Source organism: Papaver somniferum, chromosome 8 (assembly GCF_003573695.1).
Source record: "Papaver somniferum cultivar HN1 chromosome 8, ASM357369v1, whole genome shotgun sequence".
Classification (NCBI taxonomy): domain Eukaryota; kingdom Viridiplantae; phylum Streptophyta; class Magnoliopsida; order Ranunculales; family Papaveraceae; genus Papaver; species Papaver somniferum.
Genome location: NC_039365.1, coordinates 52,845,443 through 52,917,531, shown reverse-complemented (window position 1 = coordinate 52,917,531; position 72,089 = coordinate 52,845,443). Strand labels below are relative to the sequence as shown.

Here is a 72,089-nt window from a genome sequence, read left to right as displayed (position 1 = left end):
GGAGGAAAAACATGAGCTTGCACGAGTTGTGAGGAATTTAAACGTGTACTGCACATGTTTGGAAGAGTTGATCGATATTCTGGAGCGTGAAGAAGGTATAGAAGGAAAGAAATACAGCTGCAGACGCGTAGGAAAACGATTTTGGAAACAATATATTTTCTAGAATAAAAGAAATAATGGGATTAAATAAAGATATTTTGGGAGATTCAATGTCGCAATGATGTATAATTAGGTTCCTAGGATCACATAGAACGGGCACGGAGATTTTGGGGTCGAGAGGAGAGCTCGGGAGGCGTGAATCAAGAGTTTTCAGAACTCTGTTTCTGCTGCTGCACCAAGAACATGAAGAACAAAAGACCACCAGAGGCAGTCGTTTATCAACAGTGACAACGACAGCCACACGAGGGTCGCAGAGATACAACAACAGCAGTTCTTTTTATCGTTCTTTGTAACAGTGTTTTGCAACAATTATAAACGTTGCAAACACCCGATTTTCATTATTTTCTCTCCATTTCATCTTTGTAAACAAATTTTGAGCATGAATCAATATTTTGAGCAAGTTTACACAATGATGAGCTAAACCCATCCTCTGGGGCGACGGAGGAAGCTATTTCGCCAATGGAATGTGGTAATCTCTATTTTATTTGATTTATGCAATTATTATATGATTATTTGCCTTGATAAATAAATAGATAAAATGGTTTTTGTTAAACAATTGTCATTTCAATTGATGGAGCATGCTAGCCTAGGGTTTTGATGTACCATACTTTCGATTTACAATTGTTATTTCTAAAGAATAAACTTTTGCAATATAAAGAATCAATTTGAATGAAGGATTTGCATAATTATAATTAGAGAATATAAATCACTTTGATATTGGTAATTAGTGGAATCCATAGCCCCAGTCTTCTCCATATTTTTCATATCACTTTGATTTAAGTTTCCTATATTTTTTATTTAAAATTAAGTCTAAAATCTGCTTTCACAAGTCTGGAACGAATCTTATTACTACAACAACATTGAAAAACACTAAGTGTAACCGTAACCTCAACAAAATAGAGTTGTTATATTTTAGTTTTGATTAGTTTGCTCGAGGACTAGCAAAGTCTAAATGTGGGGGAATTTGATAGGTGTCTAAAACACCTTGATTTACTATCAATCGATTACGCTTTCTTTGTTATTTTTCTTGTGAAGTTTGTGTATTAATCTTGTTTTACATTTTATAGGTATTTTGGAGTCATGTGATGAGAAACAATGGAAATCAGAGCTTAATTCATTATTTGGCGAGCTTTTGGTGAGCTCAAGAGTTGATGGACCCGAAGCGTAGAAAAGGAGTCTACAATGCGCTGGAAATAGAAATTACTGGAGCACCAGTACCATTGTATCAAGGCATCCAATGAAATACAATTACAGTTTACTAAAGGATAACCTAGTTTTGCTAAGGGACACCATAATCATCTTATATCTATGTCAGGACCAGGAGAAACCAACTTCTCCCCATTTCTTCCTCGTGACCAAGACAACTGCATCAGTTCCTACCATCGGCAAGCTAGGGTCTTGTGGATATTTCAAAGGGCAAGGACAGGTTCATAAAGGCAAAAACAACACGGCAGACTTATGTACGAGTATGTGATAGTTTTGGGCTTAGTTTTTGAACCGAGAAGAAAATAAGTATGTTGCCATGAAATTTGTGGATTTTTGCAAAGGTTTAGGATAGATACTTGAAGCCGAGATGGAAGCAGAGTTTGGGTGTTCAAATTTTTGGGAGTTTAGAATTCGAAATACCAGGAGAGTGTGAGACTGAAATTGAACTAATTTGGGTAATGGTTGGCAGTGAATGATGCAGATTGTTGCATTTTAATGTTTGTGAATGACTGGCAGGAGTCTGGGTTATGAATGAATGTGAAATTTCTTGTAGGGAAGGAGATGGGGAAATGTTTAGAAATCAAAAAGTGCAGTTGTTATCCATTGTCAAAGTCAGGCACACCAAGTGTTCGCAGATATGCCTGAACGAGTAAATTTTCACTTCAACTTCAGCCACGACAAATTGTTGTACCAGGTTTTCCATTAACTTGCCATGAGTCTGTGGGTTATCTTCAATGGCCTAGTACATGATTTCGAAACAGAGAAGAGGTGGTTATATTCTGAGTTGTGGTGCTTGACAGAATCTTGGCCAAGAGAAATCAAGGTTAGAACGCGAGGAGATTAGGACAGAAAACCGAAGTTTGTTGTTTCCATGGAACCGATGGGTGCTTGACAAGGGTTATTTCCGGCTAAGGTAATGTTCTTATGGATAGTTAAGATGGGTTCAACTGGAGTTTTGAGTACACAAGGCTTTGGTTTGGTTTTGTTTGGCGACTAGATATTTGGCCAGAAATTCACAAATATAGTTGTTGTGGATATTTTTTAGGGTGTTGAACGACTGAGAGAATTTAGAGGTAGACAGAACATTGGAGTTGAGTCTATATCGGGGATTGTAGAACAAGAAACAATCTAAGTGGAGCTGGTCTAGAAACAATCTAAGTGGATCCATCATGCTTTTTGTTTGCTAGAAATCAGTAGGTTTGCTGTGGTGGAGTCAGCCTTGATTGTGTTTGCATAGAACATCCCTTCCTTTTTAGGACTTTTCTCTTTGATCTTGTTTTTATGGTGTATGCCCGAAGTTTTTAAACGGGCTTGGAAAAGAAACACTCTAGGTCGTTTGGTTAGTGAAAAACCTAGTAGTTCTTCTTGTGAAGGCGGGGAGCTCGAAGACTCTTCTTTTGAGATCCCCGTTTTTGGAAACTTCAGTTTTGAGAATCTGTCTCTTCGTGAGGAAAGTAACCCTAGTACTCCTAGTCCTTTGGTAGTGCCAGAAATGGCAACTTTGAAAGCTTTGCTAAACCCAATTAGGACCTCTCGTCCGTCTTGTATCAAGTTAGCTGAAACCGAGGCAAATTATGAACTGAAACCTGGGACTTTACAGATGCTCCCAATGTTTTTAGGGAAGGAGAATGAGAACCCCTATTTTCATGTTGGGGAATTTGAGGAAGTTTGTAGTACTCTGAAAATTAAAAACCTAAGTGATGATGCGTTGAAACTTAGGTTATTCCCCTTTTTCTTAAAAGATAAAGCCAAATCTTGGATGTATAGTTTGGACTCTGAGTCAATTGAAACCTATGACCAACTTACTTCTGCTTTTATACATAAGTTTTTCCCAAGGCATAAAACATCGTATATTAGGACACAAATATGTACTTTTGCCCAACAAGAGGGAGAATCTTCATATAGGTACTTAGAAAGGTTCAATGACTTGATATCTCAATGTCGTCATCATGGTTTGGAGAAGGTTAGGTTAGTTCAGATCCTCTACTAGGGTTTAGATTATTCAACAACAACCATGGTTGAGTCCTTATGCACATGTGGGTTTGAGAATAAAACTGTTGATGAAGCGATGACATTTTTGAATGAAATCGCCGATAAGACCCAACAATGGGAAAATAGTAGGGAACCCCAGAAAACAATTATTCTAAGTAGAGGAAATGTTAATAGGGTAGAAGGATCTTATGAGTCAGATGCCAAAATAGCAGCTATAGCCAAAAGGTTAGAAGCCTTAGAATTAGGTCATTCTAGTGGTAGTAGTGGAAGAAATGAGCCTTTTTGGGAAGGCCATGATGTTGAAGAGCAAGCCAATGCTCTTTATAACAACATTAGGTTTGATAACCGACAGAAGTTTGACCCATATTCAGAAACCTATAACCCTGGCTGGAGAAACCATCCAAACCTTTCTTGGTCCAAGGGCCAGAATCAAGGTCAGTCTAGTAATGCTCAGGTTCCCCCAGGTTTTGGCTATACTAAGAATCCTTCAGCTCCGACACAGTTTCAGATCCCTTCAGATAAGAAAATCATGAGCTTAGAAGAGTCTCTTGCCTTGTTAACTCGAAACACTTTAAAATTTCAGCAATCGGTTGCACAAGGATTAGATGAAAATAAAAAGATGGTACAAGCTAACTCTTAGGCTATTTCCGAGTTGAAAACCCAGGTTAGTCAGATGAATGAGACATTGAGAGAAAAAGGAAAGTTTCCTAGTCAACCACAACCCAACCCTATGGGAGTCCATCAAATATCTTTAGCTGGTGAGAAATCATCAAACCATGTGAACTCGATAACAACCCTTAGGAGTGGTAAAACGGTAGACAATAAGGTAGCCATGCCTAGTGGACATACTGTAGTTCCACCTTCTACTTCCCAAGAGGATACCATAGACGAGGAAACTGAAACAGTCTCTAAGGATTCCCAAGAAATTCCTGATAGGTCTACATTTGTGCCTAGAGCCCCATATCCACATTTGTTAGCCCCAACAAAGAAGGAGTCGAATTTCAACGAGATAATGGAAACATTTAAGCAGGTGAACATCAACATTCTGCTATTAGAAGCAATTAGGAAGATTCCTGCTTATGCCAAGTTCCTTAAAGATCTTTGTACACGAAAGTGTAAGCTTAATGTCCATAAGAAAGCTTTTTTAGCTGGTCAGGTAAGTTTCATTCTTCTGAACCAAACACCCCCTAAGTATAAGGATCCTGTATTCCCCACCATATCTTGTGCGATTGGTAATCACATGGTCGATAAAGCTTTACTTGACTTAGGAGCTAGTGTTAACTTACTCCCGTATCATGTATACACCCAGCTAGGTCTTGGTAAGTTGAAACCGACTAAAATGACACTACAATTAGCTGATAGGTCTGTCAAAGTCCCTCGTGGTGTCATAGAAGATGTTATGATTGAGGTTGATAAGTTTATTTATCCTGTGGATTTCGTTGTTCTAGATACCCAGCCTGTTCAGGACCCAAGTCGTCAAATCCCAGTGATTTTAGGTCGCCCATTTTTAGTCACAGCTAACGTTGTCATCAACTGTAGGACCGGGCTTATGAACATGTCCTTTGGTAATATGACCACTGAACTAAATGTCTTTAATGTTACTAGAAAACCTTTTGAGAACGATGATTTAGAAGAAGTGAATATGATTATCACTTTAGTTCAGGATAATTGGCTTGACACTTTACTGGTAGATTCTTTAGATGATTTTGAGGAAACCATTCTCTTAGATCAGATATGTGATCAATCTTTAGAAGAAGATCTTGAGTATTTTAAAGATTCTATGGACCCAGAAATTCAGGCAATAGTTTTAGGTTTTTCTGAGAATAATAATGACCCTAAGTTTGGGGGTAGAGAACTAGAAGAATATCTTGAGTATTTTAAGGACTCTGAAGATCCGAAAATTCAAGAAATAGTTAGAGGTTTGTCTGTGAACCCTAAGTTTGGGGGTAGTGATGGTTCTTGTGATTGTATCGTATCCCTAATTAGAGTCCCTAACTTGGGACTCGAGCCTTGTACATCTGAGATATTACTTGAGTCTTTTCAGACTCCGCAACCCGATCCTCCTGATACTGTCCAGGAGATAACCCAGGTATTAGAGACCCGTTTTTCGGATGAATCTATTTATCGAGACACACATATGAAGTTCAATTACGCGCCGCAGATAAACCCAGTTTTCTTGACAGAAACCTTAGATGAGGACGTGCTCTTTCTTTTCATTTTTCTAAATCAGTGCAGTTGTCTCATACTGGTGTCAGCTCTATTTGGTCTTATGGACCCACAATTGTTTCGACTATTGATATATGAATTTGGAAGGTGACAATTCTTTTTGAGGTATTTGATGTCTAGCTAAAGACTTTCAATTTAGCATTTCCCGGGAGGTACTCATGCTTATGGTAATATCCTTCCTTATTTCTTTTTCCATCCATCAAGTGGTAACAGTTTCTTATTGTTCATGCTTTTAATTTCATCTTTAGAACATTGAGGACAATGTGAGATTTAAGTTTGGGGGTGGGGAAGAAACTTTTTGTTAGCTCTTAGCTGCAACAAATAAACTCCAGAGCCTAGAAATTTATGCTTATTAAGGTTGGCACTAACCAATCTAAGTGGATGGGAACATCTTAGTTATAGGACTTGAGGAACCAATCCGATTAGATGGAAACATCTAAAAAGTCTATTCATAAAAGCACAGAGCTCAGGTGTTAGAATTAAAAAAACAAACATGGTAGTTTCGCCATATCTCGTTGAATCCTAATCCTTCTGTTTTTATTTTTTTAAGTGATTTGGTGGGGCACACGATTCAAGTTGTTACCTTTGCTAGGGTGGAATAGAGTGATTGAGATACCAAAAAAAAAAAAAAATGAGACTAGACAATTAGACCAACCGGAATAAATTCAATAAAGTCGACCACTGGTGCCCTTGTATATGCCAGTTGTGTTGACCTAGAGTTAGGTTTATCGACCACTGGTCCCCTTGTATATGCCAGTTGCGTTTATATTAGTCATACCGGTATCTCAGTACATTAGGATAGGTTCACCTTGGCAGAGGCCTTCAGACAGATATGGGAAACACCGTTCACTTTTAACCATCTCTTTATCCATCTTCTTAATATTTCCATGTGATTGGTTGACTCCGGTTATGATGTCTAGAAACCATCTGAGTAGAGCTATGTCACTTATATATGAATTATAGTATGTTGAGTGCAAACTCTTGTACAACAATTGGAAATTCGCATCAGGGTACTTCCTCCTATAGTCAATGTTTGTATGCTAACCAAGGAGATTCTTTAGTTCCTTCCAAGGTTTTGCGTAGATAGCTAGGGTCTGGAGTAATGGTTTTGTGGGTACACCTCTGGTAAACCCTCCGGAGACAACACTCCGCCGCTAGGGCCACCTAGCAGTTTAACGGCTTGCTGCACGTGCTAAGTGTAGTCATTTTTATATTAGATTTGCTCGAGGACTAGCAAATAATAAGTTTGGGGTATTTGATAGACACATTTTTGTGTCTGAATTGTCCTCAGTGTCTCTATTGCTAGTGCTTGATTTTGTACTTATTATGGTATTTTTATATTTGTGTAGGTGTTTTTGGAGAAATACACTTGTGTGGAAAAAGTTGCTCAAAAAGTGCTATTTGGACCCCTGGAGGACATTTGCTATACGGACCCCAGATTTGTCTAAGGGACACCCAAGGTTATGCGTAGCCCAAATTCATCCTCAGCACGCAAATTTGTCCTCAGCACCCATCTGCTATTTGCACCCCAGAAAAGGATAGGGGCACTTCATCTTCAACATTTCAAAAATAAAAATGGCGGGAAAAATATTCACTTCACTGGCAGAATTTCGATCGAATGTTTAGAGGAGTTTTTGTGTGATTCAATCGCTGAAACTTCATGCGTAGTTGTGATATGTCCTAACAGAGCTAGTATGGGTGTTTGTTTCGATCAAATTTGGCTGGATAACTTGGTTTAATCTAAACAGGGAGTTGGAGGAAAAACATGAGCTTGCACGAGTTGTGAGGAATTTAAACGTGTACTGCACGTGCTTGGAAGAGTTGATCGATATTCTGGAGCGTGAAGAAGGTATAAAAGGAAAGAAATACAGCTGCAGACGCGTAGGAAAACGATTTTTGGAAACAATATATGTTCGAGAATAAAAGAAATAATGGGATTAAATAAAGAGATTTTGGGAGATTCAATGTCGCAATGATGTATAAATAGGTTCCTAGGATCACATAGAACGGGCACGGAGAGTTTGGGGTCGAGAGGAGAGCTCAGGAGGCGTGAATCAAGAGTTTTTAGAACTTTGTTTCTGCTGCTGCACCAAGAACACGAAGAACAAAAGACCACCAGAGGCAGTCGTTTATCAACAGTGACAACGACAGCCACACGAGGGTCGCGGAGATACAACAACAACAGTTTTTTTTTTATCGTTCTTTGTAACAGTGTTTTGCAACAATTATAAACGTTGCAAACACCCGATTTTTATTATTTTCTCTCCATTTCATCTTTGTAAACAAATTTTGAGCATGAATCAATATTTTGAGCAAGTTTACACAATGATGAGCTAAACCCATCCTCTGGGGCGACGGAGGAAGCTATTTCTCCAATGAAATGTGGTAATCTCTATTTTATTTGATTTATGCAATTATTATATGATTATTTGCCTTGATAAATAAATAGATAAAATGGTTTTTGTTAAACAATTGTCATTTCAATTGATGGACCATGCTAGCCTAGGGTTTTGATGTCCCATACTTTCGATTTACAATTGTTATTTCTGAAAAATAAACTTTTGCAATATTAAGAATCAATTTGAATGAAGGATTTGCATAATTATAATTAGAGAATATAAATCACTTAGATATTGGTAATTATTGGAATCCATAGCCCCAGTCTTCTCCATATTTTTCATATCACTTTGATTTAAGTTTCCTATATTTTTTATTTAAAATTAAGTCTAAAATCTGCTTTCACAAGTCTTGAACGAATCTTATTACTACAACAACATTGAAAAACACTAAGTGTAACCGTAACCTCAACGAAATGGATTTGTTATATTTTAGTCTTGATTAGTTTGCTCGAGGACTAGCAAAGTCTAAGTGTGGGGGAATTTGATAGGTGTCTAAAACACCTTGATTTACTATCAATCGATTACGCTTTCTTTGTTATTTTTCTTGTGAAGTTTGTGTATTAAGATTTTTTTACATTTTATAGGTATTTTGGAGTCAGATGATGAGAAACAATGGAAATCAGAGCTTAATTCATTATTTGGCGAGCTTTTGGTGAGCTCAAGAGTTGATGGACCCGAAGCGTAGCAAAGGAGTCTACAATGTGCTGGAAATAGAAATTACTGGAGCACCGGTACCATTGTCTCAAGGAATCCAATGAAATACAATTGCAGTTTACTAAAGGATAACCTAGTTTTGCTAAGGGACACCATAATCATCTTATATCTATGTCAGGATCGGGAGAAACCAACTTCTCCCCATTTCTTCCTCGTGACCAAGACAACTGCACCAATTCCTACCATCGGAAGCTAGGGTCTTGTGGATATTTCGAAGGGCTAGGACAGGTTCATAAAGGCAAAAACAACACGACAGACTTATGTACGAGTCTGTGATAGTTTTGGGCTTAGTTTTTGAACCGAGAAGAAAACAAGTATGTTGCCATGAAATTTGTGGATGTTTGCAAAGGTTTAGGATAGATACTTGAAGTAGAGATGGAAGCAGAGTTTGGGTGTTCAAATTTTTGGGAGTTTAGAACTCGAAATACCAGGAGAGTGTGAGACCAAAATTGAACTGATTTGGGTAATGGTTGGCATCGAACGATGCAGATTGTTGCATTTTAATGTTTGTGAATGACTGGCAGGAGTCTGGGTTATGAATGAATGTGAAATTGCTTGCAGGGAAGGATATGTGGAAATGTTTAGAAATAAAAAAGTGCAGCTGTTATCCATTGTCAAAGTCAGGCACACCAAGTGTTCGCAGATATGCCTGAACGAGTAAATTTTCACTTCAACTTCAGCCACGACAAATTGTTGTACCAGGTTTTCCATCAACTTGCCATGAGTCTGTGGGTTATCGTCAATGGCCTAGTACATGATTTCGAAACAGAGAAGAGGTGGTTATATTCTGAGTTGTGGTACTTGACAGAATCTTGGCCAAGAAAAATCAAGGTTATAACGCGAGGAGATTAGGACAGAAAACTGAAGTTTGTTGTTGCCATGGAACCGATGGGTGCTTGCCAAGGGTTATTTCCGGCGACGGTAATGTTCTTATGGATAGTTAAGATGGGTTCAACTGGAGTTTTGAGTACACAAAGCTTTGGTTTGGGTTTGTTTGGCGACTAGATACTTGGCCGGAAATTCACAAATATAGTTGTTGTGGATAGTTTTTAGGGTGTTGAACGACTGAGAGAATTTAGAGGTAGACAGAACATTGGAGTTGGGTCTCTATCGGGGATTGTAGAACAAGAAACAAAAAGCTATAAAAGAAGACCTAAGCTACAACGAAAGGATATATCCCCATACCCCCTCACCATTGTTCGCATATCCATCAGAGAGGAGCTTTGATCCTCTCCAGAACCCTACACCATCTCACACACCATCTGCATCACCACCTCATCTGCATAACTATCATACATCACCTGCATACATCCACATCAACCCCAACTTCGCATACCGCCACCAATACACCAGCATATACCATCACCACCAGCACTTCATGGATCACTTGAAGGTCCTGAATTCATTACTTGCTCGCTGACATCGCCGCCTCACCTTCATGCCACAAGTCTGTACATTTAGCTCCACTATATAAGTAGCAAGAATAGATCACTGACCACTACAACACTATTAGGTATTTCCATCACAGTTGCAGTCGCGACATCCATCACCATTACATTGTTACCAGGCCACAGTTCCCCACAACCACAGCATCACAACTCACTCCATCTCGTCGCAGCCGTGTTGGTTTGCTTAATTGGTTTCGTATTCAAGTTTTTTATATGTGTTTTGTTTCTTTATCATAAACTTCAGTAGCTAATTGCATATTGATACATGACGATTTCAACGTCCGGAACTTGAATTCGAATTGATATTTAAACTGCCTATTTTCTTGCAATTATATTGTCATTGTTTATTCTCTACCGTGCCAAAAGTGTTTATGAATTATTCTTGAGTCGTTTAAGTTGCAAATTGAATGGTTGATTGATAACTCTATTGCTATTAAGACCTCTTCGACCCGTAATTGTCTAGATATTCTTAATACAAGTAGCACTGTATGAATATTGACGATGGGATTTTGTTAAGTATTCGTATGTATTGAATGACACTAGTAGGTGATTCAAGCTTCACTAGGAGCAACCTTATCTCATAAAACATAAAGCACTTGTTTAAGTCACACCTAGAGAGCGTACTTCTAGGAAACTTGATAAGTAGAATACGGTAGTCGAGCGCTTCCGTGTGCGGTGAACTTAGGAGATAATAACGGAATAGTTGAGCGTACTAATTATTCTAGGGTTGTTAGTGACAAGATACTTTGCAGAAACTAGCTATATCAAAAAGATTCACGTTTTGTGACTGAAAAAGAGTTCTTGATCATTCTCATCCTCATATTTGCATTAGTATTTGTGTCCATAGTCTTGCATTACTGTTATTCAGAAATTAAATTGACAACTTTAACTCAACTCTCCCTTGGGACGAACCTGCTTATCCGTATACTACTAGTTAGTGTTAGAGCACTGCTCGGTCGAACTCGCATGCGTTGTTATCTCAAGCATGTTTATCAAATTTAGTTGTCAAAACTATATGTCTTGATTTCTAGACTACTTATAGCTCAGTCTCGGTTTAGGATAGTTTAGTGTAGTTGAGCTCCAGACTCCATGGCGATCATCTTACGAATACGAAGAACTAATCAAGGAACCGGTGGAACTTCATCCGACTAAAAGGTATTGGAGACTTGATCTTATCTATCACTCAAAATTCTATCTCTCTATCTCCTACTCTTGAGACAAAGTCGTATAAGTATGATAGTTTTCATACATACACATTTGCTATTTCGAGCCGAGTTTACTCGCCTATCTTTTTCTCGAAATACGTGTTGGTAAGCTTTCGTTTTAACCACTTTTCATCTTTATCTGTGACGAAAGTCATGATGACGTTTCAATCTTGAAAATAGCTTTGATGACGATAGTCGTGAATAACGACTGTTATAACATTATAGAAGAATGTTTCAATGATTGAAATGTAGATTTGAGATTATGTAACCAACTATGGATATAAGCATATATAGTGTGTTCGCACATTATTGTATAAATACATGTGCCGGAAACCAAGTGTGTGCACTTGTACATGAGATATTGGTGAAGGAGACAGGTTGGGTATGCGTACTCGTGAAAGTTTTCGACCGAAAATTTCTGCTGGAGTTTGTATTTACAAACTGGAAAACCAGTCACCTTAGGTACACGTACCCATACGCGTACTCACGGAAGTTTTCGAACCGAAAATTTCTGCTGAGTTTCCAAACTCAAATCCGGTAGCTAAGGTACACGTACCCGTACGCGTACCCAAGCTGGTTATTTCTCAAATCGGAAAGTTCATGAACTTAAAATAATAAATCAATAAGGAATGCAATCTTTGCAAACCGTGGCTATATTGTCGATGAGTTGATTCAAGTTGTGTCTATGTCTACGAAACTACTTCTCTTGTAGTTGAGCGATCTGATCTTGCCATTTTCTATCGTACGAGTTCAATTGAATAATTGACTTGAGATTATACCTCCGATATGGCAAGATAAAAAGAAATCACAAACATCTTCGTCTCATCGTTTGTGATTCCGCAACATCTTGTTTCGCTACCATAAGATTAAGATTGTTGTGAGGTGATTGATATTTCTAGGCTGTTATTCGAGAATATAAGTCCGGATTATCAATTAGTTCCTGTTCACCTTGATTTATCAAAAGACAGAACAAAAACTCTTATGTCTATCTGTGGGAAACAGATTTACCTATCATAGACTTTTCTGTGTGATACATATTTGTTTATTAAAGTCTTCAACTTTGGGTCGTAGCTACTCTTGGTTGTGGGTGAGATCAGCTAAGGGAATCAAGTATGTAGTATCCTGCTGGGATCAGAGACGTAAGGAGCGCAACTGTACCTTGAATCAATGTGATATTGATTAGGGTTCAACTACAGTCCAGACCAAAGTTAGTTTGTAGTAGGCTAGTGTCTGTAGCGGCTTAATACAGTGTGGTGTTCAATCTGGACTAGGTCCCGGGGTTTTTCTGTATTTGCGGTTTCCTCGTTAACAAAATTTCTGATGTCTGTGTTATTTCTATTCCGCATTATATGTTGTTATATAATTGAAATATCACAGGTTGTGCGTTAATATCAATCAATTAGAATATCCAACCTTTGGTTGTTGATTTAAATTGATTGACACTTGGATATTGGTCTTTGGTACCATCCAAGTTATTATCCTTGTATTTGATAAAGACTTGCAGATTTCTATCTGCTTGAGTAAAGATCAAATCAAGTGAGAGAGATATTAACTCCTCGATATACTTTTCTCTAGATTGAGTCTGACTGTCTAGTTGATTCTCTAGAAAGTATATTGTAGTGAGTCCATACAGATTGCTAATCGAAATATTGGGTGTGGTTGTTAGACCCCCACTTTTTCAATTGGTATCAGAGCAGGCAAACACGTTTAAGACCTCAAAAGTCTGTGTTTTTAGCGATCTGACTCTGGACAAAAGTGTTATCTCTGATAAACACGTCACCAGAAATAAAAACTCTGTTTCTAATAGGTCTATTAAAAATAAAGATGCTTCAATCTCGGGTATAGACGAACCCAGTGTTCAAATGAAACACACTAACACTGACATGTGTTATCCTGATGAATCTAACACTGCTATTCAAGAGGAAACAACTAGAGAGAGTAAACTGATTCTAAACCTTGTTAGAATTCTAGCTGAAAGATTCAAACAGTTAAAAAAACATGTGAATGTTCTTTTCGGTGTAGTAACAGACTGTGGCTCCAGTGAAAAGGCTTCTCTTAAAGAAAAACTTGAAGTTCGATCAACTCGTATCTTACTTGAGGATAAACTTAAAAAGGATGCTTTAGAAATTGAACATCTTTTGAGTAAACTCTCCATTCGATGATGTTCACAAAAGACTGCTATACCGTCTACTTCTATTCAAACTGAAAGAGCTCCAGTTTCAGAAGTAACTCCTGACTCTCTCCTAACTGAACCTGATGAGCAGGAGATTCACACATCAGTTGAAAGAGAGAAATCTCCAAACGATGATGTTAAGTATGCAATCTCTAATCACTCCCGTGATCAGAAAGCGTACCTTCTTTGTGATTTAAAAGGGAATATACTGCAAAAGAGGAAACCCAAGTTGAAAAACAAATCGTTGGTTCAACTTCAACACACCTTAGATTTAATTCTTAAAGGTGTAACTGATATTCGTATGTCTAAACCAATTGGTTTCAGTATACATCCTGTGTTTCCCACCAGGAAAGTGAGTCCAATGAGTTTCTCAACTGCACAAAAGCATAGTAGACCTCTTGACAAATATCATTCAAGAAGAACTCATGTTCTCTCTCTTGTCAGTAATGGAGATAATGTTAAAACTGATGTGAATCATGTATCAAGTGAAGAATGCATATATAAACAGATGGATGACAATCTAAAATTGATTATTTAAGGATATAAGGAAATCATTAACAAGCTGTCAGCTCCATCTAGATGTTCTTTTTCAGGTAAGAATCCTTACTATGTGTCGTATTATGATGATAGTAAATTTTATGATAACTTTTTACATCATAAAAATATTCTTCCTGGTAACAGAAGAAAAGGGTTTAACCAAAAACGATATTCATTTGATGAGCTAAAAGCTCATACTTGTGCCACTTAATCACAAGGTTGGATGATCTCTTACAAAAATCCTTGTTAAGAGAGATATGTTCAGGTATACTTGTTGTAAATGTGTTTTCATATTCTCAAGCTATTTTCTTATCGTCCTTAGCAGGAGTATCCTTACAAACATGTTTACATAAGTATTTGTTTTTCTTCAAGAGTTTTATTTTCTTTGAAATTTTGGTTCAAACCATTTGCTGCCTGTGTTCTCAAAAATAAGTTTTCTCATGAGACATAATTTCTTTTGAGGCACTGAAGGTTCTTCACATAGCAATTTTTTTTTTGCAAGGTCATGTACATACGACCCTTGTGGTTCTTTTGGGTGGAAATTGTACTCGTACTGGTTACCCGTGTAACTGACACGAATCAATTAAGGAAACCTTAATTTTTCCTTCCTATGAAACCTTTAAGTACCCAAGATACCGAGTTACATAAGTCACGTACGCAAACTCTAGCTTTTTTTGGTTGTCAAGGATGTCTTCCTCTTCATCTCATTATGGTGATTTTGCTAAAGGATTCCTTGAGAAAGGTTTTGGTTTCAAAACAAAAGGAAGGAAGAAAAGAACTCTTGTAGAAGATGGCACTACTAATGCCTCATCTTATATTGCTTACTCACATAAAGATGTTGAGAATGAGGATATCTTCTCGAAGACGTAGTTGTTAACATGAAGACGCAGTTGTTAACATGAATCACAAGCTCGAAGTCCGTGAAGCTGCCGTACATGAAATCTAATGTAGCTTGTGATCGGTTTCCAGTAGATTTTGTTTTATGTTCTTTATTTTTGTATAGGAAACTTCTTAAGAGAATTTTATTCTTGTTTTTGTTTAAGAAGAATAACTAGGGTTTGGAATAGCCATTATTGTGAGTACACATAGCTATGTCCAACGTTTTCATCTTCTTGTTTTTAGATTTATTTGTTTAAATTCTAAAGTTGGTTTGGAAGATGATTTTTGCAGTATTAATATTTATGATTTTATATATTGCAATATGTTATGGGATATTTGTGTGCGTCCGTGAACTATTATTGTCCCATACAATGTCAAAAGTTATCTCGTTTATATGTCGATATGCATGTACTGATACAAGATCGATGAACTTCTTGACATAACAAAAGTTAATCCTATTATGTCATTTATTGATGGAAGATAGGTTAAAATCTTTTGTTTACGAGGATTATGTCTATTGCATGTCATTGTGCAAATAGTGATTGAAAATAGAATGAATCCTTGTATATTTCGCAGTATTGATCTTTCCCTGATCCATATTTTATGTGTATACTGTGCGGCTCCATAAGTCTTCTTGTGTGAGCATTTCCAACTAAACAAATCATAGATTCATTTGTGATTATTTTGGTTGTGCATTCCGATTAAATTAATCATAGGTTCTCTTGTGGTTAGTTTAATTGAGAATTTTTGGATAACAAAATCATTTTGTGGTTTTTGGTGTCCAAAGAAATCCTTCTTTTCTCGTAAAAGTAAGGTCGCTCTTGTTGTTCTTTCGGGAATGACATCAAATTGGGGAGATTTCTTTTGAACTTGCGCTTAATTTCCATATCTTTGTGAGGAGTGCGGCTGTGGAATTTTTATGGGTTATCTTGTATCTTTATATACTCCTTGATGAATGCATTTAGCCTCGGCTATTTGATTGCATCTAAACAAGTTGATATGTACTTTTCTTTGGTCTTGAAGCATCTCCGTGGAAATTTCATTAGGATCCCACTAGTTTTCGTACCTTTTCCCATTTTATTGACAAAGAGGAGGAGAATTAATGTGTAGTTCGCACTACAAATAGATATGGTTTTCGGATCATTATGTAAGGGGGAGTGGTTTTCATGTTGAGATGAAAGTATTGACTAAGGGGGAGTAATACTTATCACCGTAGTATTGTTGTCGAAGTTGTGATATAAGAACTTTGATACTGTGTAATAATACTGTGACACTATATAACAATGATCGAGAGCTTTTGTTTTCTCATTGTTATGGCTACGAAACTTCAACAACTATGATGTTGAATTGAACATCTATGGAATCATGGGAGTACTTGGAAAATACGAAGTTTTGAAGCAATGTTGAAGCACCAAGGAGATCAAGCATGTGGACGAGAAGCTACAAAGTTTTATTTATTTTGTAATCCACATGTATTGATAGTTTTGCCACTAAAATTGACAAAGGGGGATATTGTTAGAGCACTGCTCGGTCGAACTCGCATTGCTATCTCAAGCATGTTTGTCAAATTTAGTTGTCAAAACTATATGTCTTGATTTCTAGACTATTTATAGCTAAGTCTCGGTTTAGGACAGTTTAGTGTAGTTGAGCTCCAGACTCCATGGCGATCATCTTACGAAGACGAAGAACTACTCAAGGAACCAGTGAAACTTCATCCGACTAAAAGGTATGTGGAGTCTTGAACTTATCTATCACTCAAAAGTCTATCTCTCTATCTCCTACTCTTGAGATAAAGTCGTATAAGTATGATAGTTTTCATACATACACATTTGCTATTTCGAGCCGAGTTTACTCGCCTATCTTTTTCTCTAAATACGTGTTGGTAAGCTTTCGCTTTAACCACTTTTCATCTTTATCCGTGACGAAAGTCATGATGACGTTTCAATCTTGAAAATAACTTTGATGACGATAGTCGTGAATAACGATTGTTATAACATTATAGAAGAATGTTTCAATGATTGAAATGTAGAGTTGAGATTATGTAACCAACTATGGATATAAGCATATATAGTGTGTTCGCACATTAATGTATAAATCCATGTGCCGGAAACCAAGTGTGTACACTTGTGCATGCGATATTGGTGAAGGAGACAAGTTGGGTACGCGTACTGGTGGAAGTTTTCAACCGAAAATTTCTGTTGGAGTGTGTAGTTTAAAAATCAGAAAACCAGTCAACTTAGGTACGCGTATTCACGGAAGTATTCGAACCGAAAATTTCTGCTAAGCTTCCAAACTCAAATTCGGTAGCTAAGGTACACGTACATGATGTGATTTGTAGATAGTGGTAAAAGTGGTTCGATTCTCAGACTTGCGAAGGATAAAATATAGACTTAAATTCTAAAACTAAAATAGAAAACACACTAAAAGTTGTAGCAAACTCAATCAAAGATGATATCAATATTAAAAGAACACTGAGGCTAAGATTCCACTATTTTCAAAGTTTAAAGTGATTTAATCCAATCTTTGTATTCATGCAATTTTCTCGTTCAATTTGATTCTTACTATTGCAACAAGTAGATTTTCAAAAGCAATAATTGTAAATACCAAGTATGAAGCATCAAAAGTCTTAAACTAAGCATACTCCATCAAAATAGATCAAAATTACTCAAATAAAAATCATATTCGATATTATTTCAAGGCAAGTAATCATAATAAAATTGCAATAAATAGATAAAAGAGAATATACCACTTCTTGTTGGAAAAATAGCTTCCTCTAGCGCCTCAGCAATGGGGTTTAGCTCCTCATATTATCCATGTTCTCAAAATATGTTTTTATAGCTCAAAAGTGTACAAGGAGGTGAAAAAGTGATAACACAGCCGATTCGCAACAGTGTGAAGGTGTTGCAGAATCTTTGTTACAAAGAGGAAACAGTAGCTAAAGACCTAATGCAATTACTGTTGATAAACGATAGATGGGTTCTGCTGTTGAATAGCGATAGTGTTCTGCGACAGATACTTGTGCGTCAATGTTCTTCGTGTTCCTCCTCTTCAGCAGCAGCAGCAGAATATTGTATTTTCCTGCAACTCGATCTCTGGAGCTATGTGGTGTTCTAAACTTATCCTAAGGTTTCGTACCCCCTATATGAGACTCGAAACAACTTATATATACTATACAGGTGACGATATTTCGAGAAATATTTCAATTATCTTCCCGTTCTTTTCTCTGTAAGTCACGGACTTTTCTCCCTTCCTTTTTTATCTTTAGGCGGCTTCTGTTTTGTTGAAACTTCCTAAAGTAGATAAGAGTCGAAACATAGGGTAATATTTCTTCTCCAGCTTCCGACGTAACTTCCAAATATAAGACACCATATCCCGGGAAACGTTCACCTCCCTGTTTAATCGTGCAAGACATCAAACCTTCCATTCTTTACGTTTCCAAACAACTACCTTTCCTGTTTTGATGTACTGGATCATTCCCAGTCCGTATCCAAATAGAAAGTCCACTAAATTCTCGTCCAAACCTCTTCCCAAATCTTCCAGCGAAGCTCCGAGTATATTTCCGACACTGTCTTGCTTCAAATCGATTATCTATCCCAGCTTCACCGAATCCATTAACTATACCTTTCCTGTTAAGCCAAAACAGGCCCATACAAGAAGTTTTTGCGATTGAATCTCTCTATAACCTCTCCAAAAATCAAACCCTAATTTCTTCCCGTGAAAATCCATTTTTCCCGGCAAATTTGAGAATTCAAATCGTGAAGAAGAAGGGTGTCCCCCTAATCTACTGCTGGGGTGCGAATAGCAATTGGTGGTGAGTAGTAAAGAGGATAGACCTTATCAATTGGGTGCCCCTTAGTAATTGAAGTGCCCCTTATCCAAACTGAGAGTCTGAATAGTAATTTTCTCCCACGAGCGCAAATACCACTTTTCGAGCCAATTTTCCCGCAAAAGCTTATTTCTCCAAAAACACCTACAAAAACATAAAATACCAAAATAAGTACAAAAATGGGTACTAACAAAATAGAAAATCGAGATCAAAATAGACACATAAATGCGTCTATCAGTACCCGTACGTGTACCCAAGCTGGTTATTTCTTAAATCGGAAGTTCGTGAACTTAAAACAATATCAATAAGGAATGCAATCTTTGCAAACCGTGGCTATATTGTTGATAAGTTGATTCAAGTGAATCAAACCGATTTTGTTTCAATTGTGTCTATGTATAAATACCTAAGCAGTTGAACAACTCTATCAACTAGTTCTTATGAGTCATTTGAACTAGTTATGAGAAAGATGAATATGGTTGAGATGAAAGTACTCATGTGGCTAACCTCGGTTAACTATTTGTGAACCAACTAAGTGTACACGTTTAGTTACGGTTACTCAAACCTAAATGAAACACATTTCATTTGTGTATGACAATCTAAGTTTCTACCTAACGGTTGAAAGATATTGGCTTGAAGAAATCAGGTTTTCCATCTAACGGTGAATATTGAATGCTTTGTTATCAAGGTAACTTAGATTGCAAACCCTGATTTGAAAACTATATAAAGGAGACATCTATCATCTAGAAAAACTAATCCCCACACCTCTTGTGTGATACTAGTTAGTTTGCTAGAGTCGATTCTCCTTTAACCTTAGGTTTCTTCCCGAGACCCTGTAGGTTAACGACTGAAAGACTTCATTGGGATTGTGAAGCCAGAAGAAACTAATTCTCTTGTAGTTGAGCGATCTTATCTTGCCATTTTCTATCGTACGAGTTCAATTGAATAATTGACTTGAGATTATACCTCCGATATGGTAAGATAAAAAGAAATCACAAACATCTTCGTCTCATCGTTTGTGATTCCGCAACATCTTGTTTCGCTACCATAAGATTAATATTGTTGTGAGGTGATTGATATTTCTAGGCTGTTATTCGAGAATATAAGTCCGGATTATCAATTAGTTCCTGTTCACCTTGATTTCTCAAAAGACAGAACAAAAACTCTTATGTCTATCTGTGGGAAACAGATTTACCTATCATAGACTTTTCTGTGTGATACATATTTGTTTATTAAAGTCTTCAACTTTGGGTCGTAGCTACTCTTGGTTGTGGGTGAGATCAGCTAAGGGAATCAAGTATGTAGTATCCTGCTGGGATCAGAGACGTAAGGAGCACAACTGTACCTTGAATCAATGTGATATTGATTAGGGTTCAACTACAGTCCAGACCAAAGTTAGTTTGTAGTAGGCTAGTGTCTGTAGCGGCTTAATACAGTGTGGTGTTTAATCTGGACTAGGTCCCGAGGTTTTTCTGTATTTGCGGTTTTCTCGTTAACAAAATTTCTGGTGTCTGTGTTATTTATATTCCGCATTATATGTTGTTATATAATTGAAATATCACAGGTTGTGCGTTAAGACCAATCAATTAGAATATCCAACCTTTGGTTGTTGATTTAAATTTATTAACATCAAACCTTCAATTCTTTACGTTTCCAAACAACTACCTTTCCTGTTTTGATGTACTGGATCATTCCCAGTCCGTATCCAAATAGAAAGTCCACTAAATTCTCGTCCAAACCTCTTCCCATATCTTCCAGCGAAGCTCCGAGTATATTTCCCACATTGTCTTGCTTCAAATCGATTATCTATCCCAGCTTCACTGAATCCATTAACTATACCTTTCTTGTTAAGCCAAAACAGGCCTAAACAAGAAGTTTTTGCGATTGAATCTCTCTATAACCTCTCCAAAAATCAAACCTTAATTTCTTCCCGTGAAAATCCATTTTTCCCGGCAAATTTGAGAATTCAAATCGTGAAGAAGAAGGGTGTCCCCCTAATCCACTGCTGGGGTACGAATAGAAAGTGGTGGTGAGTAGTAAAGAGGATAGACCTTATCAATTGGGTGCCCCTTAGTAATTGAAGTTCCTCTTATCCAAACTGAGAGTCTGAATAGTAATTTTCTCCCACGAGCGCAAATACCACTTTTCGAGCCAATTTTCCCGCAAAAGCTTATTTCTCCAAAAACACCTACAAAAACATAAAATACCAAAATAAGTACAAAAATGGGTACTAACAAAATATAAAATCGAGATCAAAATAGACACATAAATGCGTCTATCAAATACCCCCAAACCTATTATTTTCTAGTCCTCGAGCAAAAAATAAATAAAATAAAATCCTAACTCACTGCCGCAGGCATCGTCGATTGCATTTAGCGTATGCAATAAGCCTTTAAACCCCTAGGTGTCCCTAGTGGCGGAGTGTTGTCTCCGGAGGGCTTACCATAGGTATACCCACAAAACCTTTATACTCCAGACCCTACCTATCTACACAGAACCTTGGAAGGCACTAAAGAATCTCCTTGGTTGGCATACTTATTGACTACAGGAGGAAGTACCCTGATGCGAAATTCCAATTGATGTACACGAGTTCGCACTCAAGCATACTAAAATTCATATGAAGTGACAGAGCTCTACTCAGATAGTCGCACTATGGACATCAATATCTGGAGTCAAAACTAATCACATGGATAGATCAAGAAGACGGATATAGAGAAAAACATAAATGGTTTTGATGTTTACTAGGTGAACGGTGTTTCTCATATCTGTCTGAAGGCCTCCGCCAAAATGAACCTATCCTAATGGACTGAGATACTAGTCTGACTAATATCAACACATTGGCATATACAAGGGTACCAGTGGTCGATAATCCTAACTCTAGGTCAACACAACCGGCATATACAAGGGTTCCAGTGGTCGACTTTATTGAATTTATTCCAGTTGGTCTGATGGTCTGGTCTCAATTTCTCTTTTTTTTTTTTTTTTTTGTATCTCAATCACTCTAATTCACCCTAGCATTGGTAACAACTTGAATCGTGAGCCCCACCTAATCACTTAGAGAAACATAGTTTAAAAACAAAACAAAATAAAAACAGAAGTGAAAAGGACTCAACGAGATATGGTGAAACTATCATGTTATTTCTAACACCTGCTCTGTGCTTTTATGAATAGACTCTTTAGATGTTGCCATCTAGTCAGATTGGTTCCTCAACTCCTACAACCAAAATGCTTCCATCCACTTAGATTGGTTAGTGCCATCCTTAATAGGGATAAATTTCTAGGCTCTGGAGTTTATTTATTGCAACGAAAAGGTAACAAAAAGTTCTACCCCACCCCCAAACTTAAATCTAACATTGTCCTCAATGTTTCTAATAAAAACAGTACCAAAATATAAGTAACATGAGGAAATAGTAAAGAGAGAAGTCGGAAAGATAGTACCTGGGTGAAGTGTAACCAAAAACCTACAAAAATATTATACAACATACAAAATCGCCTCGATGGTCAATCAAGGTAAACAGGGTCCTCCAGAGGGACCTCCTCAACATCACCTGTAGGAAAAGGCTCTAAAAAGGGCTTCAATCGCTGACCGTTAACCTTCGAAGAACTACTACCATCTGGTGTCTCAATCTCAACAGCGCCATGAGGAAAAACAGTACGGACCACAAAAGGACCGGTCCACCGAGAGCGCAACTTCCCGGGGAATAGATGCAAACGAGTGTCATACAGAAGAACTTTTTGACCTGGAGAAAATGACTTTCGTAAAATATTCCTATCATGCACAAGTTTCATTTTGTTCTTATACTCCTTAGCACTATCGTATGCATCTCTACGAATCTCGTCCAACTCATTGAGCTGGAGCTTTCTTTGAGCTCCTGCCTTGTCAAGTGAAAAGTTTAAGTTCTTAATAGCCCAATAGGCTCGATGCTCTAACTCAACAGGCAGGTGACATGCCTTGCCAAACACTAAACGATAAGGTGACATTCCAATGGGTGTCTTAAAGAGTCATAAGGCATCAGTAAGCCTCGACGACCAGTCTTTCCTATTTGGATTAACTGTTTTCTCTAGAATACGTTTAATTTCCCTATTGGAAACCTCTACCTGACCACTAGTCTGAGGGTGATGGGGTTGCTACTTTATGGGTAATACCGTATTGTTTCATTAAAAGAGCAAACGGTCTATTACAAAAGTGTGAACCTCCATCACTAATTATAGCTCGCGGCGTACCAAAACGTGTAAGTATATTCTCTTTCAAAAACTGGACTACGACCCTGTGGTCATTCTTTTACACGGAACCGCCTCAACCCACTTAGACACATAGTCTACAGCGACAAGTATGTAAAGATAACCAAACGAAATAGGAAATGGACCCATAAAATCAATGCCCCACACATCAAAGACCTCAATCACTAAAATAGGGTTCAAAGGCATCATATTTCTACGGGAAATGGTTCCTAACTTCTGGCAACGCTCACAAGAAACACAATGACTATGGGAATCTTTAAACAACGAAGGCCAGTAAAATCCACACTGCAAAATCTTAGCAGCAGTCTTCTTAGCACTAAAATGACCCCCACATGCATGTTCATGACAAAAGGAGATAATACTAGACTGGTCACTCTCAGATACACATCTCCTAATAATCTGGTCCGGACAATACTTAAACAGATAAGGATCGTCCCAAAAGAAATGCTTAACCTCGGCTAAAAACCTAGAACGATCTTGCTTACCCCAATGTTGAGGTTCGACCAGTAACAAGATAATTCACTATATTTGCATACCAAGGTGATTGGGAAACAGAGAACAATTGTTCATCAGGAAACTATCCCTTATAGGAAGGGAATCTAGGGGAACTAACAACTAGCCTAGACAAGTGGTCTGCTACTACATTCTCTGCACCCTTTTTGTCTCTAATGTCTGGAAATTCTTGTAACAAAGGATCCATCTAATCAATCTAGGTTTGGTATCCTTCTTAGAAAAGGTATTTCAAAGCAGCATGATCAGTATAGTACGATCTTAGAACCTAATATAGGACCTAAACTTATCCAAGGCAAACACGATGGCTAAATTCCTTCTCGGTAGTTGTATAGTTCATTTGGGCATCATTCAGAGTTTTGCTAGCATATAAATCACATGAAGTAATTTGTTTTCTCGTTGACCTAACAACGCCTATAGCATAATCTGAAGAATCACACATAATTCAAAGGGTAGGTTCCAGTTAGGTGCCTGGACTATCGGGGCAGTAGTGAGTAAAGTTTTAAGCTTCTCAAAAGCCTCTAAACAAGCATCATCAAAGACAAACTTAACATCTTTTGCAAGCAAATTGCAAAGAGGTCTAGAAATCAAGCTAAAATCCTTAATGAATCGACGGTAAAAACCTGCATGCCCTAGGAATGACCTAATATCTTTTACGGTTTTTGGGACCTGTAAAGTCTTAATAAGGTCAACTTTGGCTTTGTCTACCTCTATACCCTTTGAAGAACGATGTGCCCTAAACAATTCCTGATTTAACCATGAAATGGCATTTTTCCCAATTAAGCACTAAATTTTTTCCTTACACCTAGTCAACACTAATGTCAATGATGATGCAAGCACTCATCGAAAGATGAACCAAACACTGAAAAATCATCCATAAAGACCTCTAAAACCGTTCTACCATATCAGAAAATATGCTCATCATACAACGCTGAAAAGTTGCAGGGGCATTACATACCCGAAAGGCATGCGTCTATACGCAAAGGTACCAAAGGGACAGGTAAAAGTGGTTTTCTCTTGGTCTTCTGGGGCAATAACGATCTGATTATAACCGGAGTAGCCATCTAAGAAGCAATAGTGACTATGTCCAGCTAATCTCTAGCATTTGGTCGATAAAAGGAAGGGGAAAGTGATCCTTCCTTGTGACCTTGTTCAATTTCCTATAGTCAATACAACACGCCATCCCGTGGTCACTCGGGTTGGGATTAATTCATTATTATCATTCTGGACTACAGTGATACCTGATTTCTTGGGGACAACCTGAACAGGGCTGACCCACTTACTGTCTGAAATTGGGTAAATAATACCCGCATCTAACAACTTAAGCACCTCTTTTCGAACTACCTCTTTCATGTTAGGGTTCAGTCGACGTTGCATCTCCCTAGAAGGTTTGGAGTCTTCCTCTAAATGAATCTGATGCATACACACGTAGGACTTATACCCTTAATGTCTGCTATAGTCCACCCTAAAGCTTCCTTATTGTCTTGAAGTACATTTACTAGCCTACTTTCCTGATCACTATCCAAATGGAAGCTACAATCACAGGTAAAGTCTCAGATGGGCCTAAAAACACATACTTTAGAGTATCGGGTAGTGGTTTAAGGTCCAACTTTGGGGGCTTTCTAAAGAAGGAATTAGGGTAGTCTCAGAAACTGGTAACGGTTCGAACCTAGCTTTCCATCTATCAGTGTCTAACAGGGGTAGAATCTAATAGAGCATTCACCTGTTCAATAGTGCTATCGTCGTCAAAATCTAAACCAAAATGGGATAGACAACTTTCTAATGGGTCTTCAGACAAATGTTTGGTAATGACTCCTGAACTAAGGCTTCTATCATGTTCACCTCTCAACACATGTGTCATCTAGCTTGTTTACTGACATTAAAAATGTTCATCTCCATAGTCATATTACCAAAAGATAAACTCATCACACCATTTCGACAGTTAATGATCGCATTAGACGTAGCTAAAAATGGGCGACCTAAAATCACAGGTATCTGGTTCTCTGGGTCAGGGACAGGTTGGGTATCTAGGACCACGAAATCCACTGGATAAATAAACTTGTCGACCTCAATAAGAACATCCTCGATAACACCTCGAGGGATTTTAACAGACCTATCAGCTAACTGCAGTGTCATCTGAGTAGGTTTCATTTCACCAAGTCCTAGCTGTAAGTATACATGGAATGGCAGTAAGTTCACACTGGCTCCTAAGTCAAGTAAAGCTTTTTCTACCCGGAAGTTACCTATTGTGCAAGCAATGGTAGGAGAACCTGGGTCTTTGTACTTTGGAGTTGTGGTGTTCTGAATGATTGAACTTACGTGACTAGCTAAAAAGGCTTTCTTATGGACGCTAAGTTTTCGCTTTCGCGTACACATATCCTTAAGGAACTTGGCATAAGCAGGAATTTGCCTAATTGCATCTAATAAGGAAGGTTTATGGTAACTTGCTTAAAAACCTCCACTATGTCATTAAAGTTCGATTCCTTTTTGTTGGTACTAATAGCTGAGGAAATGGGGCTCTAGGCTAAAATCAGACCTTTCAGGAACCGAATTCACATCATCAGAAACTTTATCAGTCTCTCAGCTACTGGTCCTGAGAGGTGAGATCTGAGGGGTGAACTACAGTATGTTCACTATCGGGCATGGTTACCTTATTGTCTACAACTCTACCACTCTAAGGGTTCTAACAACATTCAATTGATTCGATGGTTTTGCACCTAATTCATGAACTCCTCTAGGGTTGGGTTGTGTTTGACTAGGAAACTTACCTTTTTCTCTCAAAGAATCACTTATCAGACCAACCTGGGTTTTTAACTCGGAAATAGCCTGACTATTTTCTTGTCCTATCCTGTTACTAGCTTGTAGACTCTGTTCTACGGATAACTGAAATTTTGCAGTTTGCTGAGTTAACAAGGCGAGAGATTCCTCTAAACTTAGGATTTTCTTATCTGACTGATTCTGAAACTGAGCTAGTCCTGAAGGATTCTTAGTATAGCCAAAACCTGGGGGAGCATTAGAATTACTAAACTGACCTTGACTTTGGCCCTTAGACCACGAAAGGTTCGGATGGTTTCTCCAACCAGGATTATAGGTTTCTGAATATGGGTCAATCTTTTGACGGTTATCAAATCTAGTGTTATTATAAAGAGCATTGGTTGCTCTTCAATATTCTGGCCTTCCCAAAAAGGCTCCACTCTACCACTAGTCTGGCCCACTTCTAAGGCTTCTAACCTTTTTGCTATAGCAGCAATTTTGGCATCTGATTCATAGCCTCCTTCTACCCTATTAACGTTTCCTCTACTTAAAAGAATTGTTTTCTGGGGTGCCCTACTTTTCCCATTGCTGGGTTTTTTCGGCGATTTCATTAAAAAATTCCATCGCCGCATCAACAGTTTGGTTTTCAAATCCACCAGTGCATAGAGACTCAACCATGGTCGTTGTGGAATAATCTAAACCCTCATAAAGGATCTGAACTAGCCTAACCTTTTCTAAACCATGATGAGGACACTGGGATAATAAATCATTGAACCTTTCCAAATACCTATATAAAGATTCTCCCTCTTGTTGTGAAAATGTGCATATTTGCGTCCTAATAGACGATGTTTTGTGCCTAGGGAAAAACTTAATGAAAAAGGCAGATGTAAGTTGTTCATATGTCTCAATTGACTCGGAGTCCAAACTATATAGCCACGACTTGGCCTTATCTTTCAGGGAAAATGGGAATAACCTAAGTTTCAAAGCATCATCATCTAAGCTTCTAATTCTTAGAGTACTACAAATTTCCTCAAAATCCTAACATGGTAATAGGGGTTTTCATTTTCTTTCCCTAAAAAGATTGGGAGCATCTGTAAGGTCCCAGGTTTCAGTTCATAGGGTGCCTCCGTTTTAGCTAACTTAATACACGAAGGACGAGTAGTCATAGTCGGATTCAACAAAGCTTTTAAAGTTGTCATTTCTGGCACTATCGAAATATTAGGGATTGTCTCCTCAAGAGGACGTTCAAAAACGGACTCTTCAAAAATCGTACTTTCTAAATTGAGGTAATCGAGACGTTTAGAACTACTAGGTTTCTCTTTAACAAATCTACCTAGGGCGTCTCTTTTACGTTAAGGCATGCAAAAAAAAATAAGGAAGGGGATTCTATTCAATCACAAAACAAGGCTGACTCAACCAAATCAAACCTATTGATTTCTAGCAAACAAAAAGCATGATGGCTCCACTTAGATTGTTTCTAGACCAGCTTCTAATCCTTCGAAAGGGAATTCGTTACAATTTAAGCAAACCCCTCTGGAATCAATCTGAGTTAAAGTAAGTTGAATAGAGGCGAGGGAAGCTCGGTGGAGCTTTGATACCCAAGGCCTCACCGGTATTACAAGGCGGCGCAGTCACGCATTCAACTTACAGAAACCGTCAAGAACTTCGAAGTATGCTTAAAAGAGTAACCAATATTTTTCGAATGACTTTCCTGTTAAGCTCGTTACCCTATCGGTCTCGTTCTAGTCAAAATTTTAGGCTTAGGTTCGCGTAGGTTACGTGTTCCTAAAGCGGGCAAGAAAAGAACGATGATGAAATCCGAACCCTTATCTTGTATGGCCAGTCCTTGCCCTTTACTAGAAAAATAAATCTCCGTATTCAGTCCTCAACATATATGCATACGAAGGAGTCCAGTAACTCGCTGACAGGGGATTCGCGAGTGTTTAGAATCTTACCTCCCGTTCCAGACGGGGGATGAATCGGTTTTAGTCGACTCGGGCCACTGACTCCGATGTCAAGTGTACGAACCCAAGGTGCAGAGACAATATCGTAATTGTCCTCCTTCTCTACAAACAGTTTATATTTAAAGTACCCTTCCGTAGGGTAATAAAAAAATAATGTCCCAAAGTCCAAAAAGAAAAGAAAAATTACAAAAATAATAAACCCTAATGTAATTTTTTTTTTAAAAAGAAAATAAACAAACCCTAAACTAAAATTGTCTAAAGTAAAATTGTCTTCTTTTATGTTCTTTTTGCTTTAATCTTTAGCTCCAAGTCTTTATGAAATCATCAAACTCTTCAATTTTCTTTATGATCCAGAACCTGTGGACACAAGATAAATACTCAAAAACATAAAAAAGAACAAAAATAATAAAAAATAAAAATAAAAATAAAATAAAACCCTAAAAACAAGTCTGCATCGGCGGCGGCAAAAATTGATGTGATTTGTAGATAGTGGTAAAAGTGGTTCGATTCTCAGACTTGCGAAGGATAAAATATAGACTTAAATTCTAAAACTAAAATAGAAAACACACTAAAAGTTGTAGAAAACTCAATCAAAGATGATATCAATATTAAAAGAACACTGAGGCTAAGATTCCACTATTTTCCAAGTTTAAAGTGATTTAATCCAATCTTTGTATTCATGCAATTTTCTCGTTCAATTTGATTCTTACTATTGCAACAAGTAGATTTTCAAAAGCAATAATTGTAAATACCAAGTATGAAGCATCAAAAGTCTTAAACTAAGCATACTCCATCAAAATAGATCAAAATTACTCAAATAAAAATCATATTCGATATTATTTCAAGGAAAATAATCATAATAAAATTGCAATAAATAGATAAAAGAGAATATACCACTTCTTGTTGGAAAAATAGCTTCCTCTAGAGCCTCAGCAATGGGGTTTAGTTCCTCGTATTATCCATGTTCTCAAAATATGTTTTTATAGCTCAAAAGTGTACAAGGAGGTGAAAAAGTGATAACACAGCCGATTCGCAACAGTGTGAAGGTGTTGCAGAATCTCTGTTACAAAGAGGAAACAGTAGCTAAAGACCTAATGCAATTACTGTTGATAAACGATAGATGGGTTCTGCTGTTGAATAGCGATAGTGTTCTGCGACAGATACTTGTGCGTCAATGTTCTTCGTGTTCCTCTTCTTCAGCAGCAGCAGCAGAATATTGTATTTTCCTGCAACTCGATCTCTGGAGCTCTGTGGTGTTCTAAACTTCTCCTAAGGTTTCGTACCCCCTATATGAGACTCGAAACAACTTATATATACTATACAGGTGACGATATTTCGAGAAATATTTCAATTATCTTCCCGTTCTTTTCTCTGTAAGTCACGGACTTTTCTCCCTTCCTTTTTTATCTTTAGGCGGCTTCTGTTTTGTTGAAACTTCCTAAAGTAGATAAGAGTCGAAACATAGGGTAATATTTCTTCTCCAGCTTCCGACGTAACTTCCAAATATAAGACACCATATCCCGGGAAACGTTCACCTCCCTGTTTAATCGTGCAAGACATCAAACCTTCCATTCTTTACGTTTCCAAACAACTACCTTTCCTGTTTTGATGTACTAGATCATTCCCAGTCCGTAGCCAAATATAAAGTCCACTAAATTCTCGTCCAAACCTCTTCCCAAATCTTCCAGCGAAGCTCCGAGTATATTTCCGACACTGTCTTGCTTCAAATCGATTATCTATCCCAGCTTCACCGAATCCATTAACTATACCTTTCCTGTTAAGCCAAAACAGGCCCATACAAGAAGTTTTTGCGATTGAATCTCTCTATAACCTCTCCAAAAATCAAACCCTAATTTCTTCCCGTGAAAATCCATTTTTCCCGGCAAATTTGAGAATTCAAATCGTGAAGAAGAAGGGTGTCCCCCTAATCCACTGCTGGGGTGCGAATAGCAATTGGTGGTGAGTAGTAAAGAAGATAGCCCTTATCAATTGGGTGCCCCTTAGTAATTGAAGTGCCCCTTATCCAAACTGAGAGTCCGAATAGTAATTTTCTCCCACGAGCGCAAATACCACTTTTCGAGCCAATTTTCCCGCAAAAGCTTATTTCTCCAAAAACACCTACAAAAACATAAAATACCAAAATAAGTACAAAAATGGGTACTAACAAAATAGAAAATCGAGATCAAAATAGACACATAAATGCGTCTATCAGTACCCGTACGTGTACCCAAGCTGGTTATTTCTTAAATCGGAAGTTCGTGAACTTAAAGCAATATCAATAAGGAATGCAATCTTTGCAAACCTTGGCTATATTGTTGATAAGTTGATTCAAGTGAATCAAAGCGATTTTGTTTCAATTGTGTCTATGTATAAAGACCTAAGCAGTTGAACAACTCTATCAACTAGTTCTTATGAGTCATTTGAACTAGTTATGAGAAAGATGAATATGGTTGAGATGAAAGTACTCATGTGGCTAACCTCGGTTAACTATTTGTGAACCAACTAAGTGTACACGTTTAGTTACGGTTACTCAAACCTAAATGAAACACATTTCATTTGTGTATGACAATCTAAGTTTCTACCTAACGATTGAAAGATATTGGCTTGAAGAAATCAGGTTTTCCATCTAACGGTGAATATTGAATGCTTTGTTATCATGGTAACTTAGATTGCAAACCCTGATTTGAAAACTATATAAAGGAGACATCTATCATCTAGAAAAACTAATCCCCACACCTCTTGTGTGATACTAGTTAGTTGCTAGAGTCGATTCTCCTTTAACCTTAGGTTTCTTCCCGAGACCCTGTAGGTTAACGACTGAAAGACTTCCTTGGGATTGTGAAGCCAGACGAAACTACTTCTCTTGTAGTTGAGCGATCTGATCTTGCCATTTTCTATCGTACGAGTTCAATTGAATAATTGACTTGAGATTATACCTCCGATATGGCAAGATAAAAAGCAATCACAAACATCTTCGTCTCATCGTTTGTGATTCCGCAACATCTTGTTTCGCTACCATAAGATTAATATTGTTGTGAGGTGATTGATATTTCTAGGCTGTTATTCGAGAATATAAGTCCGGATTATCAATTAGTTCTTGTTCACCTTGATTTATCAAAAGACAGAACAAAAACTCTTATGTCTATCTGTGGGAAACAGATTTACCTATCATAGACTTTTCTGTGTGATACATATTTGTTTATTAAAGTCTTCAACTTTGGGTCGTAGCTACTCTTGGTTGTGGGTGAGATCAGCTAAGGGAATCAAGTATGTAGTATCCTGCTGGGATCAGAGACGTAAGGAGCAACTGTACCTTGAATCAGTGTGATATTGATTAGGGTTCAACTACAGTCCAGACTAAAGTTAGTTTCTAGTAGGCTAGTGTCTGTAGCGGCTTAATACAGTGTGGAGTTTAATCTGGACTAGGTCCCGAGGTTTTTCTGTATTTGCGGTTTTCTCGTTAACAAAATTTCTGGTGTCTGTGTTATTTATATTCCGCATTATATGTTGTTATATAATTGAAATATCACAGGTTGTGCGTTAAGGCCAATCAATTAGAATATCCAACCTTTGGTTGTTGATTTAAATTTATTGACACTTGGATATTGGTCTTTAGTACTATCCAAGTTATTATCCTTGTATTTGATAAAGACTCGCAGATTTCTATTTGCTTGAGTAAAGATCAAATCAAGTGAGAGAGATATTAACCGCTCGATATACTTTTCTCTAGATTGAGTCTGATTGTCTAGTTGATTCTCTAGAAAGTATATTGGGGTTAGTCCATACAGATTGCTAATCGAAATACTGGGTGTGGTTGTTAGACCCCCGCTTTTTCAGTTAGTTTAAAGATAAGTAATATATTTATTATTTGCGAGTTGACACCTCGTCAATAGGATAACATAAAGATTTCCAGCTTATTGTCAAGAAGTCGGAAGTACAAGAGAAAATTCAAATATAAAATACGATTAACCGAATGAAGTGTGACCGATCAACCTATGCCTTATGAAAGAATGCAAGTTCGAGTTCGTTATGTAAGTGGGAGTGGTTTTCATTGTGAGATGAAGTATTGACTAAGGGGAAGTGATACATATCACCGTAGTATTATTGTCAAAGTTGTGATACAATTGAACTTTGATGTTGTGTAACAATGATTGAGAACAAATATTTTTCATGTGTTTTCTTATTGTTATGGCTACGGATCTTAAACAACAATGATGCTGAGTTGAACACGTTCAGAATCACCGGAGTACTTGGAGTGACGAAGAATTCAAGGAATGTTGAAGAACCAAGGAAATCAAGCATGTTGGATGAGAAGCTACAAAGTTTATTTATTTTGTAATCCATTCGTATTGATAGTTTTGTCACTAAAATTGACAAAAGGGGGGATTGTTAGAGCACTGCTAGGTCGAACTCGCAAGCGTTACTATCTCAAGCTTGTTTGTCAAGTTTAGGTGATCAAAACTATAAGTCTTGATTTTTAGTCTACTTATAGATATGTCTCAGATTAGGATAGAATATATAGTTGAACTTTAGACTTCACGGCGTTCATCGATTGAAGACGAAAATCTACTAAGGAGAGCTTGGAGGAACTTCATCAACAAAAGGTATGTGGAGACTAAAACTTATCAATCACTCAGAAGTCTATTGTATTCTATCTCCTATTGAGACTAAGTCGTATAGCTATATATACTTTTACATTATACACATTTGATATTTCGAGCTGAGTTTAACTCGCTTATATCTTTCTCGAAATATGTGTTGGAAGCTTTTTGCTTTAGCTACGTTCATCATTATTCTTGACGAGTTTAGTTGGAAACAATTTATTTGTTGGAAACTAAATAATAAGTCAAAAGATGATCATATGAAAATGTCCTTGAAACATTTACATGATTTGTGTGGGACAGTCATTTGACGTCGATTGGGAATGTTTCATATTGATCATTCGATCACTTGAAAATTACTTAGAAGCTAATAATTTGTGTGAGACAGCTATTGTCGTATTTTAAGGACGTTTCAATAATTGAAATGGGAGCTTAGAACAATTAACCATTGTCTAGATATAGCACAGTATGCATACCAGTATGCAAACTATTGTGGTATGATTCAGGTCCGGAAACCAAGTTTGTATACCAGTATGCGAACGGTTTTAACTATTAAAGTCCGGGAACCAAGTTTGCATATCAGTATGTGAACGGTTCTACCCGAGTTAGGTCCGGGACGGAAGTATGCATACCAGTCTGGAAACAGTCGGACAAAACCAAAGTCCGGAACTTAAGTTTGCGTACCCATTTGCAAACTGAGTTAGTTTAAATTATAAAATCGGTTAAGTGTGATTGCATACTCATGAACAAATACATTTACTAATTAAGGAATGAAATCTTTATAAACCATGGCTAAATGTTCATGAATTGATTCTCTTGAATCAAATCCGATTTTGTTTCAGTTGTGTTTTGTATACTTCTATGAGAATATAAATAATTGAACAACACAATTAGATTTTTTTGATTATCATTTGATCTAGAAGTGTTTGATGAATGTGGTTAATAGAAAAGTGTTCATATGGATAACTTCGGTTAACTATAGTTGAGCCAACTCGATATACACGTTTAGGTGGGGTTACCCATATCTAAATGAAGGTATATTTCATTTGTCTGTAAGAACCTAAGAATATCTAACGGTAGAGAGATATTTCTTTGGTTTTAAGAAAACTTAGCTTGAATCTTAGATCAGGATTTCATCTAACGGTGAATGTTGACTATATAAGCTATCAAACCCTGATTTGAATACTAAGGGAGAACTCTAGCAACTGAGAAACCTAATCCCCACACCTCATGTGTGATACTTGTTGCGTACTAGAGTCGATTCTCCTTTAACCCAGGTTTTTCCTAAAACCATTAAAGACTGACGACTTAAAGACTTCATTGGGATTCTGAAGCCAGACTTACTTGTTCTAATCTTACTTGTTCTGTCGTACTGAGTGCTATCTTCTCTAAGATTGGCTCGAGATTTATCTCCGATAGGTAAGATATAAAAAGTAATCACAAAGCTCTTCGTCTCATTTTTTGTGATTCCACAATAACTTGTTCTACTACCATATAGTTAAGTTATTCTGAGGTGATTGATATTTATATGATGTTCTTCGAGAATATAAGACCGTATTATCAATTGGTTCCTATTCACCTTGATTTATTAAAAGACGGAACAAAAACTTCGTAGGTATTTTTGTGGGAGACAGATTTATCTATAGAATAGACTTTTCTGCAGAAGACAGATTTGTTTATAAAATCTTCGACTGTGGGTCGTAGTAACTCTTTTTTATGGGTGAGATCAACTAAGGGAATCAAGTGCGTAGAGTCCTGCTGGGATTCTGAGGCGTAAGGAACGCGACTGTACCTTAATCGGTGTGAGACTTAGTTAGGGCTCAATTACATTCCAATCCGAAGTTAACTTGTAGTAGGCTAGTGTCTATAGCGACTTAATACAGTGTGGCGTTCAAAGCTGGACTAGGTCCCAGGGTTTTTCTGCATTTGCGGTTTCCTCGTTAACAAAAATTCTGGTGTCTGTGTTATTTATTTTCCGCATTATATTTGTTTATATAATTGAAATATCACAGGTTATGCGTAGTTCAATCAATTGGTAAATCCAACCTTTGGTTGTCGATTGAAATTGATTGACACTTAAATATTGGTCTTTGGTACCGTTCAAGTTATTTCTCATACCAATCAGGCTCATAGATCTCTATCTGTTCGATTGCAGATTGTGTTGAGGAATTGAGATATAACTCTTGGATGTTTTTCCTTGATTGAGTCTGACTCTCTAGTTGATTCTCTTGGAATTATATTGGAGTTAGTCTATACAAATTTCCAATTGGGTGTGGTTGTTAGACCCCTACTTTTTCAATATGGCATCCGCCAACTTACAAACACTTAGAAACTATTCCTCGTAACGATGCTTACAAACTCATTATGTACCATGAAAGCGACAAAAATATCCTCCTTGAACACCAAACTTGGATTGTCTCGGATCAGGTTGTTCTTCTAGAAGATTACGAAAAGTTTTTAGCTAACCCTAAAAATTGTTTCCTGAAAGCAGTATTTTGGGCCCATCTTATTCATCTACCAGTTTATCTTGTTGATAAAGTTGCTATTGAACAACTGATGAAAGATGCAGGGACGGTGTTAGAAGTTGACTTGCTATCGATATCCCCGAGAGCTAGGGTGGACATGGACCTCAAAAAACCTTTCTCTCCAGGGTTGTTACTCAACACTAGAGAACCTACGTGGATTCAATATGCTTATGAGTATCTTCCCAACATCTGCTTCAGATGTGGATTCATTGGTCATCTAGCCAGAGACTGCACCAAGTTCACTAGCATGGACCATGCACTACAAGATGAACAGTTCCAAAATTTCCCTTATCATCGTCTCAACAGCAGGATTAAAGCTCAAAGACCACAAGAGAAGAACCCAAATACCCACACCTCCCCTCCACCCACCCTCCCATCTCACCTATCACCAAGAACCCCATCCTCATCTCAACCACCAATACCTACCAATACTGGGTTCGTTACCACCACCGCAACCACCACCGCACATCATCAACCACCACCACCACCAGCATCACCTTTACCACATACAAAAACCACTGTGGCTAAACCGATTCCAAATCGTTTGTCAAGCATCATGACTCAAAAATGACTCAGTTGGAACCGGGTCCCCGTAAATCAAGGAAAGACAAGTACTTTACCGGCTAAATCCAAGGGAAAAGAACACTCTGACAACCAGCCTGCTATGGAAGCTTCAGTGACTGAGCACCATGTACCTGATCCAAGTATCGATGAACCAACTGGCCAGAAGAATGTCCCATCTGATAGGCCCACCCCAAGGACCCATGGATCTGGGTCGAACCCTTCACAGTCAGAGTAGCCATCAAATACCCGTATCCATGTGGGTACACCGGTAATGTTAGGAATGCCCAACCCAACAAAAGTTGCTCCGGAGATGACACAAGTCGGCCCAGGGAGCCGACTTATAAAAGAAAGGAAGCACTACACCCACAACTCCACACCTCTTAAAATTTTCATATCAGAGATATAACCCGACAACATGTGATCTCAACTGGCACGTCCACGTCAAAACTATTCCTTCTCACCACTTATTTCTCCTTGAATTTCTTTCAATTGTTAGACAACTTTTTGAAGAGAAAGGATGTTGTTATCTAGTTGCAGGTTACCAGGGTGAATGGGTCCCCCAATGTGAAAATGACACACAGTCATTCAAAAGAGCCGCCAACAAACACTGCCACTACCTATGCAGCTGACAGTGCAACAACACACGAGCCTACCAGTCCACCAAATGTGGTCACTCCGATGAGAACATATAAAAGGAAAGCTATGCGATAGAGAAAAGGAACTCCACAACACCTCCACCTCCCACTTACACCGACTTTGTAGCACCACCACCACCAGCAAAAGTGCAAAAGTTCAAATCCCTCTCATCCATCAAAGGTGGATCAAGCAGACCGAATCATCCACAATATGAAGTACCTACCCAGAGAACCAGGAAACCACGATCTGCAATATATGTTGGAAGAGCCAAATCGAATCAACCTGCTCAAACCACTACACCATCTTCCCCAACATGACAACTATCTCTGCAAGACGAAGAGAATGATGCCATTGTTAATGTCACTCCTTTGCGAGTTGTTGGTCCTAACCAAAACTCTCCAACGTTATGAATTACTTGGCCTGAAATTGTCAAGGAGCCCACAACACCTTGAAAATTCACAAACTGCGTGAGTATGCACGCAAGTTCGGTCCCAGTCTCATTTTTTTGTCTGAAACTTTATCATTTGATGCTCATATTTCTTTCTTGCAGTCATCGTTAGGATATGATGAAAGGTTCTCAGTTTCTTGTAATACTCATACGGGAAGATTGTGTCTGTTGTGGAAATCCAACTTTAAAGTAACTGTCTTAGTAGCTAATCAAAACTTGATCCATGTTTACATAGTGTATGTAACCTCTTCACAACCGTGGCTGTTCACTGGTATCTATGGACCGCCACAACCCTAGCCAGGTGGAATTTCTGGGAGGATTTAAACTCAATAATTCCTCAACACAACTTACTATGTCTACTCATGGGAGACATTAATGAGGTGCTCAGTCAAATGGAAAAAAAGGAGGAAGACCAGTTAGATGCAACCAGGCAAAAAAATTAAAGAATGTTATAGACACGAATGGGTTCATAGACTTGGGATTTCAAGGAGATCCATACACATGGACCAACAAACAATTTAGAGCAAATATCATAATGGAAAGATTATATCGCAGCCTCAGCAACTAACTCTGGCTGAATTTATACCCATACATGATTGTCAAGCACCTTCCAAAAATTGCCTCGGACCATACACCACTCTTACTCCAAGAAAAACACATCAGCCCGCCACTTGCAAATAGCTTCAAAATTGAACACTTTTTTGTTCCTACACCCACACATGGAAATGTTGTGACTATATCATGGAATCAATCACACTCACCCTTACCACCACTAAATCTCATGATCAAAATGTAAGATACAACAACGACATTACAGTTGTGGAGTAAAAATACATTTGGTCACTTACCCTCTTATAACTACAAAATGAACAAGGAATCTGGATGACAAGCCCATCAACGATTGTGGATGTCGTACAACGGTTGTTCACCAACCAATATGTAGCACCACCCACAACCATAGATCACACCTTATTCAACTGCATCTCCAACAGATTAACACCAACTCAATGCCAAAGCTTAACCAAAGTAGTGACGGAGGAAGAAATCAAATTGACACTACACTCAATCGGTCCAAATAAAACACTAGGCCTAGATGGGTTTACCAGTAAGTTCTATACCACTTCTTGGCCCACGGTAAAAGACCAAGTTTGCGCCATGGTCCTTCAGTTTTTTGAGTAATCCCAAATCAATACCCCCTGCAATCATACAAACATAACCTTGATCCCCCAAAACCAAAACCCAACCAAACCAAACCACATTAGACCAAACGATCTCTACAATGTTGCATATAAGATCATTTCCAAAATTCTAGTCAATAGAATCCGACCTCTTGCAATTTATGATTAGCCCATTTCAGAGTGCATTTGTACCCAATAAAGCTATACATGACAACATTGATATAGCCACTGAGCTATTCCACCATATCAGAACCACCAAACCAACCAAGAATCCAAAAATTACTCTAAACTTGACATACAAAAGGCATATGATAGTCTGGATTGGGGCTTCATATAGATCACCTTGATGAAAATGGGCTTTTCAACAATCTTTACAAATTACATCATGAATTGCATTACTTCAGTCTCCTACTCCACCAACTTCACTGGCTCAGCTCAAGGAATAATCAAACCAACAAGAGGCTTGCACCAAGGTGATCCGCGTTCCCCTTATATTTTCATCATATGTGTTGAGGTACGCTCTACCAATATTGGGGGTCCTTGAGCAACAAGGAGATCTAAAAGGCATCAATGTTGGGGAAAAAGCACCACCCATACTACACCTCATGCATGATGACAACTTGCTAATCACTTGCATGGCTGATCATATGTCGTGTACAGCGGTACAAAATGTTTTGCACCAATACTCATCTTCTGCAGGCCAAGCTATCAACAAAGAGAAGTCTTCACTGATCCATCATCCAAAACTGGAACCTGAGTTAGTACAACACCTAAAGGGGACCTTCAATATCAACACCACTGCCGATCCACCTACATACCTAGGTATTAAATTCAGTAGAGGGAGAAATTCCTCTCATTTGTTTGTTGAATTACTAAATAGGATTGAAAGGAAAGCGAAAGGTTGGATTGCAAAGTGCGTTAACCAAGCTAGGAGACTAGTCTTGATCAAGACAGCTCTGACGCCTACGGTATACCACATCATGCAAGTACAACAACTAGACATGTGATGTCCATAACAAAATCGATAGAATCACTAATGATTTTTTTTTTGGGCCACGAAAACCATTCCAGGAAACTGCACCCTATTGTTTGGGAAGGTGTCACTAAGCCAATAACACTTGGAGGACTTGGAGTCAGGAAAAGCAAGGAGCATAACCAAGCATTACTACTTAAGAGGGTGTGACATCTACAACACTCAACTTCAGTATGGACGGGAATATGCATGCCAAAATATCTTAACCCAAATACCACTTCAACCACAATCCCAAATCCTCCCTCATCAGCCAGTTATTTTTGGAAATGTTTAGCTAACCTATCTTCTTTTTTGCAGGATATAATTTTCTCACAAATAGGAGATGGTCAAAACACAATGATTGATCAACATTGGGTTCCTCATACACCTCCAAATCAACCACACCCAGTGAGCCATATTCTACCACCCACCACCTTGGTGTCCCATCTGATTGACCAAACATCAAACAATTGGAACCATAACACAATCTACCACTCCTTCTCAACAGATATGGCTCACCAAGTCACCAATATCCACCTACCAAATAACCCAATACCCGACAAAACCATTTGGCCTTTCACAAAAAATGGAAAGTACTCCTCAAAATCTGGCTACACCCATCTCATCTCCATCCAACCTCCCACACACCCAAACAAACCAAACCCATTCCCATCAACCTGTGAACATCAAAGCAATCTGGAAGCTAAGATGTGTCCACCAAAGATCAGACTTTTCTTATGGAAAGTCGCACACAATGGCCTACCAACCTTCAAACGGTTACACAGGCTAAATATCACCACTACCAGCACATGTCCATAATGTAACAACCACCCGGAGTCAGAACACACCTATTTTTCGAATGCGACTACTCAAAAACAATCTGACAACTCATAATGTCGCACCTGGCGAGAAGCCCTAGCACTGGTCAACAAACTCGGCTAGGAGGGAATCACAATCAGCATCAACAACAACTTCAACAACAACTTCAACATCAACCTCATCATCAACAACAACACCGGCATATCACCCCAGCAAACATCCAAGAGGTGCTAGAAAACCACTCAGAACCAACTCGAGGACTAATGTGATTTACGATATGGCGCATATGGATGACAAGGAATGCAAAAGTGTACAAACGACAACAAAATCGACCACGAAAATTTACCATGTCATAATGGTAATGTTTGAAGAATACCAATGGGCTCAGAAACACACAACACCAATCATACCAAACATACCGATACTTCCAAGAAATCAACAATAAAGGACTACCATGGTTACTATCTACAAACGATGGATAGCCCCGACACCAAACTGGATCAAGATCAACACGGACAGAGCCTCAAAAGGAAACTCAGGACCAACTGGCGCAAGCATCATATGCAGAAATAACAATGGCTGAGTACTCAAAGCAATGGAAACACCTTTAGGGATAACCACATCAATTCTGGTAGAAACATGGGAATTACTGAAAGCAACAAGAATAACAACACAAAACTAATGGAACAAGATTTGGTTTAAGGTCGACTCGCAAGCACTCGTTTTTCTCGTACAATCCCAAAAACCAACACCATGGTACCTAACTAATATGCTCAAGGAAATCAAAACCCTCATGCAGAGCATTCTAATTCACCAACTCACATACATTTTGAGGGAAGCAAACCAGGCAGGGACGAACTAGCAGACCAGGCGGTGGAAATCAAACACAGCAAACAACACCGACAGTGATGACCAATTGGGAAAAAGCCTGTCTTACTTTCCTACAACAGATTGTAGGATGATAAAATTGTAACCTAGAATTCGTGAATAAATAAACAGGTTACCTATTTTTTTTTAAATAAATAAATTTGATTTAACATTTTTCTAATCTCTTTGTATAACAGAAATCATTCCGTAATCGTGAAATAAGAGTTGAGACAGACACGTATACTTCCAATAGAAATGATACACGTACGGATACAGTGCACCGTGATCAGATCCAAGGACCATTAGAGTATCTTTAGGAAAGATTTGCAAGAGGGTGGGGCTCTCACACCAAAACATCACGTTGCATTGGTGCGGTACACCAAACATTTATGTACTTCCAAATCCAAATTTCAATTTTCTAACTGCCAGGTTTAGTGGTGTACTGACGTAGCAGCCCACAAGAAAAAAGAAAAGAAAAGAAAAGGAAAGCAGAAGAGGAAATCCCAAGTAATCCCTCTCTCTCTCTCTGAACTGATCAGCCTCTTTTCGAATCTTAACATCATTTTATTTTCCAAATTTGATTCTGATTGATTAATTTTTACTCTCTCTCTTCTGCATCAGTTCAAGTACTCATAAAGATCCATCAAACCTGGCATGTAAGTTCTTATTAAAAACCCTAATTTGTTTTGTAAAATTTGTTGAATTACGTTATCTGTATCGGTCGATCTTTGATGATAGGTTTTGTTTTTGTTGTTGGGCCAAGGATTGTAGTAATCGATCTGTCGTTGTTCACATTGATAGTTGTTACAGGATCGTAATTATATATTTTTCTCTTTTGCTGATGTAGGTTTGATCTCCTGGAGTTAATTTAGAACTTAATTGGACTTCTGTTGTATATCTGCTTTGCTCATAAGTAAGCTAACTTGGGGTAAATCTGAGTTTTATTCCTTAAGTGGTAGTGGGAATTTAATGCTAGTACGTTCGTTATTGTCAATTATTGTTGATGTGTTCTATACTGAATGATAATTGTTAAGTTTTACCTTTTCTGAGAAATGGGCATATACCTCAGCACGCCTAAAACTGAAAAGTTTTCGGAAGATGGCGAGAATGACAAACTAAGGTTTGGATTGTCCTCCATGCAAGGATGGCGTGCTAGCATGGAAGATGCCGTGAGTACTCTGTTCAAACAGTGTAGTGGGTGTTGTTTCTGATTTTGAATGTAACACTTTCTGCTAACTTGAGTTATTTCTATATGTGGATGGGGTTTAATAAGTGTTGTCTATCTCTGTTATAAAAAGTATGGGTACTTCACAATGTATAATTTACTTTCTATTAGAGAGTGTTGTAACAGCCATTTGCAGGTGCCTTCTCTGTGTCTCTGTAAAATAGATGACAAAAGATACAGTTTGTTGGAAACCATGTGCTAGGCTTTCTCTAGGAAACTTACTATGTCTGTCGCAACAGCTAGTCCCCTCCCTCCCAACCTACACAACCATGCACACAGATTCACACACAGAAACCTTTGCTATGCTTAATATTCCACTTTCTAATTGTTGTCATGCCCAACATGGATATAATATCTGTCGGTCTGGTCTGTGGCCTAGGTGGTGAAAGAATTGTCACCTGTCAGCTACTAGATGCATCAATGATTATCTTACTGGACCATCTGCCACATTTTTATAACCAAGTGGGCCTACTCTTTGCTTCTTATTGTTTTCTATTACTAAGTGGTAGATTTTTTAAGTTCTATTTATCTCTTTTGCAAAGATTGTGATTCTGACCTGGAAATAACGATTTCATACGCAATAATACGGGGTTTCTGGTATTCTATATAATGGATCTTTTCTCTCGTTGTTATCTGACCATGTAATTATGGAAGCTCGAGTTTGCATTTAATTACTGTCCTATGGTATTTCCCAAGAAGAAAATTTCATCTTAATGTCATGTCATATGTTACCATTGTTAAGTCAAGTTAGAGGTTGAACTTGGTTACATAATTAGCAAATCTGTTTTGGACTATAATTCTAAGTTTGCAAGGCATTCATGTCTAATTTGCATCCCTAATGCTTTGTGTTGTATAGCATGCAGCATTTCCTGATCTAGACAATTCGACATCCTTCTTTGGTGTATATGATGGTCATGGAGGTAGGCAGTTGTGTTTTAGTCTTTTAATTAATTTATTTTCATTAATACTTTTTTATTTTTGGAAGTATCTTTGTGAAATCGCTACCTCAAGTAGGAAAAAGTTGCTGGCCTATCTATCCAAATTTTTATGAACACGTTATGGACCAAATAAAATTTGAGATGGGTCACCTTTGGGAGACTATTCTCTTGTTCTTTCTCTGTGGTCGTCATGACTCATATTACGAAAGTAATTCTGTTTCCATCACTTCTCCTTATCAATGTTCATAAGTTCCTCAATGTAGGTTGACCATCACGGTCCATGGATGTGCTTTATGACATTAGACGGTTGTTTGGTTATCTCATGCATCCATTATTTAAAACAGCTTCAATCCTTGTTATGCATCTGTAGATCTGCAATTCTTGCATCATATCTACCTAAGTATTTGCATATCAGATTCTGGGACAATCTCATCGCTCCATCCATTCTTGGACTGAGAAGTACCCATGTACCAATTGACTACCAACATAAAACTGAAGTTGATACGTGTGACGAAAATGAAGAAGAGTGGTTTTTATCTCAAAAGTAGGAAATAAAGAACCCCAAAAGCTTTGTTAACTAGTAGCTCAGATTCTAGAGTATGTAGTCTATTTGGCAGTCAGCATCTCTCTACCGGGTCTTTAAATTAGTTAATCTTTGGGTATGATTGAGCTAAAACATCTTAGTTACAGTTCTCCACAAGAGCTGCTGGAGAAGTTTTCAGTTGAAATTCGACTCTTACATAGGTCTCATGGATGTTCTCTGTTGAACTGAGATTCGTCCGCCTCCCATTTTTGTCCTTTATCAATTCGTGGAAGGCCTACTCGTAGTCATTTACATTGGAAGTTTGAACTTTGCATCAGGACGTGCTACCTTTTATTTTTCTTTGCAACAAATTCAGCCATATAATCTGCATTTTGGTCAAGTTTTCGCAATCATTAGTTCAAGTTAATGCAACCAGATAGCGCCACAATATCTAGAGTAGACTGGGAGCCGGATCACCGTTAGTTTCTGGAGCTGTCATTTCACTTTTTGTTGGAAAATTAACAGGAGATGAGAGGCGTGGCAAGATACTTTATGCATAATTAGGAGACTGATCTGGAACAGCACCACGCGTTTGCAACGTGCAAGTTATTTTTATATATTTGGTATTCAACCTGTTAGCATTACATTCTCCCTTTGAAGTTAGCTATTTGGAATAAAAAATTGTTATTAGTAATTTCGTATACCTTGTTACTCATGGAAGTGTGTTTATTTGCAGGTAAAGTAGTTGCAAAGTTTTGTGCTAAATACCTCCACCAGCAGGTGCTCAAGCAGGAAGCTTACTCAGCTGGAGACTTGGGCACTTCCGTTCAGAAATCTTTTTTCAGGTTCTTCGATTAGTTTTATTTGCTCTTTTGTACGATCTAATGTTGGTCTGTTCTATTCTTACTTAAGTTTTTGATTAGAATGGATGAGATGATGCGCGGACAAAGAGGTTGGAGAGAGTTGGCAGTATTGGGGGATAAAATTAACAAGTTCACTGGAATGATAGAAGGGTTGATATGGTCTCCTCGGGGTGAAGCTAATGACCAAATAGATGATTGGGCTTTTGAGGAGGTATCACTTAATTCTGGAGACATAGCTCGTCGTGCATAAGGCAACCCTTTTATATCTTTATTACACGTGTCTTTTAATTGATTTGTTGATGCGAACCATGGTTGTTTTTTTACACGTTATGGAAGATGTAATTTCCCTTAAGTGTAGAACACATTAGGAAATCAAGCACATTGACATGGTTATTAACTCAGTTTCTCTAATTACATTAATTTTTAACCATCCTAATGACTGATTATATGCTAGAAAATGGCCAGAGATGTTATGTTTGACACTGCATCATGACTAGATGGGACTTTTATACCCATTATGAATTCTACAACCTTTCCATGACTTCTGTACCCGTGTTTAAAAATAAAGTGCCAATTAGCAGAATAGCATGTTAAACAAAGAATACCACAGGCCTTCATGATACACCTAACAACTAAATACTGTTTATCTTGATATATACAAATCAGGTGTAAAAAGGATTTCCCCAAGTCAACTGCTGTTATATTTTTAATAGCCTACTATACAGTTGCTTAATTTCCTTACAAAATCGGGCATGTCTGAGAATATATATTTAGTATACATATTTTTTATTTCTGCCATAAAAAGTCCAGCATGAAGGCTTTAGTCTGAAAATGAAAGTGTTGATTTAGTTACTTCCTTGTAACCACACCTGCTGGATTTGATGTATGTATGTATTCTCCTGTTTAAATCAGCAATTGGTGAAGTTGGGTCGAATCAGCAGGATTTTTTATAATCTACTGATATTTCGTGTATTTACAATGAGACATGCTTTGTTGCTGCTTTTTACTTCACAACAGTTACGTTTAAAATTAACTGTAAGGCTTGTCTTACTTGTAAAATTGAATCAGGGTCCCCATTCAGATTTTTCGGGTCCAACTTCTGGAAGCACAGCGTGCGTTGCAATAATTCGAAATAACCAACTTGTAGTTGCTAATGCCGGCGATTCTCGGTGTGTGATATCTAGGAAGGGTCAGGTAACATTTTTCTTAATGTGAGCATGTTCAATGCGCTTGTCCTTGGTAGACTCTGTAAAATACAACGACTTTGCTTAGCAGTCAACCATGCTACACCAGATTGTGTCCTATCTATGAATTGAACTGGTAGATATGAATGCTGAAAATAGTTTCTCCACCTGGTGATCCACCAAGGACCTTACCCTAATCATGATTTTAGGCAGCTCATATAGTCACTGGAACAACTTCTGTAGTCGTGATAACCTATTTTTATACCTTCTGTGAACAACAATGGATGTGTTAAGGTCACTGAGTTTGTATTGGTGTAGGCATACAATTTATCTAGAGATCACAAGCCTGAACTTGAGGTGGAGAAAGAAAGGATTTTAAAAGCTGGAGGTTTCATCCATGCCGGGCGTGTCAATGGAAGCTTAAATTTAGCAAGAGCAATCGGTATTTCTCAGTAGTACAAATGAATCGTGCATACAAGCCCTTGAAATCAGAGGACATGTTTTTCTTAGTTCCCAACATTGTTTCTTTCCAACCCTCCATTTCTATTTGCAGGTGATATGGAGTTCAAGCAGAACAAGTATTTGCCTGCAGAAAAGCAAATAGTAACTGCCAGTCCAGACATAAACACAGTATGTTTTTGTGCCCCACTGTATTCTCGTTAAGAACTGCTTGCATATATCAGGGCCATGTTGCTTTTATCTTTTGAATAGATTTCCTAGGTCACAATCATGCTTAATGATGATGAATATAATACATCATGGACTAAAAGGTAAAAGACCTTGAAAGAATTTCGTTAAGTAAAGCTTTTATAAATTTCTATGTAGTTCATGACCTAGAACATCACATGTTACTATAAGTACACTGCACTATTAACATATAAAAGACCTAGGATAATATGTACTGTGGATTCAGCCAGTGGTTACCCATGTTTACCACCAAAGTTGTACTGAAAAGTTTCGGTATACAATCGCATCCTAAGATAGGGGAGAACATGTCAGTATGGTAGTCTAGAATTCTAATTTTCGCTATAAAATACAAAAGCAGCCTTGTTTATCTAGGATTTTGTATTTATCCCAAGGAAAACTTTCAATTGGGAGTGAACAACCATTCATCTCTTATGTTTGTGCTTCATTTCGTTGGAATCGGGATGAGCTTTGCGATGATGATGATTTTATGGTGCTGGCCTAGAATTCTAATTTTTGCTAGGAAATACAAAAGCAGCTTTGTTTATCTAGGATTTTGTATTTACCGAGGAAACCTTACAATTGGGAGTGTGCAACCATTCATCTCTTATGTTTGTGCTTCATTTCGTTGGAATTAGGTTGAGCTTTGTGATGATGATGATTTTATGGTGCTGGCCTGTGATGGTATCTGGTGAGTCTGTCAGCCCTTGTTCTTTTTCTTTCCTGTCCTGTTTATTTATTTTTCAATCTTCTTGTTTCTTTGTTATTATGAGGTCCTTGAAGAAAGTCAACTGTCAGCAAATTCAGTCATGGTCTCTAGTAGTCTGTAGTTCAGAAGTTGTTGAGGTGCTCATAATTTCTTTAAAGCACCCATGGTATTAGTCCATGTGTCCTACACTACAACTAAGTATTTGTTGGGAAACACAACCTACTTACACTGTAAACACTGATGGTGCTTAAATATGCTTAAAATACTAAGTAAGCACATATAATTCAAAATATGAGATGCCAATAGCACACCACTTCGCCACCATTCTCTTCAAGTTTACCTTATCACAGTTCTGAGTTCTCCCATCTACCTTTAACACCATTGTTCATCCAATCACTGCCTTCTACACACTGGCACCACATGTGACCATGACTCTTCTCTATTCATTTTGGGGATGAGAGGGCTGAAGTTCTGCGTCAAAATTTACTGGTACAGTTCAGCAATATATTTCGATAATCCATCAGCTTCTTATTAACACGACTCCACCATAAAGTCCCCAAAAGTATTAAATTTAAATTAAACCTTGCATCTGCTTTACGACTTCAACTACTCAAGACCAGGTTTCCGGTGCTTCTCCTGCCGTCCCTTTGTGCCCAAAACACCTGAAATTTTCAGGTGGTCTACCGCTGTCTACTGCCCGCATAGGCAGGGCTAGGCGCCACATTTCACTAGGTGGTTTAATAAAGATGTAAAAGACAATACGCAGCAACTAGCAAGGCTAAAATAAGCCTTCTAAATTAGAATACCCCACCATTTGATGCAGTTATCTTAGTAGGACGATAATAAATTAAAGGTATACTAGGGCACATGAAATTTTGGAAGTACAGCCTCTATGGCGAACAGTGTGTTATATTTAGGGAGGCAACTACATGAATCAAAATCTTGATCTGGGTAACATTTCTCGAATCTGATTGTGCTTCATTGAATAATGTTTGAAGTTGAAATTTCTAAACCAATGAAGTAAGATTGTGGTATGTAGTCTGTGTAACAGAGAAGGGTTTTGTGTGTGATCGCAAGTAACTTGTTCTCCTTCCCCTCATCTCTTTTCCCACATCACGCAATGATGCTTCAATGCAGACTAGAAATCAGAACACTAAGCTAGGGCAAATAGAACAAAGATAATCGAATAGAACATCGGATTGATAACAATAAGAACGTCGATAATTGAGTCTAGGTTAAAGAACCATTACTCTTCAATAATCAATAGATTATAGTTGTATGAAAATATATTAAAAGTCTGTCTTCTAAGAGACGGCTAATAACCTACTTATACTAGCAAATAATCTTAAGAGAGAAACCCTAGGCTAATAGACATAGAACGCCCTTACTTAGGAGATAAATTAGCTAAGGTAATCCTAAATAGAAAAACACTCTAAAGGGTCATATTATGCCCCTGCATCAACCACCCCAGGTTGAAAGAAAGCTCGATTCCGACGAGCACATCTTCTAAATATCTAGCACTTGTAGTCAGAACAGTTGTCTCGAGCTCATTCCCTAGTACCCTTGTATGATATTCAGTTGGCTTCCCACGGTCAAAAACAAAACTTTTAGCCTTAGAAATCCTAACACGCAATAAGCAAGAAATGGTGTCCCATGTATCATACGATCTCTTTGCTGCTTTCCCGCGATCATACACAAAACCCAAACCTTCGCTTCTAGTACTGAGCTTAGTTACACCAATAGCAAGCATCGACTCTTTCCTCCAATCTTTAGAATCTGAACATACTAATCTCTGGTCATCATCTTCTGTTCTGAAACCAGTGACCACCATCTTTCTTTTCGTCTTTCCTCGATCAAAAACAAAACTAGTTACATCATTAAAGAAAACCATAGCTCGTCCTCCTTGTAACAATTTCTTATGCCTTGGATTATTGTTTGATGTACCCATGTACTGCCCATTCTTGTTGACTGTTTCATTTAAAACAGACAACTGACCTATATTGCCAACTCCACTAGCCATTAGTTCTTTCAGAATTAATACGCCTGAAATAACATCTTCTAACAAGTTCCTTCGCGCGGCAATCAGAACTCTTAACCAAAAAATGACCAGAATCTCCAAGACGATAGAAACTACGCATAACCACCATATATAATATACGAAGTTAGCGCTGACATTGTCTAACCTTTGTTGTTGCCGAAAGTTATCGACCTTTGATGTTTGTAACAATGGATATGGATTAGGCTTTCTTTGACCATTGCTGACATTAATACAACATACTGCACCATCATTGTCAACAAAATCTAGTCTGATAAACTACAATGGAAGGCCAGCATCTAATGTAACAGGATACATAAGCTCTCCCTCCTTGATCATGTCTTGACCGATTATCGACAATCTAGTCTCCAAACCCAAGCTCTGAACGTTGGATTCACACTCCTCAAAGAGTCCGACTTGTATAGTACGGCTGCAACTTGTTGAAACTTCCTGCCCTATTAGGTTCTTTAACAGTCCTACGAATATGGTCAGGAGGCTTTCAGGTTGTCCAGTGTTGATGTAAAACCCGTCCTTTGCAGCACCGCCATGTTCATGTCTGGAATCAATCAGCCTACAGAAAATGACGACAAACATATCTCCATTTCCCTTTCCCAGCCTCTTGCTGTAATGCAGTTCCAGACGAATACCAATTTTTTTTTTAAATTTTGCTGTTCAGAAGAATTCTTAGGTGCTGACTTGTAACTTGAATAACCCATTCCTTATAAGTGGTGTCCCCACGTAGGATTAGAATTGTTCGCTGCTTTGGACAGCGGCACAGTAACCAAGTTCTGATTCAGTTCTAAAAACATCACATAACTTCCTTAACTGACTTGTCATCAAACCCCAACAATCCAACATCTCATGGCAGTTCTCACTGTTAACACATTCAACCGTACATGCCGCGTCGATTGTATGTGTCGAACTAGCTTTTCTTGGCATAATCTGAAAAGTAGGCACACAAACCCGTCTACAGTTTTTCTTGCAGGCATCGCATTCAGTTAGAGTGTTTTGGTACCACACAACCAAAAACCCGATAAAAACTTGCAGCATCATGACAACAAAACCAATGCTAAGTATACTTCTTGGAACATCATAATGTGCTGCCATAACTGCAGCAGAAACAACTCCAGGAAAACCAACAGGAAATGGCAAACCTCTACGAGCCAGATTTGTTATTGCTAAACAGCTTCCATGTGATGAACCATCTCCCTCACCTGTTGTTGCGGGCCTTGGCACGAGAGTGCCCTTCATGTAAGTACCATTGTCATGGTAGGCTGTGATGTTATTTTTGAACTTCTCTACCAAATCTTCTGCCATAGTATTCCTCCTGGAATTCAAGAGAATTCTCCCTCGAATTCGACTTGTATAATTTTCGGCACAAGTTTCCTTGCGACAAAAATTTCTCTCGTACCAGTCTGAATTCAAATTAATACTTTCTGCCATATATGAAACTTGAGTTCCATAACTGCTACCTTCGCAACATAGTGATGGAATACTTAAACAATAGTTTGTTAAATCCTCCATCACCGAATTGCTCCCTGTGTTGAGTAAAATTCTCCCATGAATCTTACTTCTGTAATTTTCTCTACCAACTTCCTTGTGATAGTCTGATCTCAAATTAGGATTGTCAACAGTACATAAAGTTTGTACTGTATATAAAATTTGAGATCTCAAGCTAAGATCATCTACTAGATATGTAGCTTGATTCTTGGAAACCGGATGAGTTTGGTTAACCGGAATACTTACAATGCTTGTGTCGTTGTCGATAAGAGTATCAACAGGACCTGCTATAAGCAAAACTTCCTCTTCAACTTCTGGACTGTCTTCTTGGATAAAAGGAACAATACCAGCAGGAATAAACAAAAAAATTTCTTCAACTTCTGGGGAACTATCGCAGTCGTAGACCGGTGGTAAGTCCCAATCAACCATGACTTTGTCATCACTCTCAAGCTCATCGTATTTCGGCTCTTCACTGACAAATTCATCATACTTCAGTTCTTCACTGACAAATTCATCATATTTCAGCTCCCTCGACGTGTCTTCACCACTATCAGCCTCAATGAAGTGAACTTCTTTCTTGTGCACTCTGTTTGTAATCCGAGCAGCTGTGGTTAATGTGCTGGTTACCTTCGTGCTCTTACTTAAGTCACATTGGCGCAACTGAAACTTCTTATACATCATCACTGTGTAATCTGATGGCAGAAATTGTTTGCGCAACTTCTGTTTCATGTGATCCCAAGTGTTGATTTTTGCTTTGCCTTGCCTCATACGCTGTTCTTGTAGTCTTTTCCACCATTGTAGTGCTGACCCCTTCAACTTTAACTTGATAAACTTCACTTTACGAGTTTCGGTCATAGGCTGCCATTCGAAATATTTCTCGATGCTCTCCTCCCAGTCTAAGAAATCTTCTGCAAGCATCCTCCCAGCCATATCATCCACTTCGACTTTCGCCCTTTTGGTGTTCAAGTCAAAGGCTTTGAGTAACCTGTTTTGTAATCTTACACGATCTGATTCATGAACAACACGGTTACGAAAAAGATATTCATTAAATGGGTGTTCATCATCCTCTGATCCTCCTTCCGGTGAATACAAAGGGGTATGTTGTGAGAATACTGGATTCTCATGAACAACATAACGACGATTCTCATCGACCTTTGTGTGTTCATCTTCTTCAGAAACTCCTTCCGGGGGAATCCAAGGGTTTGCGTCCGCCTTCCGGTATCTCTGTAAGGGCTTCCGCACGTCCCTGTTGCTGTCGCAACATGTCCTCAACCAAGGTTCGTAACTCGGTAGAATCTATGTTTCCATCACCTCTGCCACCACCTCTATTCCTACCTACCATTGTAGAAGCTAGGGTTTGTTGGTGTGTTTTGTTCTAGCGCCAATTAATGCAGACTAGAAATCAGAACACTAAGCTAGGGCAAACAGAACAAAGATAATCGAATAGAACATCGGATTGATAACAATAAGAACGTATATAATTGAGTCTAGGTTAAAGAACCATTACTCTTCAATAATCAATAGATTATAGTTGTATGAAAATATATTAAAAGTCCGCCTTCTAAGAGACGGCTAATAACCTATTTATACTAGCAAATAATCTAAAGAGAGAAACCCTAGGCTAATAGACATAAAACGCCCTTACGTAGGAGATAAATTAGCTAAGGTAATCCTAAATAGAAAAACACTCTAAAGGGTCATATTATGCCCCTGCATCATGCTTCCTTTACAAAGTTGAGGCTCAGTGTTGCAATCTCCTGGCTCAATCAAATTGGCAATTCGCTTTTTGTTGTTCGACATAATTCGGGACTTTTCACATTTGGTTTGCCAATATCTTGATTGTGGTCTTGCCAATCCCCTGGCTTCTAGGTTTCTGTTAGTTGAGCTGTCGAAGCGTGTGATGAGAACTCTTTTATCTTAGGTACGTGTGGGATGATTTACTCACCAATCACCATATAATTTACACGCATGTTCACCCGGTTCAGTTTTTATTTACCTTGTCGAAAGTTAGCTTAAAACTAAACACAGGGAGATGCTTACTAAGTCACCCAGCTTATGATGGTCTACAAAAAGTTAAAATGGTGTGAATTTATGGATAATTTACATCTTAAGTAGGTCATCGGTCATCGTCACTGCCTTGCGTCATATCCATGTGGGTTATACAACATATTAGGGACTTATGCATTTAAATAATTTTGTACTATGCAGCCCTCCTATTTGACTACATTTTATCAATAATCTACACTGGTTCGCTGCCTGGATTCATCTACATAGTACTTCATATTTCGACAAGAATTCTTCTTAATCATACTGTGGTGTTTGGCACCGATAGTTCTGTAGACAAGTTTTAGACGTCTCACTTACCTTATTTTTTTTAATTTTTACTGTATATTATTTGCCTCATAAGAAATAAGAGGGAAGCACTCTCACAAGTTGTTTACTTCACCGATTGATGCACAGTTTACAGTATTTCTTTTTGGAATTCACTTAATACTAATTTTGGGTTCTGAGTCATCTGGTTATTGATGCCACTGCTATGATTGTTGCCAGGGATTGTATGTCTAGCCAGCAGCTTGTTGATTTCATTCATGAGCAGTTAAACTCTGTAAGTAGACCTCTAATCCTTGTTTTGTGTAGCATATACTGCCACCATTGCAATATTTGGTCCGGGCATTGCAGCTGGCAGACACCCTACCTTTGGGTGCTAGATCTACCAGATGATCATCAAGGGAAATAGTTAAATCTGAAAACTTCGGTAGTTAGTTGTTTGTGAATTGAGCACATACCAATTGCAGTTTGTTAGTATCATTGGTTGAAAGGCGCGGCTCTCTTGTGCACGATTTGGCTTATGACATTTTAAATAATTAATTTTAATAAACAAACTAAGTACTCGAGTATAATAAAAAGAAGTTGATGCAAGAATAAATCAATAATTGTGAGCTTCTTCAATAGTTTACGTTCCGTTGATCTGACAGTGCCGTGCCCCAGGCAGATTATAATGCCAATACTTCAGTTCTGGTTATATAGCAATTTCATCTCTCGCACTAAATCATGAACTGGAATGATGAATAATGGGCTCTCGTTTGTTTTTGTTTCGCGGTTGAAGTGGTATTTGTTGATGGCCCTAGTAGTTTATACTACAAGCTTTCTTGAAACTGGATTCACTCATCATTCAACACCATAAATAATGCAGGAATCTAAGCTCTCAGTGGTTTGTGAAAGAGTGCTCGACAAATGTTTGGCACCATCAACAGCTGGTGGTGAGGGATGTGACAATATGACCATGATTTTGGTACAGTTCAAAAAAGCTATTCTCAACTCTGGAAGTTCGTCCGCGGAGGTGCCAGCATCACCACCTGAAGTTGCTGCGAAGGAATCGAACCCAGCAGAGGCCGAGTCAAACTAGTTTGAAGTGGTCTGTGTCTTGCTCTCTTCATATACTGATCGACCTCGTAAAAAGAATCATGCTAAATCTTGAAAAACTTACTTGGATGCTGATATCTGTATATGTAGATTGTTGGTTTAGTGCAGGTGTACATTAGCATTAGCTTTATAAATATTTGCCTTGGTTTTGTTTCTTGATTTGATTTGCTTAGAATCGCTTAGCTATAGGATCATGTTGTTTTGAAATTAAGTGTACAGATGCTTGGAACTCATCCCCAGGTGTTTAAGAAAATGAGATTGTTGCGTGCAAAATCAGGTGGATGTTCATCTGTCTACCAACTTAGGGGAGTATTAGGGTTGGCTCGGCTGCTCCATGTGGTTGCCGCCTGGGAATGCCAGTTTGGTTGAGAAGTACCTTATCTGTTGCCACCCACCAGTGCATCTTATTAGAGAACTACTTTAACTACGGGCGTTAAAGTATTATTGAACAACTACTAATGGGTGATTTTGGTATGACATTCACTCGTCTTAGAGCATCCACAGTGGGCGAGTATAACCAAATTTATGGGATGAGATCCTAACACAGTGGGACGGAGTAAAGATCAAATTTGGACCAAACATCAAATTCCAGACCAAATATGGTCGCGACCAAATCCCAAATTCTAATATAGTCGGGCGTAAATTTAAAGTACGCTTGATGCTGGGCGTAAATTTAAAGTACGCTTGTTAACGGGCGGAGATTTAAATTACGCCCGATGAAATTTTAATTAAATAAAAAAAAAAGGAATGAGGCGGACTTTTAAAGTCCGCCTGTTAAAATTTGCAAAGAATGGGGCGGACTTTTAAAGTCCGCCCGATGGAAATTTAATGAGGCGGACTTTTAAAGTCCGCCTGTTAAAATTTACAAAGGATGGGGCGGACTTTTAAAGTCCGCCTGATGGAATTTTAATGGAAAAGTCCGCCTGACGAAATTTTAATCATTTACCGTTGCGTCACACCACGGACTAAACCCAAATTTTGGTCTTTTTTTTGATCTTTGATCTTTGGTTTTGATCGCACCACTGCAGTTGCTCTTAGACATGTATGTACACAATATCAAATCCTAAATAATTCACCCCTTTCACTTCTTTTATCTAGCGTTTAGCTTATTGAATGAACAAAAAATCAAACCAGATTTCAGGATTATGCTTAAATTTTTTCCGACTAGATGGTTGTAACCAATGTAACCTTTATATAACTGTATGTTATCAAGGGGTCGGTCACATTTTTACTTAGACCATTTCCAATGAGGGATTTGTACCCTTAAATTGGGGAAACGCAATCTCCTATGGGGTTCAGAATTCCCCGAAACCTTTCTTCCCTGTCTCATATGATTGGGGAACAGGGGAATAAGGGAAGCCATATTAAATGTCACCGACCGGTATTCATTTCACCTATATAGAAACTAAATCACGATCGGTATGAAATTTACCGATTTGTTCCCCATCTCTGTTCACTAACCCGATCGGTATACATTTTTGTGAGGGGGTCCACCATATACAACTATTAAATACTAAAAAAACGTTTAATAACCTAGTGGGTCCACCAACTATAACTACTATTAGATACTAAAAAAACATTTAATAAGACTACTATTAAATACTAAAAAAACATTTCATAAGACTAGGATTAAATATTAACTATAACTAGATTTTGCGCCGGTGCTTTGCACGGGCTTAAACATTCTGTCAAGAAAGGCATGTTTTGGTGCAAAGGGAAGTTTTTGGGATCAAAAAAATTGAAGCATGAAACAAAAGAAGAAGACGGGGAAGAAAAAAAAGGCAATAAAAAGACCCCTCGTCTCAAATCAAAGCAGCTAAATTAAAATACCAAAAGAATAATAATTTGAGTTTTGTCTAATGATATTCTTCGTAAGTTGAGAATTCAAATTACATGTACAAGCCTCTAACCCGGCGCATACGCACCGGATGGACATAAGTGGAAGATATATCTGTGTGCAGTCATTGAAATCTGTTTTGTGGAATGTAATTTGTAAGTAATATCAGTGGAAGGATGATGGACACCTTATTCATTCCCTTCATATGAAGTAAAAAAACATTCCGATGATAATATTAGCTTCTGCAACCATTAAAAGACCAAGCGAACGGGAACTACCAATGCTATGTCCCTTTTAACTTTATTGGGTAAAAAACCATCTTGTACAACACGGATGTATACTGTTTTGAACACCAACAATAACGACTAACTTTTTATGTTGGGATGTACTGTTCTGTGAAGCTCTTAACAAAGTTTGTAACTGACAATACTACATTAAACATTTCATTCTAAAACCGAAGTCTATATATTAATTGTGAACATGGTGGTATTCATCGGGCTAAAAAAATCACTCCATTGGCAGTAATATTTGCACCAACATGTCTTAACTCAAGAATGCAAATTATTTCTCTGTGGTGTTTGACCATTCTCAAAATTATAAACTTTTACTTCCATTACAGGTACAAAGAAAATATAATCATACTTGTAAAAGAAACGTACCATTGGAGTTTGTCATTGGAAGGTTGGAACTCTCTACAACCATATAGGTTTAATGATGTTGTTCTTAGTTCCACTTTTATGGACCGATATGAACTCCATTTGTTGAACCTTTAACATGTACATTCTCTCGTACATGATGATGTGAAATCCATTAGTTTTATCCAGATGCACTACCACACAATGAGAACCGCGTTGGTTACGAAGTCTGAACTTTGGTATATATAAGTAGTAATAGTTGGCTGGGATACTTTGTTGGAGTGGAGACCTCGTGAAGTTTCCCTCATCTTTCTTTGCATTTCTTTTCTTTCTCTATGTAAATTCTTTTCCGTTCTTGTTAGCCGTTGCTTCCAAGTTCGATTCCTTGTCTTTCTGATCAGAGTCTTTGTACATACTTTTTCCATCTTGTCGCTCCCTATTGTTGGTTTGCCAAGGTCACCTACAAAGAATAAAAATAAGAACCTATACATATATACACAAATACCAAATGAAAATATAATATGTCAAACATGATTGAATGCTAAAAATCAGTAAATACTTGTTTCTTGCCTTTCGGGAATCAAGTATGGTCTGCAATTTAACATACCGTGGCATCCTCTACCCTACATCTTTCTCCTCGCTGCCAACAGTTCTTCCAAAGAGTCAAAGACATCAAAGGTCATGATATGTAGGCGAATTTGAGGTTGTAATACTCTAATACTACAATGCGAGAGAATAAAAGAAATAATTAAAGAGAAAAGGACACATTCATTTCAGATTGGTTTGGATATTAAAACCCTAATCATCATATCACGGGTGACCGGTTATCAACCGTCAAATATAATATCACTTTCTTACTTAACTACAATAATATAGTAAGTGGTAGGAAAGAGTTCGTATCCACGAAGAGGCTTTTGTTGTTATGTAATCTTCAGTTTCTAAGATAACCAAGGGGGATTTTTGTTTTAGCAAATATAATAAAATAAAGTAAAGCAAAGCAAATAGTTGGAATAATCAATAAGGAGAAGATATTGGTTATGGGATAGTATCATACACAAACATGTATTTTCATCAATGACTAGAATTATAATTTAATCTCTCATCTATTAAAAGCCTTAGGATACCTTGATCGCAAGAATATCCCGCTAATTCCCTAATTTCATCAAAACCACATTAAAAGATGCATATGTGAATTCTTCCTAGAAAGTAACCCAAAGTGTAAAAGCACAATTAAGTTTAACTCCCTAAAAGCTTTAAGATTTATGGAATAAGATTGATCAAAGCAATCAAACGTGTAAAAACAGTAATTCGATTTAACCAAGATTATGATTCATATGTGACTAGTAGGATATATAGTTACAAGCACTACCCACAATTATGCTACTTAAAATCAGGGACAAACAACTTTTTCGTATTGAAAACCATAATATAGCTTTAGAGATGAATGCAAACGGATTGATTCCGGACTCAACCAATCAAACAATCAAATCATATGATAAAATAAACCATGAATCATAAACAATAAAGTTGAGACAAAACTAATTCATAGAATCAAATAACATGCTTGAGAAATCAACTTTTATCCCATAACCAATAATTGTATTTAGTTACTCATAATAATGGAGTTCATCATAATCATAATCAATAAATTAAAGAAGATGAAAACAAACGAAAGCAAACCCTAGAAGAAGTTCTCTCCAAAGCTCCAAGTAGAAAATAATACGTGATATAAAGTTGTAGAAATCTTTATCTTTTTGTAACTTTTCTCCCTTCCAAAACTAGGTCAAAACTTCAAAGCCCATTAGATGAAAAACGTGGCCCAAAAGTGAGATAAACCCATGTAGAAACTCTGCCAAATCGTCGCCGAAAAGTGGCCGAAAATTGGCCGGAAAATAGCTCAGGTGACCGGCAAAGTCAAACCGGTCACCGGTCAACGGGTCATATCGGTCGGGTCAACTGAGCCGACCCGGTCAATCACCGAGTCAGGTGAAGTCAGGTCCTAACTAGCATGACTGGGTTTGGCATGAGCCTTTGCAGCTTGCACAGGCCATGCTTCAATAAAGCACAATGATTGCTCTTCATCATTCAGTGTTGCATCATTTTGATGCAAACTCTTGCAATCCTCCCATGTACCTTATGCACATATCTAACCTCTCTTATCTGTCAAGCTTTGTATCAACAATGCTCCAGCACCCATAATGCAATTCAACCATCACTTTTCCTTGGCTACAACCACCATAATCATCACTCCATAACACACATCACCTGCAATTCATTCCCTTGCACCTGCACCTGCACTGTCATAGGCTCATAGATACATTTCCTCTTTCCATTGCAGCACCACCTGAACTGCACCAGTTCACTTCTTAGTATCAGTACCACCAGTAGAAACTCCAGTTGCAGCTGCGCATACACAAATTCTCCATTATCATAGACTCTCAATTCTGCTTCAAACTTCACAGTTCACTACCCTTGGATATCTCCATCTGAGCTGCAACTGCAACACAATTCCTTCCACCACAAATTCTCAAGCTTCAGTCGTTGCTCTTAGCAGCAACAGAACCAACTCAGCACCAAGCTTTCTAAATGCGTCATCTACACTTTATTCCTCCACTGTCGTCAAGCTCCCTTGTACTTATCATACACAACAACACATCTTAGTTTCATTCGATGGCCATCTTGGCGCTTCACCAGGCCATAGCTCGCACCTGCAATACCTCAATTCTTCCGACAGCTGCAAATTATCCAGCTTCTTCCACCAGTATCACCAGCTCAGTACCATCAAGCCAATCTCGATATCAACCACCAGCTTAGCTCAATATCACAAGCTCAACAACAGCTACTTTTGAACCTTCTGCATCCAGCTGCGATTCACATACACACAGCCCTATCATACATCTACTCTGTGGCCATACAATTCAGCTCCTCCACAAACCCATTAACTCAATCGACTGCAACACCAACTTCACCACTGCTTGCATCTTCCCAGCACAAAATTCCCATCAGTCCATTTCTTGAGCTTCACACTCACAGTAACCTAAATTTCATCCAACCCTTGAGCCAATAGCATCAGCAAACCTCCATCTGAGTTACAAACTCAGTTATATCACCATCATTGTGCAGCCATCCATGATGGCCCTGCACTAATCTCTACTTCTTAATCTCAATGCCACCATTGCAGCTTAGCCCATGGCACTTTTCAATTCCATCTGCAACTGCCATGATACCTGCTGCACAATCATCAATCCCACTGCACAAAAACAACTACTTCCATCTCAGCTCCACAACACTCCAGTCAAGCCATCAGTCCACCTGCAAATGCATCTGCAACTACTCCTTGTGATCTCTGCCCATAGCTCCACACAGATTCCCCCATGGTAGCTACAACTAACTTCTGCATACTTAAATTCAATCAACACAACCCCTGAACTTGAGCTATTCTTCTCAGCTTCAAACTTCATCGACTGCATCACTTTGTCTTCTCTGTATCACAATTGCACCCATTCATTCATTTCTCCAGCTTCAATTCTATGCTATTTCATCTGTACTTTGAGTGGCAGCACAATTCCCTGCACTTTGTCACCAGTACCATCTGAGTTGCAACCACTAGCTCCAACTGCAACTCAATCATATCATCTTAGCTTTCTTCTTGATTCTTATGCACCCTAAATCTTCACCAGAAACCACCATTAACACCATCTGTAGCTTCAACTTCAGTTGTTGCAATTAGTTTAACATATCAATTTCAGCTGCAACTAGCTTAGCTGCAACATTTCAGCTCAACCAACACCACCATTTCTATATCAGCAAATACCTAACATACATCTAACAAAGCATTCATTGTCAGTCCCTTCTAGCCATCACCTGCATCACAACACAGCAGCTGCAACATACACTAGCTCCTCAGCTGCTTCACCTGCCCTAACATGCATCTAATCCCAGCGCCATTTTCTGCAATTGCAATTCAAACTCAACCTAATTCTACCACCACCACACATCACCAACAACATCTCATCTTCATCAAATTCCATTCAAACTCTAATTTCGACCATTGCCCACTTCCCTGGCTTCAGAAACTCATCATATCTTCTCAGAAGTTCAACTTGAGTAAAAACCCGTGACGATCCACATCTTCAGTTGTAGAAACAGCCTCAAACCCTTTGATTTCTTCTCGATTTACTACTCAGTTATTACCAGTTCTTCAAATCCTAACCAGTATCCAGATTCAGAAACCCTTGTTTCCTATTTCCATCACAGAATCATTCTCAACTTCTCCACAGTTACGAATTTCAGCAACTCAATCAACCATTATCATCTTCTAATTCCCTTGCATCTCTCGACCTCCACAGCAACAGATCTCTCTCAATCTCTATGAAAAGACGCATCCATATTTCCTTTGAATTTTATGTCTGAGTGTAATGAAGGCAGAGAAACACTTCTCTTGATTTTAGGTCTTGTGTGGGAGTGGGAATGGATACAACCACCCAGGGAGAGTAGATAAGAGGTAGCCCCATTTATTTGGCCTGTCAGTTGCGCAGAACTGACAGTTCATTCTTACGCTTCTTCGCCGCATAGCTCCAACTACCACTCGCCTGTGAATTGACGATTCTGCCCTTTGTGCTCCAAAAGTGTGCTTTGTCTCCTTCCTTGAATTCTTTCACCAACAACATCCGCCTCTTACTTCTCAGATTCATTTTTTATCTTCAATTTCAATTCATCACTAAAGCAGTCGTGCTTTTCAGACAAAAATTGCATCACTAAAGCCGACATACTTTTCAGACAAAAATTGCATTACTAAAGCCGACATACTTTTCAGACATAGATGAAGAAATAAAAGAAAATAATGAGAAATAATCCGCCTCCAACACTTTGCACTTGAGATAAGACTTTTGGGTTGTTTCTTCTTCTTTTGTTCCAAATGACTCCAAAGTACCCAAACACTCAAAAGTAAACATAAGATATATAATTTACAAGAAAAATAGCAAAGAAAGCATAAATACTAGATATGAAATTAGGTGTTTTAGACAACTATCAACGGGGTACTGCCTTCAATGGTTACTTCAAATAAGGAGTCGGGCTTCTACATCTTCCTTTGGAGAATCTTTCTCCCTGATCCACATAGATTGCAATTAGTTTTTGTTGTTGTTACTGTTTACTGGCTCTTTCTTCTTTAGATGATAACTCCGGGTAACATCTATCCACGTCATTTCCCTGGTTCTTACAATTCTCAATCTCGTTGAAACTAAATCAGATTATTTTAAACCTATTCAGGTGGTTCTCCCGATTCCTAACTCTTAGTGTTACTTGCTGCACCAATTCGGAATCTTCAAACATGTCTGCTTTTGCCATGTCAATATCCTAATCCAATTACTCTTATTGTTAACATCTGGGTTAATTACTGACTGAATAACCTAATCCTCCTTACTAAAGAGCTCCTAACAATTACTATTATTCTTTCCCAAAAAAAATTGAATTCGTTTTTCAGAATTATCTCCTAATAAGTGGGGGAGAAAATGATTGTAGGGAAAAATACAACAGGCGATATCAATGGATAGTGATGAGTATCTCACGAGAAGAGGTTTTCGTGAAAAGATGGATATACTTAACGTTCTTTTGTAATCCTCCAAAGGAATGTGTCGCTTGGGAAGTGTGAATATTGGTGCCTCTAAGAATGTTGTTTCCGAAGGGTTTCAATATGTGACTAAAGATATGAACAGACGTGTATTATGTCCGATGACATGGCGCTGAAATTGTAACGACATGGAAAGATTGCGTTGATGTGGCTTCACTAAAATCAAGAATGGTTATGGGATCGACATGTGGCAACTTAGGGGTCCCTAATTATAAAGAAAGATAAGGAACCATAATAAATCTCACATAGGCAAAGAAATTTTATCCATGTAAAAAAATTAAAAAATTAAATGCATATGTGGTTGATACTTGACAGTACATCAATATTTGCTTGCCTAAAACACTTAGTTGTATCTAGAGCTGGAAAACGGGCGGGCCGGGGCTTGCCCGTTACGGGTTCCACGGATTCGGGTTAGCACGGGTTAAAACCCGCGGGTTGAAATTCTTCACGGGTTGTCATTTCTTCAACCCGTGCCCGTAACGGGTTGAACCCGCGGGTTCACGGGTTAGCCCGCCCGTTCAGAACTGAAGACAAATTCAACCATCTCATTCGCAGTAACATTATTAGTTTACTTACAGCAGTTGTATGCAGATAGGTGATAAATGTAACCTGTTAGCTTGACATGTCTTGTAATCTACCATATACATCTTTACGTTTTAAACTATTGCTGTTTCGTGGGTTTTTAAACGGAAAATGGGGAGTATAGGTACTGAATCAACTTTAATTCTTACTGACATCTAAGTAAGCTTCGTAGTGAAACCAAGCATTCTCTGATCTATGACACTTTCAATCTTACTACATAACTGGAATAAACTGAGGTATGTGGCAACCTATCTTCTTCTAAAATGTTGTCTTGTTTGCAAGAGAATCATAATTTGTCTATCTAATTTTTTACACTGAACTTCAAGTTCAGGCATGGTTCGTACATCAAGCTCCTCAAATTCCATAAGAAGTCTGAGTTCCATGACTTTCAATGTGGCAAGGCTTTAAGAGTTACACTGTCAACTGTTCCAGGTCTACCTAAAATGAGAGCAATCTCTCATTGATTAACACAGATATATCAGCGTCTTCTTCACTATTTGAAACTCAATCATCTGTTCTTTTAATGTTATTATTATTCATACGCAATGTGCGTGTTTCTATGGACCTATACCCCCGGGAATTGAATCTCAAAAACATCCAGTATTGAAAGAAAAAAACAGTGATTCAAAATGATAACTCTATTCTGTACATGGTAGATGTTGTCTGTGTCTTTTATAGGTGAAGATAGCTCAGTCACGGGTTTACGGGTTGAACCCGCGGATTCACGGGCCGGGACGGGTTAACCCGTTTACTCACAAGCCGACACTTCTCCAACCCGAACCCGGCTTGTTTCAAAACAAGCCGAGCCGGGTTCGGATTTTCACGGGCCGGACACGGGTTAACCCGCGGGTTTTGGCTTGTTTGCCAGCTCTAGTTGTATCCACCCAGGGTACATTTGCTCCCTTTCTTGAATGCTCCAAATACAATAATTAGTTTTTTCACTCTGGGTACATTTGCTCCATTTCTTGAATGCTCCAAATACAATCATTTTGTGGAGACGTCCAATTTTTGAAGTCAATTCTTTACGCATGTGGCCAAAGGACAACCAAAGGGATAGGAAATCTGGTAGTTTCATGTATGTTGGATATAGCTTTTTCTACAACAACTGAAAAACATAATAAGCAAATCGTAAAGTACAGAGTAGTAAGTACGCCATCTTCAAGAATTAACATAGATCTATCCTATATAGGATCTTTTTAGCTACCTGTTGTCCGTTCAACTCGCTTTCCCTGAATCACATGAAGTTACTGAAAAAGTAAAAATGTGCAAATGCCATTTGTTTAATGGTTGGATGTAACCATCAAGTTGTGATACCTTTGAGTATAGTTGTGGCTTGTAATCCACCAGTTGTCCGAACCAATGTCCAATAATTGACTGAAATGAGAACTTAAAATCAATTAGTATTTGAAGACACAGAGTTGCAATACTAATTATCTTCTCGTTGTCAGTTTTAAAAAGTAAAATGTGAGAGCTTAGGAGTGAGTTTGCCTTAGTTTTGTTCATCTATAATTTCAAAAGTTCTTATGGACCTTCTTGATGGCATTAACCTTTGCCAAGTCTCCTGCAGGTGTCGATGTTGCATGAGCATTGATATATGTAACCTATAAATTCAAGAAATCCATTCAAATTTCAATCAGAATCCAAAAAAATGGAGGAAACTGTAGGAAGATTAAATTGTGAATGTAATGGGAAGAATATTACATCAACATGAGAATGCTGTAAAAAATAAAAAATAAAATGTGACACGCAAACTAAGAATGTCTAGGCTTGGAATCGTATCTTGAGTGAAGAAGACCATCTTGGGAACCCTTTAATTGTCTCGGACAAAAAAGCATGAGCTTATGCAGTGAACAGGAAGATGGGATGGGAGGTCGCTCTTGAGCTCTTTGGATACAGCCTATCTAGACCTTGCTGATTTCCCCGAATTCTTCATATTGGAGACAATAATATCAAAAATATTAGCACTAAAATATATATGAGGAGTCATAGTCGAGTACACATTACAAAACACCAAAGCTTTTGTTTTCTACCACCACTTTTTGAGCTCATTTTTTAAGCTCTGCCTCTGCTTAATTGCATCTCTACAACGGCCGTCAACTTTATTTTCTAATTCTTGAAAACCCTTCTTGAAATTAGTGGCATCAAACAGAAATAAAGATTATCAAAGAACATTTTTCAAAATAGAAATAAGCATAAATTAAAATAATCAAATTGTGTTTATTTGCCGATCCAGTGATTCCACTTTTCTTGTCAAAGAGCAAATTAAGGGTTGTGCCTTCCTAATACTATTATGATTCCGTCGGAAACACTCTGTCTGCAAAGAGAACTTAGGAGTTACGCGCATCAAAAAAGCCACTCCAAATGCAAGACAAAATTAGCGCCACATAGAGCTTGAGATTGGAACTGGAGTGGAGATTCCACATTACCACAATGCAAAAGACCCTGCAACCAAACAGTCAATTGAAGAGCTAAGATAAGGAATCCATCTCACATGCAAGTAAAGCAGACATATCAACAGTTTGAATAAAACTAAAAGAGATTGAACATACGAAGAAGATTAACGGAAAACCCTGCAATCTATAATTGCGTCTTATCACTTGTAATTTCCCTTAGCACTTCTAAAAGATGATGATGATGATAACAAAATAGAAGGAAACTATAATTTAAAGGGGATGAAAAAACTGTTCTTGAGTACAACATCTACAGGATGCCTTACCAAATCATCAATTGATTTCTGTATTCAGGATTTTCTTTCTATCGTTTTAGGATTTTCTTCCTCCGTTTATCATCTTTTACCTGTAACAAAATTGAGGCAACATATTCTGTTATTTATCGATTGTAACGTGGTGGATTGCGGTAAACCATTGATGATTAGGGTTTAGTTGCATAAGGAAAATAATCTCTCATAATTAAGACGCAAGTCACCTTTTTTTCCTAGGTATGATATTCGCTGGAAACCAAGTATCGTAAATATTGAAAAAGCTTTGGTGGTGTTCCGGACGAAATTTTGGTGGTGTGGAATAACATGAGCTTCCTATTGGTCTAAATATTTCCTGGTGGGGGCAGAAGTTCTAGAAAGAGAGCTTTGTTCAGCTTTTAACTACAATAGAGGAAATTCACCTGAAATCATATTATTAATTAATGTGGAGGAAAGGTTCCTCGCCAAAGAAAACCCCGATCGTGAATTTAAAACTCGACCGTGTAACATTAACAGGGTGTATTGGATCCTGATTTATTTGGATTTATATGGATATAAGTTTTACCTGAATCTGGTGGATATGTATGGTTTCTTAATGAATCTTTCAGATTCTTAAGGATATATATTTTCAGATGATAATGGATTGTAACTTGGATTAATTTAGATTTATAAAGATTGAAATAAATTTCAACACCAAATATCTTAAGAAAAATGAGCAATTAATAATTAAAAAAAGTTCAACATACCCAAATAAATAAATAAAATAAAATCCTTATTACTCTTAATTAATTATAATCTAAAGTTCATCCATGTAAGTAAAATAACCTCATCATTCATTGTTATTTCCTTCACCGGTTTCATCTTTCCACATTTCAACGACGATAGTTGATCACCATTTATTTGCATCTGCACGCTGATGTTGTTGACTTTGAATAGTTGGATCCAAATCTTCTTCTTCATCATCCGAAGACGAAGAATCATCATCCTCTTCAGGTGAAAATTCATCTGATCGACATTCTTTTCAAAGAAAATTATGCAGCCCAACACAAGCTAATACAATATGTGCTTGTGTCTCATATGGAAATGGAGGTGCCGATTTAAAGATAGTGAAACGAGATTTAAATATACCAAATATTCGTTCAACTACATTTCTTAATGAAGCATGGCGAAGATTGAACAACTCATTGGCAGTTTCAGGATGACGACCTTCGTTTACTCTTTGCAACCTCTTGTTGTTCTTCCCCCATATTAGACATTTCTAGTTACGTATTTTCAAGTACATACAGATTGGGTACGGTAAGGTTAGAGGTTCAAGCAACACGTGTTTTATGATTGTTAAATAACGTTAGCACTAATGAATATAAAAATTAAACTAAAAAACAATACATTTTCACGCAATAAAAAATCTGTCTCTTGTTCCTGAAACAAAAAAACAAACAAACAAAAAGCTCATCAAAATAATGACGACGAATACCCGATCAATCACAGTAGCAAATGGGTCAGTTGCCATCGTATCAGAATCACTTGCAAAAGTGATGATCATCTTGTACATACATCACATCAGTAATTAAAGAAAGAAGAAAAATCATTTTCCATAATAACTTCTTTTAGCAAGTTAGTAGAATGACAATAGAATAAATAATAAACTGATAATCAAACAGGAAAACAATGATCTTGAATTTGAGAAATACATATGTCTTGTGTACCTTGTCTTGCTTGCTAGAGAGATGGAGGATCCATTTTGTTTACGGTGATGAAGAAAAAACACTCGCATATATATATGAATATATGACTACCGTGAGTATCCATGAAAATCTCATGGTCTTGGTCGAGATTGGTAGAGGATAATTTTATATATATTTTGCCTAAACATATCCTAGAAAATCCTAATATATCATATCTAGGGCTGTTCATGGTCGGTTTTGGTTCGGTTTCTAGCCAAACCAAAACCGAAACCAATATTATTGGTTTCTAAAAATCTAAACCAAACCAATCCATTAACCATTGATTCGGTTTCCAAATGGCTCCAGTTGGTTTCGGTTTGTCCCAGTGGTTTTTGGTTAACCAATAATTATGTCAAACCAAAAAAAAATACACAAATTTACAGATAAAAAAATCGTAGTTGCCGATAGTATTGGTTTACACAAACATACAGACAAAAAAAATAAATCAAGAATAGTTAAAGCTTACTCTAATTCTAGAGATCAAAAGAAGATATATAATATATCTTAATTTAGTTATTGACAAATAAAAAAGAAGGAAGACGGGAAGAAAAAAGTCAAGTAGCAGCAGCTGTTGTTGGGGGTGGAGAAGGGAGGCGGCTGAGAGAAGGAGAAAGAGAAAGAGGGAGAGTATCATAATGAAATATTAGATTTAGGGTTTCTATTTATCCTCTAAATCAATGGGTAGAATCTAATACTTTTAAATCGACGGTAGAAACTAAGTTTAAAAATTAATCGGTTCTCCAATGGTTTTGGTTCGGTTTTCAGGTCAAACCAAAACCAAACCAGTAATGTTGGTTTTTCAACTTTTTTTACCAAACCAATCCAAATCTAAATGGTTTGGTTCAGTTTCTTGCTTATTGGTCTGGTTCGGTCGGTTTCCAACGGTTAACCGATACCATGTTCAGCCCGATTCATATCTGATCCTAATTGAATACCTAGGATATTTAGAGAATCTAAAATAATCGTAATTGAATACCTAAAATATTTAAGGAATCTGAAATAATCCTAATTGAATACCTCGGAATTTTAAAGATATTTAATTATCCAAATAAATCCGGATCCAATACACCTCTGTAAATGGATCGGTTAACTCTTTAGTTCTACCACCATTGGACATGGTGATTCCTTATTGTTTTACACGTCGATTTTATTTGCTGCCACGTCGGATTTTAAGAGAATTCCCTCTTCCCTCGTTGGAGATGGTCTTAGCGTCATTATATGCCGTCTGTTCTAATGCTATCAGGGCCGTTGTGGTTGCACTTTTTGATTTTGTGGATGTTTTTTGAGATTACACAAAACGTCTAGTATTTGACTTCAATGTCTGCTTGGTTGTTATATACTGGACGAATTCTAACCTCCCGGGGGTTTCATTATCAACTAGGTAACTTCAACACCCTACTACTAATGGGACAACTCAAATTTGATTAATTGATTGTTAACACCAAAAGTGACGACGCCCTGTTTATTATGCAGGGAAAGGAAAGAAAAAAAAGAAAGAATCAAAGAAATGATTATTTGCATCAAACCGATTGATGATGAAAAATTGACGGAGTAGTTTTTTCTTGACATTAAAGACGATCCTCCACTTTTATTCGATCGTCTCTTGATGACATCTCCACGACCGTATGCTTTTCCTCCCTCTCCTTTCTTCATTATTGCATTCCCTTCTAGTTTGTTGATTTCTCTCTCGATCATTCCTGGCTTTTCCTCCTGCTCCCTTGGACCTTAAACAATAATGAATAAAATAAATTAAAGATAGAAACGGCTGACAAACGTCTCAAAGTATACATTATACACTATGTCGACTAAAAATTAAATGCAATCGACCAAGTATGTAGAATCTCATTTTTAACCGACCATCGGTCCAAAAACAGTTGCATCACAAAACTTGAAGACTAAAACTTAAATGCAATCGACCAAGTATGTAGAATCTCTTTTGTTTTTGCTCGATTAAAGTATGTAGAATCTCATTTTAACTAACCATCGGTCCAAAAACAGTTACATCAGAAAATACCTTAAAGATGATTTTGATAGACCAAGTGTTGAGAACCTTCATCATCTTGCTTCGCCGGAATTGAGAGGTCTTGAGTTGCTCGACTAAAAGACACGAGGCAGCAAAAGAAAATAATTCCAAGCAAATTTTTCTTCATTTTTAGGGTTTTCCCAACAGCAAAGAGGTGCTGTATGTTAAGTTTTCTGGAGTTGAACGTGTCGATGTTTTTTGATCGGCAATCGTTAATGGTATATGTAGAGTTTTCATCAGAAACAGTCGAAGGACATGACAAAGAGGCTGACTAGCTCGATTCTAAAAGAAGTCTGCTGTGCCCTTCCTTTATTCTTTTCTTTTCTTTTGTTTTGATTCCCCCTCTTTTATTATTCCACCTGCAAGCATGAGACTCTATTAAAGTATCGTCAAGTGTTTGGTCGGAGTCGTCGGACTAGTTAATCCATGACATGATTGAAAGAAGCCAGCAATCATGTATTCAACTTTGTGGAAATTGAATCCAATTTTGTGCACGCTCCCTTAAAGAAAGTTAACGGGTCCTGTTAAAGAGTTTACACGAAACAAATCAATTTTATTGGCTAAAATTAACGGGTCCTGTTAACTTGTACACCCATATACAAATTAACAGGGGTATTATGGACCTTTAATTATGTTGGAAATTGAAATTAATTCGTGAAATAGTACCTCATTAAAATTTCTCTCTAATTAAGATTGTGTTCCACTAATACCCTTAGACTTTATTAAATGAAGAAAAACAAAGGCGATAAAAACAATCACTTTCTTCTCTTTTCTTCTTCCTTCCTTTTTTTTTATCTCTTCTTCTCCATTTTTATGATGATATAAAGTGTAACCCGATCACACTATTTTAAAATAATCCGATGGATTATGAGGCGCTCAAAAACCCATAAGACACAAATTTTTTTTACTATCTATAATTAACCTAATTGTCTATTGCCCTTATATTCCCCATGATCAGTATCTTTGATTTTGTCTATAGAGGATTAGAGATGATCTATTTCGTCAGATTGAAGATGAAAAACATACGCAACTTTTCTTAGGGTTTTATAAGATAGAGATAGATCTATGATTTTTGAATAAAATCTGTGATTTTTGTCTATAGGGTACTAAGAATCATGGGTTAAATTCTTTTGGGTGGTCAACATTAAGGTGGAATTTTGTTTCTTAATTCATCTTCCCATGATTATCAACAGAATCCACATTTTCTACCCCACTGAACACATATATTTGTTATGTTCTTCATTTACCACTCCTAAGTACACATACAGAGAAGTTTAAGAAAATATTTTAACCAAATTAACCCAGAAAACCAATAGCTGATTTGATTTTTCTCATTTGAATTTTTAATGGCAGATCCATAATAACCTTCACCAGAAAAGAGGGGACGAAAAGGGATTAAAGAAAGGCATAATTTTAGCTGTAAGATCTCATGCATGGTTTACCGGTTTAAGGGTATTTGTGGAATAATATAGTATTAATTATGATTAATTTCTTAAATTAGTGAGTTTAGGTTTCAATGCAAATTTTTCTATAAACGATCAAAAAGGGAACAAATAATTAATGCTTATTTTGTATATGGGTATACAAGTTAGCAGCACCCAAAATTAACAAACCGTTCACTATATTATAAAATGAATTTCTTTTTTATTTTTCATTTATTACAATTTAGAAATGGAAAATTATATATATGCAATATATAATACAACCTAAAAACTAGGGTTCTAAAAATGGGTAAAATTATACTAACTTTTACTTTGCTGTCGGCTGTTGATCAGCATGATAAAAACTATAGCCTATCAATGATCCATGTTGAAGTCTAACAAATAGAAGGCACATATGATTCTGATTTTCTGATTAATGATTCATGTTAAACTATGCGCTTTTTTAGACATGCTTCTGGAGTCAGGTAGGAAGATGTGGCAAGTGCCCGATCCATGATGAAGGGCAGCGTTGAGGAAAGAATCCGGTAGTAGTTGGATTACCATGAAAGACACAGTCTTCGGTTTTCGTAACAGGAGACAAGTCTCGTCCAAACAAATCAATAGGAAGTGCTAGATTGTAGGCAATTATTCATCTAATCATTCATATTTTGTTTACCCAAAGCAGATGAACTAAGTTTTTCTCGATCATGGTGAAGGCTTGTGTTTCGAGAATTTGTTGCTAAGGCAATCCAAGATAGGCGTGAAAAAAAAAGAGAAGGAAACTACGAGAAAGTTAGACCAATTCAAAAAATTACCTATTTTGTGTTTTGATATCTCCATAATTTAGGACATGAGATATATTTTGGGAGTAAATTTTTGATGGTGGCGTTTTATGATGAGGATATGGGGGACAAATCATGTCTTGACATGTGTTTTTCCAATTAATTGTTTTAACAAATTATGTTACTAAAAATGTAAAGGATAAAATATCACCAATTAAGATAACCATTATTTTCACCAAAAATATACTTTTTTTTATATATTTGGAAACAAAATTTGATGGAATCAATTTATAGCAAAGACACGTGTCAATACATGATTTGTCCCCCATGACCCCAGAAAACGCCTCCATCAATATCTTTTCATGAATTATGAACTTTGATTTTTTCTTTTTTGAAGCATTATGAACTTTGATAATGATCGTCCAAACTTTATTTAGATTTAAACTAAAAAAAAAATGTGATGATCTTGGTCACATAGTGTATGTAATTGATTTCGGTGATCAGTGGATCCCTATTAATTTCAATTGAGCTTATACTGACTTGTTATTCTAAGAACCCATATGACTTACAAATCAAAGTACTTCCATAGCTCGTATTAGTTACTTAATGTAGTGGATTATGCTAAAGAATTGACTATTTAGTTTGCAATCACAAATTGATAATCGATACGAGGTATCAGATCTTGTTCTGTGCCTGTTGTGATTATTCAGTTGGATCATAGGCATTGCCTTTTGAATGTTCTTCTTATAATTATGATCTGCTTGGTGTTCTTCATGCATACAAGATATCT

The 72,089-nt window shown here is 37.6% G+C and overlaps 1 protein-coding gene and 1 pseudogene across 6 annotated transcripts; both read left to right on the top strand.

Moving 5' to 3' along the window:
• The first annotated feature begins 27,003 nt into the window (after positions 1 to 27,003).
• Positions 27,004 to 27,103, top strand: LOC113307169 (annotated as a pseudogene).
• A 14,176-nt stretch (positions 27,104 to 41,279) lies between these two features.
• Positions 41,280 to 54,238, top strand: LOC113301139 (probable protein phosphatase 2C 60). Of its 6 annotated transcripts, none has more exons than XM_026549908.1 (13): positions 41,280 to 41,388; positions 41,503 to 41,537; positions 41,729 to 41,794; positions 41,951 to 42,050; positions 42,963 to 43,026; positions 44,304 to 44,412; positions 44,491 to 44,641; positions 45,499 to 45,624; positions 45,933 to 46,056; positions 46,168 to 46,244; positions 46,937 to 46,989; positions 53,093 to 53,147; positions 53,736 to 54,238. In XM_026549908.1, the coding sequence occupies exons 4-13, from the start codon at positions 42,018 to 42,020 to the stop codon at positions 53,946 to 53,948; spliced, it is 1,005 nt and encodes a 334-aa protein (XP_026405693.1). In that variant the 5' UTR covers positions 41,280 to 41,388; positions 41,503 to 41,537; positions 41,729 to 41,794; positions 41,951 to 42,017; the 3' UTR covers positions 53,949 to 54,238. The 6 variants fall into 6 exon arrangements, with proteins under 6 accessions (XP_026405693.1, XP_026405689.1, XP_026405691.1 ...); XM_026549904.1 differs by having other exon boundaries at positions 41,932 to 42,050; XM_026549906.1 differs by having other exon boundaries at positions 41,916 to 42,050.
• The last annotated feature ends 17,851 nt before the right edge of the window (positions 54,239 to 72,089 follow it).

Coding starts and splice junctions, on each gene's coding strand:
- LOC113301139 (XM_026549904.1), top strand. CDS start 41,934: ATGGGCATATACCTCAGCACGCCTAAAACTGAAAAGTTTTCGGAAGAT. Junction 44,642..45,498: donor ATGATTGGGCTTTTGAGGAG/GTATCACTTAAT, acceptor AAATTGAATCAG/GGTCCCCATTCAGATTTTTC. Junction 53,148..53,735: donor TTCATGAGCAGTTAAACTCT/GTAAGTAGACCT, acceptor TAAATAATGCAG/GAATCTAAGCTCTCAGTGGT.